Source organism: Pithys albifrons, chromosome 6 (assembly GCF_047495875.1).
Source record: "Pithys albifrons albifrons isolate INPA30051 chromosome 6, PitAlb_v1, whole genome shotgun sequence".
Taxonomy (NCBI): domain Eukaryota; kingdom Metazoa; phylum Chordata; class Aves; order Passeriformes; family Thamnophilidae; genus Pithys; species Pithys albifrons.
In genome coordinates, this window is record NC_092463.1 from 52,886,686 (window position 1) to 52,956,675 (window position 69,990).

The 69,990-nt window shown below is 42.4% G+C and overlaps 2 protein-coding genes across 3 annotated transcripts; both read left to right on the plus strand.

Moving 5' to 3' along the window:
- Window positions 1-9,220: 9,220 nt before the first annotated feature.
- PSMA1 (proteasome 20S subunit alpha 1) lies at window positions 9,221-17,806 on the plus strand. Its single transcript, XM_071558903.1, has 10 exons — window positions 9,221-9,493; window positions 10,438-10,482; window positions 12,445-12,546; window positions 13,059-13,162; window positions 13,948-14,036; window positions 14,287-14,357; window positions 15,241-15,370; window positions 16,033-16,112; window positions 16,835-16,939; window positions 17,456-17,806. Exons 1-10 carry the CDS (start codon window positions 9,491-9,493, stop codon window positions 17,510-17,512), a joined length of 786 nt encoding a protein of 261 aa, XP_071415004.1. The 5' UTR covers window positions 9,221-9,490; the 3' UTR covers window positions 17,513-17,806.
- A 1,675-nt stretch (window positions 17,807-19,481) lies between these two features.
- Window positions 19,482-39,416, plus strand: COPB1 (COPI coat complex subunit beta 1). Of its 2 annotated transcripts, none has more exons than XM_071558904.1 (22): window positions 19,482-19,587; window positions 22,050-22,201; window positions 22,867-23,096; window positions 23,812-23,981; window positions 24,602-24,716; window positions 25,324-25,416; window positions 25,963-26,100; window positions 27,088-27,207; window positions 27,598-27,705; window positions 27,795-27,941; window positions 28,368-28,513; window positions 29,482-29,578; window positions 30,152-30,312; window positions 30,979-31,099; window positions 31,466-31,693; window positions 31,871-32,050; window positions 33,082-33,226; window positions 34,716-34,835; window positions 35,279-35,424; window positions 36,697-36,786; window positions 37,640-37,795; window positions 39,081-39,416. In XM_071558904.1, exons 2-22 carry the CDS (start codon window positions 22,111-22,113, stop codon window positions 39,138-39,140), a joined length of 2,862 nt encoding a protein of 953 aa, XP_071415005.1. In that variant the 5' UTR covers window positions 19,482-19,587; window positions 22,050-22,110; the 3' UTR covers window positions 39,141-39,416. The 2 variants fall into 2 exon arrangements, with proteins under 2 accessions (XP_071415005.1, XP_071415006.1); XM_071558905.1 differs by lacking the exon at window positions 19,482-19,587 and adding an exon at window positions 19,662-19,731.
- Window positions 39,417-69,990: the final 30,574 nt, after the last annotated feature.

The window sequence follows — 69,990 nt, forward strand, 5'->3', positions numbered from 1 at the left end:
CTCCTCTCACTGCATCATAAGCACTTTCCAAAGTGCTTCTCTTAGAATTCATGAGTTACTTGAGTTGCATAAAAGACTGGGCTTTTCAGCCTCATCTTAGGTCCATATTTGGAACTGCCTTCTGTGCTTCTCAAACTATATCCCCAAGATCTTTGACCATCTGGTGACCTTTATCAGATTACTGCCTAAAGATTTTTGCCAGAAGTTTGACTCTCCAATTATTGAGGGTCATATATCATCTAGAACAATCCTGCAAGCCTCACTTGACGCAGCAGGGATGGCAGTCTGTGGTTTCACCTCCTCCTTACTTCTTAGGCAATTTTCTTGGCCTCTGTGTTTCAAGGGAAAATAAAGCAATTATAAAGAAAAAGATTCTTCAGCATCCTTACCAAAGAAGCATTATGGTTCACAAAGGGGCGTGAGCTAGAACATCATACCAGAAGTAAGCAGAAGTGGTAGGAAATAACTTACACTTCTAGTGGTTGTTTAGTAAAGTTTTGCCCTTTTTTTGAAGTATTGACTTTTTGATGGATAAGTCTGAGTGACATTATTATTACAATGTTCTTCTAACTACCCATTCTGCCAGGTTTTTATAACAGACATTTGCTTTCTTGGCTAGAAGTTGTGCCCGGATGACTTGAGATTGGAAGGAGGTCTGCTGTCCTCTCCAGAAGTAAATATATCAGGTATCAGACACTTCTGCAATCTGCCTGGGTTCTTGAATGAGCTGGAAAACAGATTGTCATTCAAGCATCCATATCACATGCAAGAAATCCATATCAATGTATTTGAGACTTTTCTAAAGGAATGTGGTTAACCAAGTCCTTTCCTCCCATGGATATGAATAGGAAATGCCAGTCTTTTCACTCCAGAGTGGCTTCCAGACTCTTTTGTAATCACTCATTCAAGGAAATAAATGCAGAATGTATTAATTTCCTTTTTTTTTTTTTTCACTGCCCAGATTTTTTTTTCCTTCAGAGTAATATCCTAATTAATAGAAGAACAAATAGTAGGCTTAATTTTCCACATGACACACAGGAAAGCCTATTTTCTTTTTCTTGTCCTCTTTGTCCAGAATTCTGCCCTATTTCCTGCATGGTGCTGGGTTCCTCTATCAATGTGTTTGACTGCTCTTTCAGCACTGTGTTTCCAGGCTAGTATATTCTTTGGGGTTTTTGATATAATAATTGTATCTTGAAGAGTTTGTTAATATTTTTTTCCTTTATCTACTAGTTTTCAAGTAGGTTCTGAAGATCATAGTTGTTTCCTCTGTTTCTGAACACTTTTGAGTGGTCAGAAAAAGTAGTTGAACTTTGAAGTGCTTGTTAATATTCATCACAGGTCCATCATAATTTTTAGACTAATCTTGGAAAGAGTATACATCAGGACAGAAAAAGTATGGAAGAACACAAGCAAGGAGATAGATATAGATATAGATTATATAGATATAGATATAGATATAGATATAGATATATAGATATTAAAACTGTTATCAACTGCTTAAAGAAAATACTTAAACTGGTGATAATGCATATACAGCAGTGCAGCTTAAGAAATGGCATTTCCTGAGCTGAGACACATTCTATGAAATTCATATTCACTTCACTTTCCAGAAGTGATTGTATAATGAGTTCATCTCTGTCTAGAAATCAGAGAAAGTTGTTTGATACCAGTGCTACAAAGTCTCTTAAAGGAGAGGTAAATTTCTCCTATGCAACAGAGCACTGCTGTAATTTTACTTGTATGCCACAGTTGCACAGTGCTGTATTATTTAAAAACTTAGTAAAAATACAAATGTGCACAATGAAGTTGCTATAATGCCAATTCCTGTTATAGTTTTAAATTTCTTTTCTTCTTTGTGGCTATTCAGACTTGGGCCAGAACCAAGACCATTCACATATATATTGCTGGAGGGTGATACTCAGCATCTAGAGTAATCCTTAGAATTCACAAGGCAAATGCTAAGGTACAAAATTTGGGTATATAATCACATAACCACCAGCTTTCAATAAAAGCAGAAATCAAATACATTTTATATACCTTCTTAATTTGATTTAAATTTGACAATACCAACCAAATGTTCAAGATCTAAGTAAAACTGATGCTATACTTAGTCAAAAAAAAATCATTGATAATGCTGCAAAGATTATTACTCAGAAACTGGATTTTAAAACTCAGGTCGAATATATTGTGAAGAAATCTTTAATGAGTCTGACTTGCTTTAGAAATACATAGTGATGTCACTTTAATAAAAGCTACATTATGAAAGGGTAAGCCATATACCCAGGTGAAGTTTGGTAATTATTGCTAGGGAAGTAGCACCAGGGAATACTTCAAATTACATTGTATAAGCGATTTTTTGGATAAGATCTCAAACAACTTTTTGCTTTAGTGGTAAGAAGAGTATTTTTGTCTGAAGCTAATCTAAATAACATGCTGAGTGTTGTGTAACGTTAATAGTGAGGAGGCAGAATTTGATAAAAGGATCATTCTGTTTGAGAGTAGCTTATTTTGTAACTTTCAAACGTGATTCTACACATTATTAAAAGAAATACAAATCCATTCATATTTGCTGCTCACTGTGAGACAAGAAGGTACTCAGACTTTCTGGTAGTTGTATCGCCTTAATGCCTTTCAAATTCCACAACAAAAAAGTGATAGTCTCTACTATTGGTCACTTCAAAATACCAAGGTACACATTCAGTTTCCAACCTGGAAAATATCTTCCTGTGTTCATTAAGTATTACAACACAGTTGAAAGGGACTATAAAAATGCAAAAATAATCTTTTGGTTTCACATTTTGATTTTTTTCTTTTAAATTTCCCTATTCCAAGTATGAAATCTTCCATTTGGCAAGAACTTTTGCCTGAAGAATTATTCTTCCCATTTGTTCATTTAATTATGTGATAAACACAGCTTTAAAATATTTTGGTGCCACGGACTCTGTTGTGAACGAGACATCTGTAGCCACAAATTTATTTGATACATACTTCTTAAAATCAAAGCCAGATGTGCAGATGTGTGACTACGTAGTGATATGCTAATAACTAATGCAGAGGTTTTTAGATACTCACTAGCTAGATTCAAGGCAGGGTTATATCAAGGCAGTCTGGAATTAATTTAGAGCCTTTCAGGCCCATTACTGAATCCTTCCCTGGACCGAGCATAGAAGCCAAGTGTTGTGCCAAATACTCTGGATTTAGAATTATCCTTAGATAAATGGAATTTGTTCATAATTTAAGCATGTATGATGCAGTGTCTGAGCTCCATGATCTGTCAGAACAATTGCAGACAATGGACATTGCAGTGCCAGAAGCACTCTCCCATTTGTCAGGACAGGCTTAGAATTCTGCTTGCATTGTTGTTAGTTTAAGAATACATGCAATAAAGATGGCAGTGCCAAATAAAATTTGTACTATCAAAACAAGGACATGCATGACAGCAAAGCTGTTAAAATCCATGTAGCAAAATTAGGAGCCTGGCAAACAGTAAAAAAAAAAAAAGGCTGATGACAGCACGACTTTTTAAGACTAAAGCCTACTCAAACATGTATTTTTCCTGCTTATTAATTCTGTATTGTAGTCTTTCCAAATCAAAAACTGAATCCATGTTAAGAATAGGCTGAGTCATATTTTGAAAAGCGTGGTCTACAAATACCAAAACTGTTGCCTAAACAGTTACTATTACAGTAAGCTTAACCCTCCCACAGAACTTGAAAGTGCCTGTAAAGAGAAGCATCACGTAAATCCTTAATGTTTTGCCATGAACAGTCAGTCACTCCTAGGGCCTTTTATCTCCCTTTCTTTTCCTTTTAGTTTAATGTCCTCTGGTAAATTTCTTCCTGTTTGTAAATGTATTTCCATTTTTCAAGCAGGAACTTTTGGCAATAATAGATTTGGCAAAAACATTGTGAACATTTTATTGTGTGATCTACATATAAGTAATCATTGTAAAATATTTATGGAATATAAATGCATAACTAAGAAGGTAATATTTTGTCTAGCCATTAATTTAATATGACAGTGATATCTGTCATAAGGAAATGGCATCCATTAGTGGTCTCATGGCTTAAAAAGGCTTTGTTTCTGTGCCACTCTGTTACTTCCTATCTATGCTGACAATTACACTTAATTCTTTCATACGTAGAAATTTTGCAAAATTTCATCACTAACATAGCTGATATTTATTCATGAATCTGTGCATCATTAATAGATGTCTCAAAATGTTACATATCCACTGCTAAAGGTTGATGACACTTTGGTTTTAAATCAGTTAGACTCAGTCAAAATTAATTACAATAATATAAATCAACAGATCAATTAATATATTTTAAAGAGCTTATGCAGCTATGTGCACACTGAAATGGATCTTTTATCCTTAGAAACTTAATAAGTGACATTCTTTTTCATTGAAATAAAAAGCCTAACAGATTTTACTATAACTGCAATAATTTATTCATAATTCTCCATAAATTATGATAACAGTTTTTCAGTTATATTTTTGTACACTGTTTAAATCATAACTTCTAGGCTAGCAAGAAATTTACAGCTCAAAATATATTTTTTCTACAATAAAAATATACAATACAGAAATCCTTCCTGAAAGTGAGGAAATTAATTTCAATCCAAGAAATACCTGGCAATAATATCCATGTAAATCTATTTATAAATGTATTTTTGTTTTATTCAGACATGAACATACAAATAAAATCTATTTCCATGATCAGGATATGCTGCAACAGCTCTGTTGTGTTGAACTTTGTGCCCCTTGTTTGTTCCAGGACTGACAGAGCGAGCCAGACTCTTTTTTGCATTGCCTGTCCTTTCCCAGCCAGCTTTGATGATCAAGCAAGGTTAGTTGCCTTGTAGACCAGTCCTGAAAAGGTCAGGCAATGTCAGTACACAGAAGCTATTAGGAATAGACTTTAAAGTGTGCATAGCTAACATTTTTCATGACAAAATATCCCAGTGGTTTAAATTGGTCAGTAGTTTAAAAATGGTACAAAATTCCTTTGGCAACCTGAATACAAGGCTAGCACAGAGAAAGAAAGATCTGCACCTCCACTGAGGTATCAGCAAAAGAACAAGGAAGAAATCTGGCATAATTTATAGAGAGAGGTTATTTTTCTCCTATTTACAGTACTAAATACAAAATGATAGTTTTTTTTTTCATTGTGAGAACTTACAAAATCATCTTTAAATCATTCTAAAGACAAGTGTGTACATTTATAGGAGCTGTCAAATTTTTATTCTTAGCCTTGACACATTTGATGAGAATGTCATCAAATATGACCAATGTCATACACAAAAGCTTACAATTAAGTACGCTTTTCAACACATATCTCTGAAGGAAGTAAATTACCTGTATTATATCCAAATATGGACTGTTCACACTGACAAGGGAGTAAGACAGTTCTCAGAATAACTTAGTCAAAATGTTCGGTCCTGAATGTATTATGACAGCACTGCTATTTATGGGCAATCACATGTCCATCTGACAGGAGTGGCTCCATTATCTCTCTGGGATCTATCGTTCCCCTTCTTCAAGGGGATGGAGACGCTGCCTTCATTTAGTCTGTCTCTTACTCTGGCACAGAATTTTTCTTTCTTCGTCCTATGCAGTCTGCTGTGCCTAAGCAGCACAACATGCAGCCTCTGGGAGTGTTACCCAGTGAAGCCAATCTTTTACTAAGAACTCCACCTAAATACAGGAGTGCAGCACACAGCAGTTAATGCAGGCTGATGGTGAGTGGTATCCCAAAAGGGGACTTGATGGAATGCTGTTTCCTTTAGTGAATCAGCAGAGGAGGAGGCATAATGGCCTTGCCTTTCAGTTGCTGTACATCAATCTCTGCAGAGAAATGCCTGTCATCACTCAGATGTCAGATGCTGTTTATAACTTTGCTGGAACCGTAACATGGAACAAAATAGTATCATTACTTTCTCTTGAGGCTGTATATGCATGTTTTAGGTTAATTTTTTTCACTGCTGCACATAGTTCAAACATTTTATCAGCAGTATGGTGGCTTGGAAAGTTGTTTTATCCATGAAATTTCACCAGTTGCTCTCTCAACACATGACCAAAAGACCATGATGTGTTCAGGTGCAAAGGTTTCCACCACACAGAGTGGCACAGGTATGACAAGTCTCAGAAGCACGACCTCGTCTTTGCTTGAACCTGCTGTTTTTAATGACACCAAGTGCCAGTGCTGCAGGACAGAGAAGCATCTCTTCACTTCAGTGTCTCCATGCCAGTTGTGATTTCACAAGCCTTAATCACCTTTCCTTGTTTACCTGTCATTTAGATGAAGACTTCTCCTCTTTACTGTTATTCTTTATATGAAGCTATTCCATAATTTGAATCCTTCTTTCTGCTTATCCCAGTGCTTTCAGTGCTGCCACATCATTTCAAGGTGAGAAATGAGTCGCGATAAGTGTTCCAGTCTGCACGGTGTCAGATGCAGCATGGATTTACACAGTGACACTTTATGTTTTGTTCTCCTTCCTAATAATTTCTAACATTTAATTTGGCCATTACTGAGCACTGAACATGTTTTCATAGAGCTATCAGTTGTGTTGTCATTGCTCCGAAATAATCCTGATTGTCAGGTTGCCAACTTTGTAACTAAAAGTTAGAAAATACTATTTTCTCCTAAAATAGATGTTTCATAAGTAGTTTATTTAAATGTGAGTATAGTTTCAGTTTTACTTTTCAGTCCTGTAGTCTTTTTTATTATGATTTCTTGATGTAATATGTTGATTGCTTCTTGCCCTTTGCTTTTTTTATCTACAATTAAATTTCTATTTTTTAAAACCTCTTTTTCTATTAATTCAAACCTTCCATAAAACTATGCAAGCATGTATTGAGATTAGTGTTAGGACTGTTATCAAAGAAAACATTTGATGAACTTTTCTGTTGCTTTTAGTATGATAAAATTATTACCTGTGATATGGATAATTGGTTATCTCTGGAGTTGTTTAATAACGGATTAGGTAACAGCAGTGGCAAAATCATGGTGAAGTTGTGTCCCACGTTGCCTCATCAATGTGTTTCACAATGTGGCTTGGAGAAAAGAGCAGTTTAACCACCTTGGTTACTCAGCATTGCCTTTTCTCGTGTGTCTGCCAACAGCATCACTGTAGCCTTTTGTCATGTGGATTTTTTATCTCCTATGAAGCTGTCCAAAACTGTCAAATCATTTCATGCTGGCCACTGTACCACCATTAAATATAGCAAGGGTGACCTTTCCTCTGGTGCGGAGATCAACATAAAGCTTATGCATCACTTAAATTTTACTGAGACTCACTTAAGGCCTTCATTCAAATTTTCTAACAACTTTGGGTGACTCACAAACCACTAACATCTCTAAGTCTAGTATCACATTAGGGCAAAATATATTCAAAATGCTCCCTTTCTGGTTTTATGCCTTTGTTATTTGAAAAGGAGAGATTTGATTTTGCCTTGTTGATTTTGCCTTTCTCTCATTTTGTATTTAAATATTATACTCTTGGTTGAAATACAGTGATGGGGAATAGGCTGGGTGCTCTTTAATACCATTGCACTGAGATGTAAGAAATACATTTCAACCCCCCCCTGGTTTTACCCCTGCTGTAGTACTGAGCCTAAAGAGCAAGCAGGAGCATCCAGAAGGAAGTGAATGACTTCCTTCCATGGTGAACATTTCCCCTTTCTAGAGGTTATTCCTGCCTCCAACATCCTCTTGTGCTGCTGGCTTTGGAATACAGTAACAGTTGTGCTGCCTGCAGCTCGGGAGAGCAGGTGGAACTTGGTTCCATGCCACGCTTCCTGCTGTCACGTGACCTGAATCCATTTGCTTTAGAATAAATTTTTAATAGCTGGACATCTGGTTAGTTTGGTTTTGAATGTTCTTTTTCTATCCATGTAATAAAGGGGAAAAGATTACTCTGGAAAATACTTCAGTTGTTATTTAACCAACCTACACAACAGTTCATATAGCTTCCAAAAGTCTTCATTTATGCAGCTATTATCAATATTCTCTTTGAAGTTTTACAAATCCTGCCTTTTTATCACTGAAATCATGGCTCCTAACATTACTTGCTGTATAAATACAGCACAATAAGGAGTCTTGGTGTGGTTTAGTGCTCTATCAAAACTAACAGAGTTTTGCCAAAACAAGAGGAAATGTCTGTCTATTGTTCTGTTACTGTAGTCAGAGTAAATGGATCTTTAGGGAGTCCCTTATTGCTGTAGGAAGTTATTGCAGAATGGCATTATAGCAAAAAGTGCAGGAATATTTACTGAAGGCTTGGTGGAACTTGAAAGCTGTTCAGCTCACTTAAAATGTTTATACATCCTGTTTCATTGCCCACCAAACAATGCTGAAGAAAGGAAGTGATTTCAAATCGAATGAACTTTTATTAATCAGAAAGCTTAAAATGAAAAAGGTATGTAATTTAAATCAGTCTGCTTAGATTTTTTTTATTTTTTTTTTATTTCCTACACAACACTGTAGCACTTTCCAGGGAAAAATGGAGAAAAGGGGCAAGAGAAGTGTGCCTGCAGTACACAAAAGGTTATATATATACTAGTTATATACCAGTTATATACTAGTGTATACATATATTTATAAACACGCTATAACTAGTTATAGACATATATATAATTAGTTATATATTAGTGCTATATATATATAACTTTATATATACAGTAGTTATACTATATACAGTAGTTATACTACTCATATGCCAGTATTATATATATAATTCAATATTAACTAGCTTTATATGTATATATGCTGGTTATACTACTTATATACTAGTATTATATATATAATTAGTTATATATTAGTGCTATATATATGTTATACATTAGCGTTATATATGTGTTATATTCTAGTTATATATATATATATATAACTAGTTATATAGTAGTTATACACACACAAAATTAGTATGTAACATATAACATTAGTATATAACTAGTTATATATATACACACCCATATATATATAGATATATACACACATATATATGTATACACACACGTATATCCTAGATATATACTAGTTTGACTTTACTGTGACTTCAGCAGCTGGACCCTTGTTGAAAGGCACAGAAGCACGAGAGTGCAGTGCTGAGTCGCTTTTCGTCTCTCCCAGCGCTGGGCTCACCCGGTGCTGCAGAGGAGCTCCCGCAGTACTCTCTAACTCACTTTGCAGGTACAGCTGCATAAGGTCGCTTTGCACCGCCCAAAGCAAGAGCTCCATCACACAACCAATTCGCGCTGAGCGCTCGCAGCGCTTCACCCCTGGAAGCGAAGGGCTCCGCTCAGAAGAGTCGCCAAGGAGGGCACGGAGGGACAGTCCCAACACACCGCGTGGGAGGCGGCGTGGCCACTGCGCGTGCGCGCGCCATCGATGACTCGGCGGCGCGACTGGCGCTGCCTGCCCGCTCCCGTCCCGGAGCGGTCGTTGCCGCGTCGCTTCCAGGAGCCGGGAGAAGCGGGAGGATGGTGAGAGGCGGCGGGCTGGGACGGGATAGCGGGTTGGGAATAGGTGTAGGGATAGGGGTAGGGAATCCCCTAGCCAGGCTGCGGGGCCGGCGCTGGGGAGCCGGCGGGGCGGGAGGGAGGGAGCGGGCCCGTGAGTAAGCAGTTCCCGGGCCACGCGGGGCCGCGGCCGGGCCTGGAAACGAGCGTGGCTGGAGAGCGGGCCCTGCTGCAGGCCGGGCACAGACACATCACAGGCCCTGTGGGGATGCGTGTGAATATCTCCTCAGGGGGCTGGAGCATGTCTCTTCTGAGGAGAGACCGCGGGGACTGGGCCTGGTTAGTCTGGAGAAGAGAAGACTGAGGGGGATCTCATCAATACACGTAAATATCTCAAAGGCGGGTGCCAAGAGGACGGTTCCAGAATCTTTTCAGTGGTGACCAGCGACAGGACGAGGAGCAATGGCCATAAACGAAAACCCAGGAAGCTCCACCTCAACATGAGGAAGAACTTCTTTATACTGAGGGTGGAACGGGCTGCCCGGGGTGGTTGTGGAGTCTCCCTCTTCGGAGACATTCCAGACCCACCTGGATGTGTTCCTGTGTAAACTGCTGTAGGTGACCCTTCCTTGACAGGGGGTTTGGACTAGAAGATCTCCAGGGGTCTATTCCAACCCGAACAATTTGGCAGGAATTTAACAAAAGGCAAAATTTCTTCACCGAAAGGGTGAGTAGATGTTGGAGTGGGCTGCCCAGGCAGCTGGTAGAGTCACTGACCCTGGAGATGTTTAAGAGAAGACTGGATGTTGTACTTAGTTGACAAGGTGGTGGTCGGTTATAGGTTGTACTCAGTGATACCATATTTTCCAAATTAGTCGATTCTGCAAAAACAGCCAGGACTCCCTGTGGGAATACTCTTCTTGCATGCTTATTAGCAACACTAATGAGTTTTATTTTCTTCATTCCAGTTTCGCAACCAGTATGACAATGATGTCACGGTGTGGAGCCCGCAGGTAAAGCCTTTGTGTGCTTTGTCACTGGGGTTTTAACTTGCTTTTTCAATTTTCTCCACCTCCCAGCAGTGGTGTCCCAGTTGTGCAGGTTGTAGTCAGGAGCCTGAAGCTTCCTGGAGGCTGTTCCACTCTCCCTTTATAGGCTGTAGGTGTCCAGAAAGCCATCGGCACATCTCATGGCTTCTGGTGTGAACCAGAGTGGTGCTGAGGTGGGCCCTGTCACCTCAAAGTGCTTAAGGCAGTACAGAATAGATGCAGTCACCTTGAGAGTTGGATTAGATGATCTTTGAAGGTCCCTTCCAACCCAAACCATTCCATGATTCTATGATCCATTATAAGAAGTTGGTAAGTAGGGTACAAAAAGTATGAAACTAAGCTTAAGTGTTGCCAGTGTTAGGCTACAGCTGGGTCATTCTCTCTTTTGTCCACTAGATAATACTGGAAAGGAATTATTTATTTTATGATTGGGAATAATTTTTCTTTTTTTTCATTAAGCACTTTACTGTATTCAAATTTTCAGAAAAAAATTATTAAGAGTTAGTATTTAGTGCTGGAATGAGAATATGCCACTTTCAAGTGGGATATAACAGCACTTGTTTTCTCTTTCTGTGCACAATTTTTGCTGCCTTGTATGGCTCTATTGAAATGCCTGCAACCACAGGGTACTATAGAGCATGGAATCTGGGGTACTGATTTTTGTGGTGTGAATTCAAAGATCTTTATTTTCTAAATTAAAGTGGTCACAAATATTCCTGTTGAATAAATTACATCTATAAAGCTTACAACATTGAGACCTAGAATATGTAAGTGGTTAAATGCCATTTCATTTTGTGCTGCAGTTTGTGCTTCAATTCTGAAATCTGTGCAGCTGTGTGTCCCTAGTTTCCCACACTGAGGAATGTCAGAGAGGCTTCATGCTGTCTCTGGAGAAGCAAGGAATAATCATATTTTACTGGGAGATGTTTTCAAATATGGTAGTAAAGAAAAGGAAATAGACCAAATGCTAGAAATGGTCTCACATTTTTACAGTCTTGCAAGTTGTTCATGACAGTTGGTAAATGCATGTTGTACAGGTCACAGCAATTCAATACTGCTCTTGGACAGGAAATATCCTATGGTATTGAAATTCCATGTACAGCTTAGTGGATGAAATGGGACATCAGGGTGTTTCACGCATCTAGTAGACTGTGTAATTCTCCAGATAAATCAAATCAAAAGCCTCATGCCAAAAAGTCCCCAACAACCTACAAAAAGGTGATTTTCTGTAGATCATTCCTGGCGAATTTCACTGTGACAGCTGCCACATTCCACTCTGTCACAGCTGGTGGGATGCAGCTGTGGGCTGTGCTCTGCAGTGTCAGTGCTTGCAGAGCATCACTACCCTGTCTGACATGGGCTGGAGTGCAGAAAATGACCTACTTTGCCCTCAGGGGTTCTATTAAATGGACGTTGTCACATTTTCCTCCAAAGCTTCTGGACACCCCTGCAGAACCTGTGGGGACTTAATTTCTTTTGAGACCTCTACTCCTCTTTCAGACTTCACTGCAGTTGACCAATAACTTGTTCAGAAGTTATTGGGGAATGGATGGTGAGACAACAATTGCGTAAGACTTGTTTCTTCAGGAAACTCGATTAAAAGTTAAGTGTCCAACTTGAGCTGGAAGTTCTGTCTTTGAATCACCGTGGATCTCTAGACATTGACAAAAGTCTTGCAATTCTTACAATGTCAAGGTTATTCACCCTTTAGTTTTCCTGTTCCTTTGTGAGTAGCTCAGAGATGGCCAGGTTTTTGTGGGGTAATGGTGAGGTGTTCCAGAAGATAATTGAGGATTGTAGGTTTAAACTGTGATGCAGAAAGTGTCCCTGTTGGGGTGGGGAGTCAAAGGTTTGAAAATGCAAACCCACTGAAAATTGATTCAGAGTATTAACTTGAGAATGATCACCTTTGATTTGTTTTTGTAGGGCCGAATTCATCAAATAGAATATGCCATGGAAGCTGTGAAACAAGGCTCAGCTACCGTGGGGCTGAAGTCCAAAACACACGCTGTTCTGGTTGCTCTCAAGGTGACTTCAAAACTGTGTTCCTGGGACAGTACTGTTCATAGAAAAGTTTGGGGTTGGCAAATTAGTTTTGGGCTGATGGAACTTCTATGTGTAATGTAAATACAATCCCAGTTTCCTTTTGCTTGAGTACCAGTACAGAACTGAAATATTTTCAGTACCTATGCAAAGCTGATTTTCACAAAATAGCGAAGAAGATGAGTGGAAGATTTTTTTTCCCTTTAAAAGATAGTGCCTTTTTTGTTGTTGTTTCAACAGTTATTAATTCTAAATAGTTTATTAGTAAATCTATTTCTTTCTTTTCCCAAAGCTTGAGTGAGTGTCTGTTCTTTCTTTCATTCTGACAGGTTCCTACTGAAATGAAATTAGGTTTTTCTTGTCTTCTGTTAAAAGTTTATAATTTTTTTAATTGTTTTATGATCATATTCAGTTCTTGCTATAATTATCAGCAAATTTCTCCACAATGCTTGGCTGACTGTTCAGTTTGCCACATAGCTTTCTCCTTTTATGCACAGAGAGCACAGTCTGAGCTGGCAGCTCATCAGAAAAAAATCCTGTACGTTGACAACCATATTGGTATCTCAATTGCTGGACTTACTGCCGATGCAAGACTCTTGTGGTGAGTATCTTGGTTGTTGACATACACAGTTCTGCAATAACAAGTGAAAGTTCATTCAGACTGTTGCAAATGAGATTTTCTGCTTGCCTAAGGATTAGTCTTAAGCTGCTGCTTTGTTGTACTATGCCAAAGACCTCAGTGCAAAATTCTGGCAGATTTTTAACTGATTGGCAGAAATCTCATTTGTTTGGCCCAAAATTTTGCTCTTTGGTTTTGTTACTGGGAAGACAGTCCTGTCTGGTTTCCTCACTGTGATGGGGTTTCCAAGCAGTCTGAGAAGGTGCATCACTTCTTTCCCTCTGGCAGTTGCTTCTGCGTACACACACATAAAACAGTTACTGAACACACAGGGTGCTGTATGTGTGGGCTTCAGAGGGGCTTGCTCTTACCTGCTGGCCATGTAATTTGTTCAGATGATGTAAATGTACATGGAAGGAGGAGCGTTCCTCAGTTTAAAAGGACAAAGAAGGACAAAGACTTTCTACAATAAATGTTAGTTGCTGTATAACTGGCTTTTTTCCAGATGATCCGTCTGTTGCCTGCATGAACTTCTACCTTCTTTGCATTTGTATTTGTACTCTTTCAAACCTGTGGTCAGCTTTCTAAATAACAGTTATAGGTCATGGTGAAATGAAATTACGTAAAGCTGTTGACTCTTTTTCTCAACAAGCAGAGCTGAAACAAAAATGTTTACCTTGACAGGTATCAAGACAAAACTTCATTGTGTTTTTGATCTATGCATTGGTTTGATTTTTTTTTGTTTTTTTTTATTTTTTGTTTTCTAGCAATTTCATGCGTCAGGAGTGTTTGGATTCTAGGTTTGTGTTTGATAGACCTCTTCCAGTTTCTCGCCTAGTGTCACTAATTGGAAGCAGTATCCTTTCTTTTTATGCTTGTAGTGCTTTTATAGCTTTTTACTTGTTCATAAAATGATGTTCATTTATCACAGCTTAAAAGTCAAGTTGGAAAATTTTATTGGAAAATTGTTCTTTTTTCACATTGCTTGTGTATTATTTCAGAGACTGTCCCATAATGATACATTTTGGTGCGTCTCTGCTTGGCTTAGGAAAATGTTTGGGGTAATTAACGTGTCATTTTGAGATTGTTTCCTTAGCTTACTTCAGAAACCCAGATCCCAACACAGCGTTACGGCAGGAGGCCATATGGTGTAGGGCTGCTCATCGCAGGCTATGATGTGAGTAAGCTGCTCTGGCTCCTAGTGATCTGCAAGAAAATATACTTAGTGAAACTTTACACAACAAACAGATGTTAAGAGGGAAAGATGGAAGAGGCAGACTCATCAAAATTTTCTGAATAAGGAAATAATTGTCTGTATCTTACCCTAAAACATAGCTTTTAGTTGTGTTAATTGATAGCTAATCTTACCTACACTTTATTAGATATTTTGAAATACAAAATGAGATACAGCAAAAATGACATTTGTTTCTGTAAATACTTTGCTATTGATTTGCGGTGTTTAGAAACTATTATTCTAAATAGTTTCTATTAAAAAATGGATGTGGAAATCATTGCTGGCCTCTCCCTTACTTGTTTAGCAGCAAGAGTTTCCTTAATGCAGCACATGCAGAATCTGCCCTTGAGATTCTTGACATGAGGATGGCTGAAGGAAGTTATGATCTTGTCTGAAATTTTGAATGGTGTGGTTTTAGTCTACAGCAAGTTTTTACTTGTGTGTAGATAAGACAGAATGTGTGTAAAAACTTGGTGCAAGCATGAAGTAGGGAGCACACATAAATACAGTTAGAACAGAGAAAACCATTTTTATGTGCCAGCCACCCTGTCTATGTAAAGTCTGCATTTTAATGAACAAAGTGTAAAGGAAGAGGTGGAAGCTTTAAATTATTGTTGGAGGGTTTTTTTAACAGTAACTTTGAGGGAATTATGTAGGAACAGTGATATGATCATCAATATAAAATACATTTCTGTGCATACATATAGGCTGTGTGATGTACCATGAAGCAAAACTCTTTTAGAAAAAGACATGTTCCAGCAGCAGACTTGATATGAATTTATATATTTGTTTTACATTCTGTGGGGTTTTTTCTTTCTCTTTGTAGGATATGGGTCCTCACATCTTCCAGACTTGTCCCTCTGCAAACTACTTTGACTGCAAAGCAATGTCCATTGGTGCTCGTTCACAGTCAGCACGAACTTACCTGGAGAGGCACATGACTGAGTTCACTGACTGTGAGTAATGGAACCCTCTCTAGCTAATGGTATTCATCAATTCTGCAGTTTGTTTTCTGATACTGAGCCATTTTTTTGCATTTAACAAGACAAAGATAAATTTTGGGAGACTGGTTTGGCATAACAGTAAATCTGCATGAGAATATGTTACAGATTTTCATGTCTTAACATGTCAATGCTTTTATTGCATTTTGTGAAAATAGAAGCTGTACTCAGAATAGCAGGGGAAAAAGTGAAAGGCCTTATGCCCTGGTTAACCCAGGGGAGGTGTAATTCTTTCCATAGCAGAGCAGGGATAGTATGTCAGGGCAGGTATTTAGGTGGTACATTTAAAGTGGTGAATTTTTTCTTGTATGAAGTGTTGATGAGGAGTCTATTGAATAGCTGCTTGGAGGAAAAAAATCCCAAAGCTGGAATATCACTGCACTAGAGGCAAAGCAGGTGTCAAAACCAGATGCACTTGATCACAAATACAGAGGAGGGCAAGTTTCTCAAGGTATACTTTTATAACTGTGTGCTCAGTACCAGAAAGGAGAGGAGCTCTGAAAATCAAGTTAGCCAAGCTGATTTTGTAGTTGTCAACTAGGAATAGAAAGTAGGCAAAATGAGTGTCGACAGGTAATACCATATAGTCTTCAATGTCTTTCTGATTTATTTTTAAGGTAATCTAAATGAGCTAGTTAAACATGGACTGCGTGCCCTGAGAGAGACTCTTCCTGCTGAACAGGATCTGACCACCAAGGTAAGTACTAGATTTTCTTAAGAAATTTTACTGCCATTGTTACTAGAAATTACTGTGACAAAATTCTTGTGAAGTCTGGCTGACACTGAAACTTGGAAGCTGAATAACAGTAGATAATACCATCTTCTTTTAATGTCACCAGTTTATCTACAATTTCCCAGCTATCTCAGATTTAAGTTTCTTAACAAAAATCATGCTTTCACTAAGTTGTTTCCCTGGTTGCTTTATTCTGTTTTAAGTTTTGACCAGTGTTTAAGATGCATTACATGCAACTCGAATCACAGCTTTGCTCTGTGAGGACAGTCAGTAAGTCACCTGGGAGGTGAGGGAAGGTAATGTACCAACAATTGATTGAGTATCCAGCATCAGAACGGTGTACAAACTTCTGACAAGGAATTGAGGAACTGTTGAACAAGAAAATTCAAAGGATATCCATTAATTAGTGTTCTGCTTGTGGCTGATCTGTCTCTTTCCCTTGTTGGTTTTTCTTTAACTCACCTTGTTTTTTAAAACTTTAAGTATTGAAAATGCAAAATAAGGTGAAAATAAGGGATTTTGAGAAATTGTGTATGTTATTAAAAAGAAAACAAAAGAAATTGAAACCCTTGAATGATTTTACTTAAAATATTTTGAAACATGATAGCTTTTGTAAGTGAAAGCTGTAACGCTAAGGTTATTTGCAAGAAAATGCTTCTTACTGCTTTCAAAACTTTGCTTAACAGAATGTTTCCATTGGAATTGTGGGCAAAGACATGGAGTTTACCATCTACGATGATGATGATGTAGCACCATTCCTAGAAGGTCTTGAGGAGAGACCACAGAGAAAGGTGTGCGGTTTAGATGCAAGTAAATAGGCTTTGTTGAAAGACAACATTTAGATATGATCTATTATGTTTACAATAAATTTAACTCTCTACTACACTAGTAGAGTTTTAGAGAGGTGATTTTTAAAATTTGAAGTTACTGTATGAACACTGTATAATCTCAGCTGGAAACTCAGATGCTTATTAAATCAGTTTCTGCTGAATTTATGCCAGGCTGTTCCAATGCCATCTGCTTTCCTCATCTGTGATCAAGTGCAAGTTTTCCCTATTTTGTTACAAGTGGCTGCTTATGTTTCTCATGCCCTTCACCCAATGCCTCAGTAGTCTTCTAAATACCAACTCTGTCCTGCTCATATTTTAAGCTTCATTTATTTAAGCCTAATTTGGGTAACAGTACTTTGTAAGCTGTTTGCCAACATGAGCAGCATTTACCACTTGTGATGCTCAGATCAGGATAAAGCTGATTTGTCAAGTGTTGTCTTCTGTCTTCCTAAAATATTTCTTTTCCCCCTCTTTAAGCCGGTTCCGCCTGTAGAAGAAACTGTGGAAAAGGCAGAGGAGCCGATGGAGCACTAGTTGGTGGATGAGTTCCTCTGTGTTAATGTATAATTATACAGAAACATTTTTCCATTTGGTGGTAACTTTATCCTCACCTATATACGTTTTCTGATGCTACATTCTGAGGATTGCTCTTAAAGAAAGAAACCAAGCCACCTATCCTTGAAAGGTAAACAGGAGGTCATATTTGGATGTAACTGCTTGGACAAGAAGGGTGTAATCATTTTCTAAATAGTACATGATACTGTTTTTTAAAGAAAAGATACTGTCTTTAACTCATAAGGACAAGTGGAAATAAATCACTTTCTTGGACTCTGCTGTGGGTTTGTTGTTTTTTTTTAATCTCAACAAACAGGTGTTCAAATACTTGTGTCATATCAAGGTGCCATCATGTGTCTCGGCATTGGTCAGACTGAGCGTTTACTTACAGTATAGACATACGGTGCTCTTGGAAACTGTTGAACTGAGAGGGGCTTATAATGCCTACGAAACTGTAAAATAGTTGTGGAATAAACATGATACAGCCTGTTTCCCTGTGCCAGCTTGTCTTAAACTGAATCTGAAAAGACATTTGTGATCATGAGTGTTTACCAGGAACGTTGCAGGCTGAAGAAGTGAGAAGCTGCCAACCAGCTTGTGTTTGATTTTAAGGGGGTTCACTCAATAAACTCCCACTCGTTTGGAACTGAACTGTATCACTGTTTCTTCAGAGCCATTAGCCAGCCAAAATTAACAAAGGGCTTTTAGCTCACTAACGGCTGAAACTGAAGTAACACGTACTTGAAATTCCCATTACAAGACCCCTGAGCTGTAGAGTCCCTGCATTGCTGCTGAACAAACAGGTTCGCCTGGGGTTTGTCCCTTCACCTTGTCCTGCACCTGGTGCCGTTTCAATTTAAGCCGAGTTCCACAAAATTTGGGATGAACAGTGGCTTCCTCAGGATTGTGTGGCAGGGAATCCCAGTGAGTTGGTGCTTCCTAGATACAAAACAGGTGCAATGCCACCATATTTTAAACAAAATTAGTTCAGTGTTATTTTTTTCATTTTCCATGTTGGAAATAGAACTGTTCTTGCTAATGACTGCATTGAAAATTATAAGAAACAATTTTTGGGGTGGACCCACGCAGGGACTTGATAGCCTGCTCATTGTACTTAAACAAAAAATGGAATCTTTAATTAATAAATACTAATAAATTAATAAACTTTCATTAATAAAGCATGATGCTGTTTTGAACAGGCTTTAAATAGTGTCTTGAATCTGTAAATAGTCATGAAAATAGCAAAATAATAATATCAGAGCTGTGTATATAGCTTTTAAGTACTAGACAAAGCTGTTTTTATTTTTTCTGAATGAATTTTAGTTTTTCCCTATTATTCTTCCATTTTACACCTGTTACTTTTCTATTTACTTTCCCTTTATTTATTTATTCCCCTTTTACTCATTTTTTCCTCCCTTACTCATTTTCCCCCCGCTATTTATTTTCACCCTTAATATTTTTTCCTCCATTGGTTCCCCCCTCCTTGGGTTTTTTCCCTGTGTTTTTTCCCCTTATTTATTTCCCCTCTTATTTATATATTTCCCCTATTTACTTTTCCAGTTACTCACTTATTTTTTCCAATTATTTATTTTCCTCAATTATGTGTTCTCCCGATTGTTTATTTTCTTGATTATTTACTTATTTTCCACATTATTTATTTTTCCCCTTACTATTTCACACCCTCCCCTTTTTTCCCTTAATTAATTATTTTCCCCTTAATCATGCAATTATTTCCCCCTTATTTGTTTATCGGGGGGGGGTTTAGTCTTACTTTCGGCTGCTATTTGTGTTTCCCGGTGTCCCGAGGGTCCCTGACCTGGCTCGGGAAAATCCCGGTGCCGTGACGTCACGGGGGAAGCCCTTCCTCGCGCAGTCTCTCGGCGCGCGGGGCGGTGCCGCCCCCTCCTCGCAGTCGCGCGTGCGCGGGGCGTGTCCCGGCGCGGCCGCCGTAGGCTCGATGTGGCGGGGCGGGCGTGGCTCCACGTCAGCCATCGCCGGAGCGGCCGCGCCGCGGTCTCAGCTGCGCTCCGGGAGCGGCCCGGCCCGTCCGTCTGGTACGGACCCGCACGGCCCGGCACCAAAGGCTTCGCGGGGCCGCGGCAAGCAGCGGGCGCCGCGGCTGCTTTGGGACCAGGCCGCCGGAGGCCTCAGGGCCCCGCCGGCATCTTGCCGGTGGCCCGGCTGGGCCCGGGGCGGCGGTGAGGGGGGGTCTGTGGCCCGGAAAGGGCGCGGGACTCGGGGTTTGCTCAGGGGAGTGGGGGGCGGGCGGTGGCATCGAAGTAAGTTTTTCCTCGTAGCTAAAAGCCTTCGGGTTTGAGCTGGAAGTGGGCACCTGGTACAGTAAGGGAGAAATGTTCCTAAGCGAGCTCCGAATGTGTCGGGATTTTTTAGTAAACGTATTTGCGCTGTAAATTGCGGATGTGCATCAGTAAAATGATGTGTTCTCGGGGGTTTGGTTCGTAAGGTGCCCCCGTTCCCAAGGCTCCCCGGAGTTAGAGGTGGCGAGCAGTCGTGGCTCTTTTCTGCCCTCGGTAAACTGCAACTTTGTATTTCCTCTGTAAACTTTGATTTCTTCTTGCTCGAAGAAGTTCTGGGTGCCCCATCCCTGGAAGTGTTCAAGGCCAGGTTGGATATGGCTCTGAGCAAACTGCTCTAGTGGAAGGTGTTCCTGCCCGTGGCAGGGGAGTTGGAACGAGGTGATCTTTCCGGTCTCCAGCCCAAACAAGTCTGTGGCTCAAGACAGGCGGTCAGAAATGCTATTGCTGGAGAAGTAGAGCAGCACCCTTGTCTGTGTCCGTGGAGCCTCTCTCTAAGATCAAACTGATTTCAGGTGCATTAAATGCCATGTCCAGTAATCTCTTGAATGAGTTGTTTATGTAGATATTTTTAAACAGCAATCTTGAAGGATCTAATCCTTGAAATAAGGAATTTATAACAGAAAGAGGCAAGTTTCTTTTCAAAATTTGTATTGTGATTGTTTTCAGGAGTACTTGTGATACTGTTTTAGTTTGTTGTTCTCTTGTGTAGGAAGAAACAGTAGCCCAAGTTAGCACAATTTCCCTGCTCATTGTTCAGTGTAAGGTTCTCTAGGTTTGCATTTGATGAGAAAAGGGACTTTGGACCCAGCACCAGATTGTATAGTGCCTCAAGTGCTCATTCAAATGCCAGAGCAATATGTCCCACCTTCCTTCTCTCCTCAGAGCTGTTTGTGGGGAGGTGGTTTTAGCCAGACTGGGAACATGTGTTTGTTGGTCTGCTGGGTTTTGTTTGCTCCTCCTTCAATAATAAGGTAGGAGTGGAGAGTTTATAGGGTTTGCACCTCAAAATTTGTCTGCACAGATAAAAGAGGTGATGTGGGGTAGGAGCTCATGTCCCAGAACAACAGCTTCTTAAACCGACCTGTTACTGAAAGCTTTAGATCATGGAGGTTTGGCCCTGCCATCATGGAACTTTGAGGAAAAGTGACCTGCAGGGCCCTAAAGTACAGCCTTGAGTTGGAGAGTTGGGTGTTCCATCTTTATGTAAACCTCAGTTCTGTTGGGCCTGTTATTAGTAATGACAATTGTTTAAAAAAAATGCCTTTGCACATTATTTGACTGATGTTTGGTATCATAACCTAAAGTAAAAAGGCATCTTCCTTATTTTAATCATTTGTTAAACTCAGTCAATGACATCCAGAAAATTAATAAAAGCTAATTTATTTTAGACACAATTTCTGTAGAAAGGAAAAAAATTGCTTATCTAATAAAAAACCCCTGTTTGCTCTGCCTATCGTAGCATTCACCAAGCCAGCTCAAACTTGAGAATTTTTCATTACTTGAAAAATAAGGTTGATTTGATCCTAGATGTCTATCATATAAAACATAAACAAACATGAGAATGAGGATTGGTAGAAGAAAAAGGTTGATTTGATCCCAGGTATCTATTACATAAGGCAAAAGCAAACATGATTCCCTCTCACTGTGCTTTCTTTTTACCCGTCCCAGGTTTCTGCTTCGTTGGATCTTGTACTCATCTTTAAAGCTTCCTCCATAGGCTGATTCAGCTTGTTTATCATGTCAAGAGAACTGTAAAACTGGATCTTGTTTTTTTAATTTTGGGGTTTGGGTTTTTTTATTTTTCAGCTGACATTTTTAGCTTGGGTCAGTTCCTCTGGAGGGGCACAGGACTACAGTGAAGGTAGTGGGAATATATAGCCAGGATCAGGGAGAAGCTGCTGCATCTGTTCAGCTACAAGTCAGGGCCCCGTACACTTCTTTTATCCCTGACTGTGCTCAAAGTGTTGGGAAGATTTCTTTCTTTTACCTTTTTTATTGTCTCTGGAAAATTTCATGCTTCATCTTTGTGGTGCTAACAGGAATATTTTAGTGTAACAGAAAAGTGTGAGGGCTTTTGAATTGGCTTCTCAAGAAACACAGCAAATCCCTTTGAACCATGAAGTCTGTTGCAGTAATGTTTTAGTGTTCATTAATAAAATATGTTAACTTTGGTATGGCTTTGTTTGCTTGTTCCTTAGGTTGTCTGATACTTGTGTCAAAATAATTCTTCCCTTGAGAAAACTTCTGTAACCAAGAACCATGACTGCTGCAGAGAACGTGTGTTACACGTTAATTAATGTTCCCATGGATTCAGAACCACCTTCTGAAATCAGCTTAAAAAATGACCTAGGCAAGTATAGACAATGACTGAAGGATACTCCATCTTACCTGAATTATTCTCTTATTGTGCCTTTCCTAGAATATTGTTGACATTTTATAAACTCAAGCAAGACAATTTGATGCTTATTTTCGGTTGCTGTTTGAGAGGTACACGTTTCTCTGCTGTGTTTTGAGAAACTTCATGGTATTATCTTAAGTGGCTTGGTTTTGTTGTGTGTGTGTTTCCCCCAGTCTGTACAAAATTTGAAATCATTTTGTTTGAAAGTTTTAAGTAATACCAGTTTGAGCTAAAGCAGATTTAAGCACTGTAATTAGCAGCAAGTTGGGTTGTCACTTGTTCAATGCACTGCAGAATGTGCTGGCAGGAACAGCAGTGTTGGTGTGTAGTATACGGGTGACATCAGAGCATGTTGTAGTATCCTGGTGTTAAAAGCTGTTTAAGTATTACAACAATCTTGGATTTTGAATGCTTTCAATTCCAATATATTGATCCTAGAATTAAGTCTGAACTCCGTGCTTGTTTTTAAATATCTCCTGCTCAGGGCATGAATTTTATTTGTGTGCTCTGTTGCACTGCTTCAGAGAGGTTTGTGTCTTCTGACACTGAAGGTTGGTACTCCTGTTAAACTAACTGTGACGTGTCAGCCTTCCTGACTTCATTTCCTCCTCCTCTAGAAAAAGGAGATGTCAAGTTGAAGACAGAGGCCTTGAAGAAAGTAATCATTATGATTCTGAATGGTGAAAAACTGCCTGGGCTTCTGATGACCATCATACGCTTTGTACTGCCTCTCCAAGATCATACCATCAAAAAACTGCTGCTGGTCTTTTGGGAGATCGTGCCTAAAACCACTCCTGATGGCAGGCTCTTGCAGGAAATGATCCTCGTGTGTGATGCATACAGAAAGGTAGCCCATTGTTTACTTCATTGCTTGTCTGGATCTTTACAGAAAGTGTATCACTTCGTCTTATTTAATAAATGTGAAAGTGGTTTATGCTCAGCATTTCCTTCCTAGCAGTTATTTCTCTGTAATTCAGGGCTGGATAACCACAGATAAGCAGCACATCTACTACCAAGGAAATTTTGTGTTCTTTTACTATTATAACTTAACAAAAATGTAGTTTTCATGTCAGTGAGCATCAGAGGTGAGGGGTAACATGGTTACTGTCTTCATGGTGTCTTGGGACAAGCCATGATGCATAAAAGGACATTGTTTTTTGAATAACTACATTATTGTACACTTGGGACACTCCTTCATGAAGGTAGTAAGGACCTTCAACTTTGGGAATGGGTTGGAAGCAGATGAGCTAATATACACTGAAGTCTGGTATCCAGTATGTGGGAATGCTCACAGGCTGATCTTTCACACCCATGGTAGTTGGGGAAAACACATACAATGCAGAAAAACATAGTGCAGGGTTTGTAAGCTTTACTGCACAGAAATACATGTTGTTAAATACTTTGGGGCAGCAGTGTTTTAAGAAGGCAATTCACAAGAAGACTGAAGTGACACTGTTGATGTTGGGAACTTGTACCTTGGGAAAGCTGAGTGTGGCAGAAGGCTAGCAAGTGTATTCCTCTGGAGAGTCTGGCATTTCAAATATGTTTCCTGTTGGTTTTAGGATCTTCAGCACCCGAATGAATTTATCCGAGGCTCTACTCTGCGTTTTCTTTGCAAGCTGAAGGAGGCAGAGCTGCTGGAGCCTCTGATGCCGGCCATTCGCGCGTGCCTGGAGCATCGGCACAGCTACGTGCGCAGAAACGCAGTCCTGGCCATTTACACTATCTACAGGTAAAGGCCAGAAACAACTGAAGGGTGTGGATGCAGAAGGTCACAATCTGCATAGTTTTTGAGATCTCAAACATTTATTAATCACTACTGTGATGTTTAGGCTTTATTTTTTTTGTTTGCTTTTTCTCTTCTATCTAATGGACATTGGAAAAACGAAAGGTACTGCTGCTTCTTTCTCAAGTGCAACTGAGGTCCTTATATTGCAGGTTAATTTGCCTTTCTTAATGATCTAGACATTATTATTTGTGAGAAATGTCCACAACCATGAATATGGCAGAATCCTGGCAGGAATATGCATATATAAATTTATTTCAAGCAGGACATTCTTGATGTGCTGCAGGTCCATAGTAAATAAGATTGCAGTTGTTACCTGGATGGTGTGGCTGAATGTTGCTGTCTAACTGAAATCACTGGTGAGGTAATGTCTTGGCTGTCATGATAACAAACAATCTTTTAAACTTCCTTGAGTCTAATTGCTGTTTCAAACAGCTGCACAAAAGCTGTGTATCACCATTTTACTCTTGAGTTTTTTTAATGTTTGACTTCAGTATTTGCACTTAAGCCCTGGGTTCTACTCCTTACCAGTAGCTTTTTTAATTAGGATATATATTTTTTTTAAGAAACTTTGAACATCTTATACCTGATGCTCCAGAATTGATCCATGATTTCTTGGTGAACGAGAAAGATGCAAGCTGCAAAAGAAATGCATTTATGATGCTAATTCATGCAGATCAGGTAAGGATACTTGCCCCCAAACTCATTTGGTTTAATAACTTGAAAATGTGCTGGGTAGCTAGCTAGGAGTTTGTTGATAGTATAAACTGTTTGTATTCATAAAAAATCCCATGTATTATTGTGTTAATGCTTTTGTGGGATATTTGGTAATGAAAAAGTTAAAGTAGATCTTCAGTACTGTCTTCATTTTAAAGGAGAATTACTGTATTTGGTGAAGGCATATGCTAGTGCTGAAATTGTAATTAGTTTTGGCAGGGGAGCATAACCAGACTGAGAAGTGCTCTATTATCTACTGTTTTATAGCTCTTGTAGTCGCATGAGAAGGAAATGGCAGTTTCTGTTTAGTGTTTTGGATTATTTGCTCTACAGGCAATTGCCTCTTGTGCCTGATTACCATTAGTTTTGTCTCTCTTTTGCAATCTACAGGCAGAACACATTAATTTGCTCTTCGAGTTTACAGTGTTTTGCTAAATTGTTTAAATTTCAAGTTGAAGGGTTGCATAAATGCCGTTTTCTATTTTGATTTTTAGAATGTGTTTTGGTTTAAAATTCAACTGACTGAGCAAATTCAGACTAATTGAGAATAATTTATCTTTTATTTGTGTAGGATCGAGCTTTGGATTATTTGAGTACCTGTATAGACCAAGTCCAGACATTTGGTGACATACTGCAGTTGGTTATTGTGGAACTAATTTACAAGGTAAAATGGAAATGTTGTGGCACATTTAAACAAATGCACATGTTAGATTATATTAGACTGCTTTTAAAAGGGATAGAACATCGCTGGAAAAGGCATTATTGTTAGCTTCTAGTCCATGTCAGAAATGTGTAATTTTTTAATACAGCTGAATCAGATTTGTCCCTTGAAATGATAAAGAGCTTGTGTGTGTACAGTATAGAGCAGTATGTCTCACCTGATTTGCTGTGATGGGGACAGTGTATTATCAGACTGGTTTCATGAGCACGAGCAGGGCCATCTCTTACAGAAACTGGTAGAGGCTATGCCCTTCCATTTTATCTGAGATTTTAAGACCTGGTAGCATTGTACTGAGTTCTCAATAACAGTTTGTGAATAGCTTTTGTAATTAGACTTTTACAGCTGTGAATGACACTTCCTATCCCCAGAAAAGTCTGTCACGTTTTGTTCAATTTTCAGCTTGTTGTAATATAATGGAGCAGGTCAGCTGTAGGATTGCGCTTTTCTTTTTTCTTTACATGCCAACTATGCATTGTTCTTCTTGTTGAGGTCTGTCATGCAAATCCATCAGAGAGAGCTCGGTTTATTCGCTGCATCTACAACTTACTGCAGTCATCAAGTCCTGCAGTGAAGTATGAAGCTGCAGGTACTCTGGTTACACTCTCCAGTGCACCAACAGCAATCAAGGTATAGAAGTGGCATTTTCAGATGTTCACTAGCTTTTATTGCTCTGAAACAAATACTGTGTGCCGCATGTGGATACCTTGACAGAGCAAAGGCTTTAGTAATATGGGGCATTCAACACTTCACATGTGAAACTCTCTCATAAAATATCTCTTAAAATCGGTCACAGAAAAAGACGGACTGCTTTGCAAACCTGAAGCTAGGGAGATGCATGTAGGGGACAAGCGTGGATACTGTGCAGACTGTTGTACAGTGGTTGGTACCAACCTGCAGCCCTCTTGGCATAGTTAGCAAAGCAGAGTAAAGCTGAAGATTTTTCAGAGGTTGAATTACTTTCTTTCTTCATGAATATTTCTCTTTTCAGACCAGGGCGGAAGTGTAAAGCAGTGAAGATTTATGTTGACTTCTGATTCACCTGGGGTTCCCAGATTCATATTTTTTTGGCTGATTATTTAAGAACCCTCAGAAATTTTGAACTTGCATGGAATTTTAAAAATAGAACATGGAAGTCTAGATTTAGAATAAAAGCATTGTAAATAGTAGTTTCTAAAGGTCGAAGGGAGTATGATTTCCAACATTCTTGCTTTGGCTTACTCATTGTTGTTGAGTAGGCATATTGTATATCGAAACTGTCATTAAACCATACCTAGGTAGACTGACACGGCCAACTGTTTTAAGTTATTTTTCATACCCTGTTGTGTACTTCACAGCTGACCCACAGTATGTCAGGTAATCTGTCTTGTCTTTCTTGGAATTTTAGATCAATTCTGTGTATTGTAAGCTGATACAGTTGTGAGCTTTCCAGTGTGATTTTTGTAATGGGATGGAATTGATCTATAATGGACCAGGAAATTTCAAAGTCTGTTTTCAGATTAATTTCTCTGCCAACTCAGAGTAGCTGCTTTAATAGTAACACAGCAATCTTTCCTGAATTTTTCTCAGAAATTTGCCAGTTTCTCCTCTTCGTTATTTTGCTCCTTTTAATTTCAGGCAGCTGCCCAGTGCTACATAGATTTGATTATTAAAGAAAGTGATAATAATGTGAAACTGATTGTCTTGGATCGGTTGATTGAATTAAAGGAGCATCCCTCCCATGAACGAGTATTACAGGTATATGAGCTGTCTCTTTTCCTGCAAGCTTTAGGAAAGAAAAGCCTTCAGTAACAAAGTTTTCTTGTTTACATTGTCTTTTGACATGTTTTTGTTATAAAACATATTGGATGGACCTCTGTGTTTGAGTTTTTGCTTTTATTGTCTCCATAAGAATTATCAATAGCAAATGCTGGGCTGATGCACCTTGCATGGTAGAGTTCTATGAAAATGTAGAATGTATTATTTGAGCAGTGTGAAGTTACTAATGCCTGAGATACGTTGCTTGCTTGTCAGCAGATTATATATTATGTATCCAGAAAGGCTTTGAAAGTCATTGAGGAGTGAAAATAAGAACTGTATGAAAAGGGAGTAATTTAAAACAGCAAAATACATACAATTTTGTTTTAGGATCTAGTTATGGATATCCTCAGAGTGCTGAGTACCCCAGATCTAGAAGTACGCAAAAAAACCCTCCAACTGGCTCTGGATCTTGTGTCCTCAAGAAATGTGGAGGAGGTAAAAATATGTACTTTTGGTTCATTACACTATTTTTTTCTTTGGCAAAATATGTCCCTTTTTTCAATTTTATTTGATCTTTTCTGCAGCTTGTGATTGTTTTGAAGAAGGAAGTGATTAAAACTAATAACGTGACAGAGCATGAAGATACAGACAAGTATAGACAGCTGCTTGTTCGTACACTGCATTCTTGTAGTGTTCGGTTTCCAGACATGGCTGCAAATGTTATCCCAGTGGTATGGAAATGTTTAATTATATTGTCATTAAATATTCTAGCTGTACCCAAAACCTGGAGAATAGCTGAAATTGAGATGTTCCTAATAGTGGCCTCACAGGAAGCAGTACTATTTTTAGTCACAAAAGAAATACAGTGCTTTTGATGCTGTGATTATTTTGTCTTCAGAGACTTTATTTTTAAATGTTTTTGAAGAAAATGAACTGAAGAGGACTTTCACTTAAAATACAATCATTTGTATCATTAGAAAACCACTTTGGGATGATGGTAATTGGTAGTTGTTTAGAACGTATTTAAGGGTGTTTTACTTCAGTTTTGTTTAATGAAAGACATATGCAGTTTCATTTTTCTGAATGTAGAAGGAAAATATTATTGTACAAACTTACCTGTGCTGCTGTTTGTGCACATGTTCACTCTTCTGGGATAGCTGATGGAGTTCCTTAGTGATAATAACGAAGCAGCAGCCGCTGATGTCTTGGAGTTTGTGCGGGAAGCGATACAGCGATTTGATAACCTCAGACCTCTTATTGTTGAGAAGATGCTTGAAGTCTTTCACTCTATTAAATCTGTCAAGTGAGTCAAAAATATAGTATCAAACAGACACTGGAGCACCTTGTGGTTTATTTGCATTGAATGTATATTGTCCTTAAATATATACCTAAATCTTGCAAACCACACACAAAGAATAACTGAAGCTGAAATATTTTGGGACTAGGTGGTTTCTAGGTACAACCTACTTGTACAAAAGAAATTAACTGCTTTTTGTATTGAATGAAGAAAATAAATTTAATTTCTAGGCACAATTGGTAATTGTATTTCCACTTGCTGGGAGATAGTGTTGTTGATGAAGGCCAACTATGAAGTGATTTATTTGTTCAAACAGAGTTACTAAGGGATTTGCACTTGTAGGCAACTGGAAATACTTATGGTACATTTATTAGAAAACCCAGTCTAACATAGACCAGACTTTGCGATCTACAAAGCTTATTTAGCACCTTTCAGGGCTCTAAAAACTGTTTTCTGATGGACCTCATATGACTGAAGTCATATGAGAACTTCTCTGTATTAGCACTCTGTCATTCTTGTAATACACAGAGAACTCTGAATCCTATCCCCTCCTCATTCATTAAGTGGGGAAAAAAAGGCTTTGCTATTCTTTTCCTAATCGTCACTCATGTTCGTGTTTTTTGTTTTCTCCTGTAAAATGGCAAAATTAGTTTCTCTCAGTTAAATGGACAATTTACAGCTGATACACAGTAGAGCTATTTCATTATGATCACAGTAAAATCTAATTTTGTCTATGTTGAGATTTACACAGATGGAAATAAATCTGTATCAGAGAATATATCTAATTTGATGTACATGTTGATGAGTTTACTAAGGCTGAAGGGATAATTTTCTTTGATCAAACCTACATTTTATCATTGTGTCCTTTTGAATATGTCGAGACTGGCCTTTGCCACCTGCCCACAAATCACTTCTCTTGATGCTAATTTGAGTATGTCATGAGATCATTATTTAAGTCACTGTTCTTGTCTTAGGATTTATCGAGGTGCATTATGGATCCTTGGAGAATATTGCAGCACAAAGGAAGACATACAAAGTGTAATGACAGAAGTTCGCAGATCCCTCGGAGAGGTGTGTGTGCTTTGATCTCTTGTGTTTACTAGCTCTTTGTGGTTTTACTTCTTGTTATGCAGTGGGTTTTCTAAGAAAAAAGATATTTTTTTTAAAAGTCAAGTAAGATGCAACAGTATTTTGAGGGGTTGTGATGTGTTAATGGCTTTGCACAGGAAATCTTAAGTAGAAAGAAATTAGAGTTTAGTATTTATTATCAATTTTTTTCCAAGTATCATACTTGAGCTGAGAATAAGTGATATCTTTTAAGAGGGGAGATTTGAAATTCCTCTCAGAAAATTATGAAAGCTTTAAGGTGTAATTTAATTATATTCACTAGGAGAGAAAGTCTGTGTTTTTCAGGGAGGGATCTAAGGCAGTCTGTGCAATGGGAGCTTTATTGCATGGCTAGGAAGCTTCTGTATGTATTTCATATCTGCTTATCTCCTCAAATTCTCCAAAACTGTTGCACTGTAGCTGACACTTTTGCTCATAAAAACTTCAATAATGCAGGTCATTTTAATTAAAACTTTCTGCAGAGCAAAAATGTATCTTTTATTCTAATAGTAATAATTGTTTCCTACTCATTTCTAGATTCCGATAGTAGAATCTGAAATTAAGAAAGAAGCTGGTGAGCTAAAACCTGAAGAAGAGGTGTCTGTGGGTCCAGCCCAAAAACTGGTGACAGAGATGGGCACTTATGCAACACAGAGTGCTCTCAGTAGTTCCCGACCTGCCAAAAAGGAAGAAGACAGGTATTTAAGATTTCATCCTATGCCAGGAGTGACCTGGTTGTTTTTTTGTGGGGTTTTTTTGCTCTGTTTGAGCTGTATTCTCTCTCTCATACAGAATTCAGTGGTTGAGGGAATTTCTTATTTTAAGGTATTATCCCAGGTAGATGGTATCTGTTGTCTGCTTGCTTAGGATTTGTAATCAAAGTTTACTGTATCAAAAAGGTCTTCATTATGATATCTTAAATTCTGTTTGATTTTTTTAATATGTAAAAATCTCACAATTTTAGTTGGATACAGAGATGTCGCCTTTAGATTAAAATCTTTTCTTCCCTTGATAACTTGCACTACTTAATACTTACTATAGTTTATTTTGTTGGTACATAGTGTAATTGTTATATTTCCTTAGTTACTGCAGATGGGCTACTTCATCTTGACTAGTCATTATCATCTCAGAGCTACAATGAAATTTTTATATATTACACCTCTCACTCCCTAGTCCATGTGGAAATGACTGTGTGACTTGTGCATATCTCTATATGTGGAAAATTACTCTGAAAGGGAAAAAACAACCTTCTGAGATGTTTCAAGCTTGTTTTGCTTGTACAGTGTAAATGTTAAGGTATCAAGAGAAGTAGGCTGAAGAGTGTCATCCAGAACTAGTTTTCTGATGATCATTTGTCTTTGCAGGCCCCCATTACGAGGATTCCTGCTCGATGGTGATTTCTTTGTTGCAGCTTCCCTCGCTACAACTTTAACCAAGATTGCTTTACGATATGTGTCACTGGTTCAGGAAAAGAAGAAACAAAATGTAAGTAATGTCTTCTGTTTTCACTGTGCATGCAAAGAAGAGCTGGTTGTTGCCTCTTTTCTTTTAAATAGATGCAAAATGGATGAAGTCCAAACTCAAGTGCCAGTTATGTGATGTGGTTAATAATGATAATTTCAGTCACAAATAGGACATACTGCTTTCCAGCCACTCTATCTAGTCAGTCTCTAAATCATGCTGCTTGGTTTCTAGGTAACAAGTACTGAAAAAATAAGTAATTTTTTAAGAGTTTTGATGATTTGATTTATGTGCACCTTTTTGTTAATAAGTCTGAAATAGACATTTCTGTAAAGCTATGGAAAATGCAATAACCTTCTTCCATTCATTATCCTTTGCCCTCCTTCTCAGTCCTTTAATGCTGAAGCTATGCTGCTGATGGCGACTATTCTCCATTTGGGAAAATCTTCTCTTCCCAAGAAGCCAATTACAGATGATGATGTGGATCGTATTTCCTTGTGTCTGAAAGTTTTGTCAGAATGTTCTCCTCTCATGAATGATATTTTCAACAAAGAATGCAGGCAGTCCCTCTCTCAAATGCTGTCAGCCAAGCTAGAAGAGGAAAAACTTTCCCAGAAGGTGAGCTATTAAAAGTGTGTAACCGTAAACACTTGAAGTTTTTTGGGGATGTTCTCCTCCAAGCTGGTCCCAGAAATGTCACCATTTGACTCTGTGTAAGTCAGCTGTTATTTGACTGTGTTTCTGTGCTATGGAATGGAATTCACTGTGGATTCTTGAATTATTCTTTTCCTGCAGAAAGAGTCGGAGAAGAGGAATGTGACAGTTCAACCAGATGATCCCATTTCCTTCATGCAGCTCACTGCTAAAAATGAAATGAGCTCAAAAGAAGACCAATTTCAGCTTAGCCTTCTTGCAGCAATGGGAAACACACAGAGGAAAGAGGCTGCTGATCCTCTTGCTTCCAAACTTAATAAGGTAATGGGACATTAGTGTTTTAATTATATACGCTTTGCACTGCATGTGCACAGGATCAACTTTGGGAATCGCGGGCTTGAACTGATGAACCAGATTGTGCTGGTGGACTGGAAAGACCCAGGTAGTTCCTGGCTGGGATCAAAACACAGAGTAAAGCCCTTGTGCTTGTAGTGGTTACGTTCTTCACATGGTGGGGGAAGAATAAGGAGGGGACTTGAACAGTGCTGAGCTGGTGGAATGTGAAGAAGAAATTGTTTGCTGATTTTGAAGAGCCCAGTGAGGTTCACAGGTAAAAGAGTAAGGATGTCAATAGTGATTATGAACCCCTTCCTTTGGCAGCTATATCCTATTGCCAAGTGCAGTTCATCCTTGTCTTTATACCTTTTTTTGCTGCTGATTACTAGGACCTACAGAGAAGATTCAAGGAGAAAAGAAATCTTTTCATTCATTCATCAGTTAGACTTAAAAAGCCCAAACTTTTAAAGAATGATTGAATTGGTTTTGCTGTTTAAAGCTACCTTTTAATTTTAAATCAGAGTTTCCTTGTCCTGCTGATCTTCTTAATAAATGGTCTTGCCCTTCCTATTTTATGACCTTAGAAATTCAGAGTACATTTCATCTGGAAGGGTTTTATAATAGTAGTCTATACATGAAAGGACATCTGAACGAAGGATGCAGTTATTATTAATTTCTAGGAATAATAGGGACAATTGTTTATTTTGGAAGACTTATGCATGAACTCTAAATTTTCTAAACATTGCAGCTTCTTTAAATACTATTTTCTAGACAAAATTTGTGGGGTTTTGAGGTGGGTTTGTTTCTATTTTGCTTTTTCTTCTTTTCTGTTTTTCTTGCTAGTAAGCAAATTTTGTGAAATTAAAAGCTCTTTGCACACCTGCTTCTTTTGGAGACTCATATTAAAGAACAATGGATTTAATTTCACTTCATTCTCATTTTTTTGTAGTTGTTTGATGTGATTCTGTGTTTAAAACTGTTTCCTGAGAAGAAAAATACCTTAACCTCTGTCACAGGTTACTCAGCTGACAGGTTTCTCAGACCCCGTGTATGCAGAAGCCTATGTCCATGTCAACCAGTATGACATTGTGCTGGATGTGCTTGTGGTCAACCAGACAAGTGACACTCTGCAGAACTGCACACTGGAACTGGCCACACTGGGTAAGGAGGACTGGTGGGAACAAAGCAACTGTGTGAGGTTCTGAGCATTGGCATCCAGCTGTTAGGAGTTTCGGAGACATTTTGAAATACTTACAAATTTGTGCCAGTTAGTTTCCATTTTAGAGGATGTTTTTCAATGCCTTTAAAATACATTTTTTTATGTATTTGATGGGAGACTTGTACATACTGGCACTGCCAATACTATCTGATGATACAAACTGTAGTCAGATTTTTGATTTTTTCACTAAAGAAATAGCATTGCCTTTTTCCCTTCTCCTTTTTTCTTGAAATACAGACCAGTTTTTTTATATAGTTATTCCCATTTTGCTGTTATTATAGAGATTAAAAATAAACTTCCAAAAAAAGCCAAAACCCCAACTTCTATGGGGCAAATGTCAGGCAACAGGAAGCCATCTGCCCTATGTGGTTTTTACACTCAGCCTCAGGAACTTAAATTCTGCATTTACTCAGCTGAAACCATTGCCTGTACCAGCAGTTGTCCCAGAGTCTTGGTTGAACAGTTCTGAGACTTCATTATCTTCTTTTAGAGGAGCGACTGGAGCAGTTAATCCAAGAACAGTAACGAGTTTCTTATTAGTTCTTCTCTGCTTTGTCAGTCAGGAGTTGAAATATGTTTACATACTGCATATGTCAACATACTGGGAGAACACGTTACATACTTTTAATTATTGTAAATATGAGTGGAGGGGCATAACCTTTCTCCTAATCTTTTCTCAATAATTTAATCAGACTAACAATGGAAATTAATAAAATTAATATATTACTTAATAGGTTGCATTCTTCTATTTGTCAGCTCAGTAAAGAGGAATGCTGTATTTCCTGTTTGATGTCTTCAGATGTATTGCAAAAACTGAAATCACTCCTGTGTGTAGAGCTCATGCTGCTCGTGCTGTGTGCTCAAATTGCAGTTTAACAGAACCAAGGAGTCTTTTACAATTGTTTGTTAAAGGATTAATAAAAATGCAACCCTTAGTGTTTTCTTGCAGCACTTATGTTCAGAATCAAGGTGACACTTTGACCTGTTCATAAATAGCTTAGTGCATGTAATACAGGACATTGAACTTTGGTCTTTAGGAACTTGACTGTAGGGTTAAGTCTTACGATGTTGTCAGTGATTAAAACACAAGGTAGAATTAACCATTTCCTTGTTAAAAAATTAATTATAGACTCAATCCAAAGCCCATTTAAGTCAGTATTTGTGTTTGTTTTTCATGGGATTTCGGTGAACACAGCAATACTTAAACCAAAATTCTGTATATAATGTAAATTACTTGGTCTTGCAGTTAGTAAACTGTAAAAAAAAACCCACCAATTCCAGATCAATTAATATCTTTATAGTGGTATTTAATGCAGCTCTCTAGATACAAAAATGGAATGACAAGAAAATAAAAAAGGGTTGTTCCAAAAGCTAAGCTTGTTTTGTACTGCTAATGTTCCCTGATGCCCATCTCCCAATTTCGTTACTCAGGTGACTTGAAACTTGTGGAAAAACCATCTCCTCTGACACTGGCTCCACATGATTTTGCCAACATTAAAGCTAATGTCAAAGTTGCTTCAACAGAAAATGGAATAATTTTTGGTAATGTTGGTAAGTAAACAATTCAGTGTGCAAAATTAACATTAGTATGAAGCATCTCTTAACTGCTTAATGAGCTCAAAAATAATTAAAGCTTTATGTACTTGGGGAGGAAATTAGATGATCGACAATGTATAAATATTTTGTGAGGATTTAAAAAATTGCAAATTGCTTTTCCTTAAAATCATAGAACATGCTACTTTTTGAATGATTGTCAGCACAGTACTTGAACCCAAGTCTCCGAGTTTGAAATAAGCTGGGCAGCCTTGCCTGAAAGACCAACACATTTAACTCAAAGTTCTGTGGCAACTGGGTAAAGTTCTTGAAGATGACAGAGGTCAGGCATGAGATCGAGCAAGGGTTGGGTGTTGTTAATTGGCAGATGAAAACTCAGCACCGTTATTAGTGCAAATTCACTTTTTAAACATTAAGGTGGTTTGTGTTTTATATTGCAGTGTATGATGTCTCTGGAGCAGCCAGCGACAGAAACTGTGTGGTTCTCAGTGATATCCACATTGACATCATGGATTACATCCAGCCTGCTTCTTGCACGGATGCAGAGTTCAGACAGATGTGGGCAGAGTTTGAGTGGGAAAACAAAGTTAGTTTTATTTTTTGTATGTTATTTGGGGTATGTTTGTTGATGTGGTATAATTCTGTTTCTTGTTCTACACCAACTCATTAAATCAACATTATCTGTTGTCTTATAAACCTTATTCAACATCCACACTGGACATTTGTCTCAAATAGCTCTTTCTCTTACTGGTATCTTATCAGTTTCACAAGCTTAGCAACACAATAACTATGTTTTCTTTTTCTTGCAAAAGCAGTATATGTGTTGAGCTTTACCTCCTGTATGGAAGGTGTCCAAACTGATTGGTGATTGCTGTGTATTTTGGCTCAAAGGTGAAATGGCAGCAAGTATAAGTTTATGCTGAGGCTCCAGAATTACTCACACTGCTTAGTCTCTCCAGTTCTGAGCTGCTTTGTGTTTCGGGCCACAGGGTGCCTTTTAAAGGTCATTTAGTCCATGAACAGGGACATTTTTCTTTGTCTGTTACTCTGCAGTAGAGCTATAACATACAGCTATGGATGCTGTATAAGACCAAAAAGGTTGTGGGAACACTTTATATTAACTGGAGGTGCCCAAACTGGTAGTTACAGACCCATTCAAAAGTGGTTAAAGAAGATAATCTCATACAACAGAGCAATATAACTTAAGAATAGAGTAGAAAGATTAAAACAGAATGGGAAGTATTTTACCTGTTCTAAACTTGTTTTTTACATGTGTTTACTTGAGACTAGATTTAAAGGTCTCAGGGAACTTGGCACACAGTAAGTTTTAAGGCATAGTATGTGAAGCCTTAGAAATCTATAAACTACTGCGAAGACATGTGTTAAAAAGCAGTTTAAACAGGACTATTAATACTCATTATGAGGAAGCCAGGGCAGCCCAGACAGCTTTCTTGCTAGACGGGAAAGATGAAAGTAGTTCTTATCGTTAGTTAAAAGCAAGCTTTGGACTAGATACCTCTTTTTTCTCGTTCTGGCAATGTGCACACTGTATTCAGACAAGAAGTCCCCTATTTGTTTTGGAGAGTCTACATGTTCAGCAGAATATCATATTCACTCAATTCATATTGGGAACCATGGTAATAGCATGAAGTTCTCAGTCTTTGAACAGTGGATGGCAGGAGAGGAAGACTTCCTATGGTGCCACCACATAATGGGGAGTGCACCCAGCTTACTGAGTGTGCTGTTCCTCAAGGAGAAATGCAGTGGTAATCTCCTTTATAGAGCTCCAAAGGAGAGATGATTTCAGAAATGCCTGAGGTGCTAATTAAAGTAATTGCCTTTTTTTTTCTTATTCAAGGTAACAGTGAATACAAATATCATTGATCTAAATGAATACTTACAGCACATACTGAAGTCAACCAATATGAAATGCCTGACTCCAGAGAAGGTGAGCTGTTTCTTGGAGGCTTTTAGACACCCATTTTAGTTTGTGTGCTTTACCATTTTAGTCTGTTCAGCATTGTTACTAATATTATTAGAAATGCTTGCTTGCAATATGAAATAGTATGCGTTTGGATGATACTCTCAGATACATGATGTAACTCTTACAGATGGTCTTGTGCAGGGCAAGGAGTTGAACTTGATGATCCTTGTGGGTCCCTTCCAACTCAACGTATTTTGTGATTCTGTGATACACTTCTAAGTTTTTAAATGAGTGGTCTGAAATGAGTAAAAGCAAATTAATGTTATCAAAATTCCATGTTGTTTAATCACTTTAGCTATTGCTTCCCCAGTTAGAAAGTCAGAATGTCCGTTTTAATTCATGATAGCCAATCTGTAATATAGACTTGATGGGACCATCTGTTTTTATAAAGGGTTTTTTCAGTAATTCCCAAGTTTCTTCCTTCTCAGCCAAAATTTACCTTTCTTTTGCCAGTTTAGCTTTTTTGTTGTGAAGCAAAATAAATCTATACAGTATTTGCTACTAAGGTATAATATGTATAATAACTATGGTTTCTATTTTAATTTCTTTACCATTTGGCTGGTGGTTAAGTCCGACCATAAAATGCCATCTTACCTTGTTTTGATGAATACTATAGATTGCATGTTTTCCAGTATTAATTCTAGAAAAAGGCCACCACTGTTTCCCAGTGAATGAGTCCCATGCTTTAGCAAATGTTGCACGTGAAGAAAGAAGTTTAAACTTCATATACTGATAACTGCCTAGCTAATATAGGTTAAACTAAAACGTGTTTAAAGGATTTTGATCTTTTTAAAGAGTTCAAATGTGCTTTCCACAGGCACTTTCTGGTTATTGTGGCTTTATGGCAGCCAATCTTTATGCTCGTTCCATCTTTGGAGAAGATGCCCTGGCGAATGTCAGCATTGAAAAGCCGATTCATCTTGGCCCAGAGGCACCTGTCACTGGTCACATCCGAATCCGGGCCAAGAGTCAGGTAACAGGGCTTATGTCTTCTTGGCATTTTTGTGAAAATGTGCCAGGCACTTTAAAACAACTGCAGATTATTGTGCATTAGTTTCTAGTACTAGGTAAATGGGAAATTTTTTAGTGAAGATGAATATAGGAACTTTATCCTTAGTTCTAAAACCATCTTTTACGGATTTTGTGAGGAAAGAAAATCTCTCTAATTAGGTGTGATCGTACCCTAAAAAAATGTTTTAGATCTTTTCTCCTAGTGTGTTATCATAGTATAGGCCTTAGGGCCAAGATTTACTGATTTTATCTAGAGCACTGCAAATAGGATGTTAGATTTTATTTGCTTTCAAATAAAAAGCAAATATGCCCCAGGATTCCATGACTTTTTTCTTATGTTACACATTTTAGTGTCACACAGCAAGGCAATTTTATGCATGAAACTGTTGGGTTTTTTTTAAAAAACAGCAAAACAAAACCCAAAGTCTTTTAGTAGGAGTATTTTCTGTAGACATATCTGTGAGTCTCTTTGGATTTTAGAACTTCTGCCTCCCAACTATAAAAAGAGTATGGGATTTGGAATAAATACAGTAAAAAAAGCACTGTAAAATAGAAGTATTTTAAACAGGGTACAATAAAAGACTACTGGAGAGTTTTCACATTTAAAGAAACCATGTAGTTTGTGTGATATCATTGTAAAGATTTTGAACTGATTTAAATTCCTATTTCTTGTATGTTTGCTGAGCCATTTTTACATAAGTCTGCATTCAATTGCATATACCAGTATAGCTTCATCTGAAATCATTCTGCTTGGAATATATGGCTTTATTCATGCAGTTTCTTGTGACATTTCTTCAGTTTCTATGCAATATTAATATGGTTCTGTGATAAAATTATTTTTCATAGCTTTGGTGCATTGAGTGCTAGTATCAGCACTGAGACTTTCAACAGCTGAATGTCAGTAGCTGGACTGTCAGTCGTAATTTCTCCCCTGGCACCTACTTTCAACTGGTGGGAGGTCAAAAAGATTAGATTTTTTTTATTCTTCTGCTTTTCATACTGATAACACATGTAACATTTGCCAGCTAATTTAGGTTTTGTTGTTACGTCTATATGTGTAGATCTAGCCTTTACCTAGTGTTAGAGAAATGTGCACTGTAATGTGTACAAATAAGGGAACAGCTAGAAATTTCCATGCTCCTGACTTCATAGGTTTCTATATAGGAACTTCCATTTTAATATAGATAAGATAGTAATTTTGAAGTGAAGTATCTGTGTCATGATTGTCTTTTTTCTTTTCCTTCCAGGGAATGGCCCTGAGTCTTGGAGATAAAATCAACCTATCTCAGAAGAAAGCAAGTTTATAAATTTTACCTAACGTAATTTCAGGTCTTTTACAATTTAACCTTAGGTATTGGTGGCTTTTGAGATCCAGAACATCTTGTATTCTTCAGTGTTCTGTAATTGTAGAAGCCAAGCTTTTGAGCTAAAAGCATTCCAGCAGATAATTTATAGGTTCTCCATGATTGATATTGAGCAAAACTTTAAATCTCCAGGGTTTTTTTCTTTGTCCTGGAAGTCATGTTTTCTTTGTCTTTAATATATACTGATGCTCACAGTACAATAAACAAATTATGCCAGTGCCTGTTTTGTCTGTACATTATAATCTGTGTATTATCTGATCAGTATTGATTTGGCCAGGAGTATTTTGATACTCCAAGAAAGTGGGAGTTTGTAACAGCTTAAGTGTTTACAATAATGATTAGGCCTAAATTGTGTGAATGTGTTATCATGACCTAAAATACTCTGGTATACCTAGGACAATATATATTTGCTATTTAAATCAAGGGCTGTTTGTTCTATAAGGTTGGTTTAGTAATGTAATAGCTTGGCACAGACAAGCTTGTAGCATCACAAAAGAGACTGTAAAAATTTAGTTCTTTCCAGCAAGTTGTAGAACCTTAAAATTTCTGAAATGCTTTTCTGACAGTGTTATCATGACAAACATAACATTGCTAGTGGTATTCTTCTTTTTCAGTTAATGTAGAAAAGACAGCCAAGTGCAATGTTAAAGCTGTTGCAACATAAGCAGTATTTCAGTGAAGGCAGCCTTTAGCCACGTGTGTAAGCTCAAGAAGGAAGGATTCACACCGGTTATGGTCTTGCAGTGAATTGAACTAAACTGAAAAATTGCAGAAAAGGATGAATTGTGAGTGAAGGTCAGCTCAGGATACGTAAGTGAGTTAACAACATTTACCTACTAAATGTTATGCAAATTAGCAGTAGATTAAAACATTATAACCATTAGATTGAAAATACTGTTAGCTGAATCTACTAAGCATGATTTCTGAATTTGTTAAATTATTGCAAGCAAGTACTTCTACAAAACAATCTCCAGAGCCAGCAGTACTCTTCCAGTTGGCATGAAGTCTGCTGCTGTGACCTGCTCCATTAGGACAGAAGAGAATCAAATTATTACCCTAAAACATTAAAGGGCTCAGTGATGAAAATACCTGTTTTTCATTCTGAATAAGCACATGTAAATTCTGAAAAAAAGAGTCTGAGCTGCTCTATTTTATCTGCTAAAGGCTGACCCTAGAGGTGCATGAGTGACATTCATGTAGTTATTTTCTCACCTGTTCATCCCAAGACTACTTTTTCCCAGTTACCTTAGATCTGCCCTTAAAAGCATTAGGTTCACTTTTCACTCCAGTTCTGTTCTTACCTTAGGTGTCAGAAGAAAGTAGTTTACACATAGTAAAAAATGGGACAAATTCCACTCTCGACTCCTGGCTTAGGCTTACTCTTAGAGTTACACTTAGGATGAGAGTTAGGGTTAGGGATAGGGCTAGCCTAATCTTTTCTCTTAGGATCAGGCTTTGGGTGTTTTTTTAATGTTAATGGCGAGGCATCATCGACACCTGAGAGCCCAAGGCTGCCACCTTTTCTCTTGGCAGAAAGCTCAGGCCTTCCTTGGCACCAGTGGGTCTGGAAAATTGCGATTTTCTAGCCGAGAATTGAAGACAGACCAAAATCCCTCTAGGAAGACGAATCGAAAGAGGAAAGGTGCCAGCCCACAACGGGCTGGCCTCGTTATCTCTATTGTGCAAGACCCCCTTCTCTCTCCACTCTCAACTCCTGGCTTAGACTTCCTCTAAGAGTTACGCTTAGGATTAGATTTGGGTCAGGGCTAGGGTTAGGCTAATCTTTTGTGTTAGGATTAGGGTTTGGGTGTTTTTTTCATGTTAATGGCGCAGCATCATTTGCACCTGAGACACCAAGACTACTACCTTTTCTCTTCGTGCAAAGCTCAGTCCCTCCTTGGCAGCAGTGGGTCTGGGAAATTGCCTTTGTTCAGCCAAGAATTGAAGACGGACAAAGATTCCTACTGGAAAATGAATCGAAGAGGAAAGGTGCCAGCCCACAAAGGGCTGCCCTAGTTCTCTCTATTCTGCCAGAACCCCTCCTCTCTCCACTCCCGACTCCTGGGTAAGGGGTACTCTTAAAGTTACGCTTAGAACTAGGGTTAGGGTTAGGGCTAGGGTTAGGGTTGGGCTTCCCTTTTATGTTCGGATTAGGGTTTGGGCGTTTTTTTAATGTTAATGGCGCAGCATCATTTGCGCCTGAGAGCCCAAGGCTGCCACCTTTTCTTTTGGCTGCAAGCTCAGTCCTTCCTTGGCAGCAGTGGGTCTGGGAAATTGCCATATTTCAGTTGAGAATTGAGGATGGACAAAGATTCCTCTTGGAAAAGGAATCGAAGAGGAAAAGTGCCAGCCGACAAAGGTCTGACCTAGTTCTCTCCATTCTGTCAGACCCCCTTATCTCTACACTCCGGACCCTGGGTTAGGGGTACTCTTAGAGTTACGGTTAAGGTCAGGCAAATCTTTTGTTTTAGGATTAGGTTTTGGGTGTTTTTTTAATGTTAATGGCGCAGCATCATTTGCGCCTGAGAGCCCAAGGCTGCCACCTTTTCTCATAGTGCAAAGCTCAGTCCTCCCTTTGCAGCAGTGGGTCTGGGAAATTGCCATTTTTCAGCCGAGTATTGAAGAAGGGCAATGCTTCCTCTTGGAAAAGAAATCGAAGAGGAAAGGTGCCAGCCCACAAAGGGATGGCCTAGTTCTCTCTATTGTGCCAGACCCCCTCCTCTCTCCACTCCCGACTCCTGGGTTAGGGGTACTCTTAGACTTAGGCTTAGAACTAGGGTTAGGGTAAGGGTTAGGGCTAGGTTAGGGTTATGATACTCATTTGTCTTTGGATTAGGTTTTGGGTGTTTTTTTAATGTTAATGGCGCAGCATCATTTGTGCCTGAGACCCCAAGGCTTCCACCTTTTCTCTTGGTGCAAAGCTTAGTCCTTCCTTGGCACCAGTGGGTCTGGGAAATATCCATGTTTCAGCCGAGAAATGAAGATGGACAAAGATTCCTCTTGGAAAAGGAATTGAAGAGGAAAGGTGCCGGCCCACAAAGGGCTGGCCTAGTTCCCTATATTCTGCCAGACCCCCTCCTCTCTCCACTCCCGACTCCTGGGTTAGGGGTACTCGTAGAGTTACGCTTAGAATTAGGGTTAGGGTTAGGGTTAGGGTTAGGCTAATCTTTTGTCTTTGGATTAGGTTCTGGGTGTTTTTTTAATGTTAATGGCGCAGCATCATTTGCGCCTGAGAGTCCATGGCTGCCACCTTTTCTCTTGGCTCCAAGCTCAGTCGTTCCTTGGCAGCAGTGTGTCTGAGAAATTGGCATTTTTCAGCCGAGATTTGAAGACGGACGAAGATTCCTCTTGAAAAGGGAATCGTAGAGGAAACTTGCCGGCCCACAAAAGGCCAGGCTAGTTCTCTCTATTCTGCCAGGCCCCCTCCTCTCTCCCCTTTCCGATTCCTGGGTTAGGGGTACTCTTATATTTACGCTTCGAATTAGGGTTAGGGTTAGGGTTAGTGCTAGGGTTAGGGTTAGGCTTCCCTTTTATGTTGGGATTATTTTTTGGGTGTTTTTTTAATGCTAATGGCCGAAAATCATTTGCGCCTGAGAGCCCAAGGCTGCCAACTTTTCTCTTGGCGCAAAGCTTAGTCCTTCCTTGGCACCAGTGAGTCTGGGAAATTGCCATTTTTCAGTAGAGATTTGAAGACGGACGAAGATACCTCTTGGAAAAGGAATCGAAGGGCAAAAGTGCCGGCCCACAAAGGGCTGGCCTAGTTCCCTATATTCTGCCAGACCCCCTCCTCTCTCCAATCCCGACTCCTGGGTTAGGGGTACTCGTAGAGTTACGCTTAGAATGACGGTTAGGGTTAGGGTTAGGGTTAGGGCTAGGGTTAGGGTTAGGCTAATCTTTTGTTTTAGGATGAGGTTCTGGGTGTTTTTCTAATGTTAATGACGCAGCATCGTTTGTGCCTGAGAGCCCATGGCTGCCACCTTTTCTCTTCGCTCCAAGCTCAGTCCTTCCTTGGCAGCAATGTGTCTGGGAAATTGGCATTTTTCAGCCGAGATTTGAAGACGGACGAAGATTCCTCTTGAAAAGGGAATCGAAGAGGAAAGGTCCCGGCCCACAAAAGGCTAGGCTAGTTCTCTCAATTCTGCCAGGCCCCCTCCTCTCTCCCCTTTCCGATTCCTGGGTTAGTGGTACACTTAGATTTACGCTTAGAATTATGGTTAGGGTTAGGGTTAGGGCTAGGGTTAGGGTTAGGCTTAGGCTAATCTTTTCTCTTATGATTAGGGTGTGGGTGTTTTTTTAATGCTAATGGCGCAGCATCATTTGCACCTGAGAGCCCAAGGCTGCCAAGCTTTCTCTTGGCGCAAAGCTCAGTCCTTCCTTGGCAGCAGTGGGTCTGGGAAATTGCCATTTTTCAGCCGAGATTTGAAGACGGACGAAGATTCTTCTTGAAAAGGGAATAGAAGAGTAAAGTTGCGGGAACACAAAGGGCTGGCCTAGTCCTCTCTATTCTTCCTGACCCCCTCCTCTCTCCCCTTTCCGATTCCTGGTTTAGGATTACTCTTATAGTTACCCTTAGAATTAGGGTTAGGGTTAGGGTTAGTGCTAGGGTTAGGGTTAGGCTTCCCTTTTATGTTGGGATTAGGGTTTGGGCGTTTTTTTAATGTTAATGGCGCAGCATCATTTGTGCCTGAGACCCCAAGGCTGCCACCTTTGCTCTTGGTGCAAAGCTTAGTCCTTCCTTGGCACCAGTGGGTCTGGGAAATTGCCATGTTTCAGCCGAGAAACGAAGATGGACAAAGATTCCTCTTGGAAAAGGAATTGAAGAGGAAAGTTGCCGGCCCACAAAGGGCTGGCCTAGTTCCCTATATTCTGCCAGACCCCCTCCTCTCTCCAATCCCGACTCCTGGGTTAGGGGTACTCATAGAGTTCCGCTTAGAATTAAGGTTAGGGTTAGGGTTAGGGCTAGGGTTAGGGTTAGGCTAATCTTTTGTCTTTGGATTAGGTTTTGGGTGTTTTTTTAATGTTAATGGCGCAGCATCATTTGCGCCTGAGAGTCCATGGCTGCCACCTTTTCTCTTGGCTCCAAGCTCAGTCCTTCCCTGGCAGCAGTGTGTCTGGGAAATTTCCATTTTCAGCCGAGATTTGAAGACGGACGAAGATTCCTCTTGAAAAGGGAATCGTAGAGGAAACTTGCCGGCCCTCAAAAGGCTAGGCTAGTTCTCTCAATTCTGCCAGGCCCCCTCCTCTCTCCCCTTTCCGATTCCTGGGTTAGAGGTACTCTTAGATTTACGCTTAGAATGAGGGTTAGGGTTAGGGCTAGGGCTAGGGTTAGGGTTAGGCTAATCTTTTCTCTTATGATTAGGGTTTGGGTGTTTTTTTAATGTTAATGGCGCAGCATCATTTGCGCCTGAGAGCCCAAGGCTGCCAACTTTTCTCTTGGCGCAAAGCTCAGTCCTTCCTTGGCACCAGTGGGTCTGGGAAATTGCCATTTTTCAGTAGAGAATTGAAGACGGACGAAGATACCTCTTGGAAAAGGAATCGAAGAGGAAAGTTGCCGGCCCACAAAGGGCTGGCCTAGTTCCCTATATTCTGCCAGACCCCCTCCTCTCTCCAATCCCGACTCCTGGGTTAGGGGTACTCGTAGAGTTATGCTTAGAATTACGGTTAGGGTTAGGGTTAGGGCTCGGGTTAGGGTTAGGCTAATTTTTTGTCTTATGATTAGGTTCTGGGTGTTTTTTTAATGTTAATGGCGCAGCATCATTTGCTCCTGAGAGCCCATGACTGCCACCTTTTCTCTTGGCTCCAAGCTCAGTCCTTCCTTGGCAGCAGTGTGTCTGGGAAATTGGCATTTTTCAGCCAGGATTTGAAGACGGACAAAGATTCCTCTTGAAAAGGGAATCGAAGAGGAAACTTGCCGGCCCACAAAAGGCTAGGCTAGTTCTCTCAATTCTGCCAGACCCCCTCCTCTCTCCCCTTTTTGATTCCTGGGTTAGGGGTACTCTTAGATTTACGCTTAGAATTAGGGTTAGGGTTAGGGTTAGTGCTAGGGTTAGGGTTAGGCTTCCCTTTTATGTTGGGATTAGGGTTTGGGCGTTTTTTTTAATGTTGATGGCGCAGTATCATTTGTGCCTGAGAGCCCAAGGCTGCCACCTTTTCTCTTGGTGCAAAGCTTAGTCCTTCCTTGGCACCAGTGGGTCTGGGAAATTGCCATGTTTCAGCCGAGAAACGAAGATGGACAAAGATTCCTCTTGGAAAAGGAATTGAAGAGGAAAGGTGCCGGCCCACAAAGGGCTGGCCTAGTTCCCTATATTCTGCCAGACCCCCTCCTCTCTCCACTCCCGACTCCTGGGTTAGGGGTACTCGTAGAGTTACGCTTAGAATTAGGGTTAGGGTTAGGGTTAGGGCTAGGGTTAGGGTTAGGCTAATCTTTTGTCTTAGGATTAGGTTTTGGGTGTTTTTTTAATGTTAATGGCGCAGCATCATTTGCGCCTGAGAGTCCATGGCTGCCACCTTTTCTCTTGGCTCCAAGCTCAGTCCTTCCTTGGCAGCAGTGGGTCTGGGAAATTGGCATTTTTCAGCCGAGATTTGAAGACGGACGAAGATTCCTCTTGAAAAGGGAATCGAAGAGGAAACTTGCCGGCCCACAAAAGGCTAGGCTAGTTCTCTCTATTCTGCCAGGCCCCCTCCTCTCTCCCCTTTTTGATTCCTGGGTTAGGAGTACTCGTAGAGTTACGCTTAGAATTAGGGTTAGGGTTAGGGCTAGGGTTAGGGTTAGACTAATCTTTTCTCTTATGATTAGGGTTTGGGTGTTTTTTTAATGCTAATGGCGCAACATCATTTGCGCCTGAGAGCCCAAGGCTGCCAACTTTTCTCTTGGCTCCAAGCTCAGTCCTTCCTTGGCAGCAGTGGGTCTGGGAAATTGCCATTTTTCAGTAGAGAAACGAAGATGGACGAAGATACCTCTTGGAAAAGGAATTGAAGAGGAAAGTTGCCGGCCCACAAAGGGCTGGCCTAGTTCTCTCTATTCTTCCTGACCCCCTCCTCCCTCCCCTTCCAATTCCTGCGTTAGGGGTACTCTTAGAGTTAGGCTTAGAATTAGGGTTAGGGTTAGGGTTAGGGCTAGGGTTAGGGTTAGGCTTCCCTTTTATGTTGGGATTAGGGTTTGGGCGTTTTTTTAATGTTGATGGCGCAGTATTATTTGTGCCTGAGACCCCAAGACTGCCACCTTTTCTCTTGGTGCAAAGCTTAGTCCTTCCTTGGCACCAGTGGTTCTGGGAAATTGCCATTTTTCAGTAGAGAAACGAAGATGGACAAAGATTCCTCTTGGAAAAGGAATCGAAGAGCAAAGGTGCCAGCCCACAAAGGGATGGCCTAGTTCTCTCTATTGTGCCAGACCCCCTCCTCTCTCCACTCCCGACTCCTGGGTTAGGGGTACTCGTAGAGTTACGCTTAGAATTAGGGTTAGGGCTAGGGTTAGGGTTAGACTAATCTTTTCTCTTATGATTGGGGTGTGGGTGTTTTTTTAATGCTAATGTCGCAACATTATTTGCGCCTGAGAGCCCAAGGCTGCCAACTTTTCTCTTGGCTCCAAGCTCAGTCCTTCCTTGGCAGCAGTGGGTCTGGGAAATTGCCATTTTTCAGCCGAGATTTGAAGACGGACGTAGATTCTTCTTGAAAGGGGAATCGAAGAGGAAACTTGCCGGCCCACAAAGGGCTGGCCTAGTTCTCTCTATTCTTCCTGACCCCCTCCTCTCTCCCCTTCCAATTCCTGGGTTAGGGGTACTTGTAGAGTTACGCTTAGAATTAGGGTTAGGGTTAGGGTTAGTGCTAGGGTTAGGGTTAGGCTTCCCTTTTATGTTGGGATTAGGTTTTGGGTGTTTTTTTAATATTAATGGCGCAGCATCATTTGCGCCTGAGAGCCCAAGGCTGCCAACTTTTCTCTTGGTGCAAAGCTCAGTCCTTCCTTGGCACCAGTGAGTCTGGGAAATTGCCATTTTTTAGTAGAGAACTGAAGACGGACGAAGATACCTCTTGGAAAAGGAATCGAAGAGTAAAGTTGCCGGCCCACAAAGGGCTGGCCTAGTTCCCTATATTCTACCAGACCCCCTCCTCTCTCCAATCCCGACTCCTGGATTAGGGGTACTCGTAGAGTTACGCTTAGAATTAGGGTTAGGGTTAGGGTTAGGGCTAGGGTTAGGGTTAGGCTAATCTTTTGTCTTAGGATTAGGTTTTGGGTGTTTTTTTAATGTTAATGGCGCAGCATCATTTGTGCCTGAGAGCCCATGGCTGCAACCTTTTCTCTTGGCTCCAAGCTCAGTCCTTCCTTGGCAGCAGTGGGTCTGGGAAATTGCCATGTTTCAGCCGAGATTTGAAGACGGACAAAGATTCTTCTTGAAAAGGGAATCGTAGAGGAAACTTGCGGGCCCACAAAAGGCTAGGCTAGTTCTCTCTATTCTGCCAGGCCCTCACCTCTCTCCCCTTTCCGATTCCTGGGTTAGGGGTACTCTTAGATTTACGCTTAGAATTAGGGTTAGGGTTAGGGTTAGGGCTAGGGTTAGGGTTAGGCTAATCTTTTCTCTTATGATTAGGGTTTGGGTGTTTTTTTAATGCTAATGGCGCAACATCATTTGCGCCTGAGAGCCCAAGGCTGCCAACTTTTCTCTTGGCTCCAAGCTCAGTCCTTCCTTGGCACCAGTGGGTCTGGGAAATTGCCATTTTTCTGTAGAGAAACGAAGATGGACAAAGATTCCTCTTGGAAAAGGAATTGAAGAGTAAAGTTCCAGGCCCACAAAGGGCTGGTCTAGTTCTCTCTATTCTTCCTGACCCCCTCCTCTCTCCCCTTCCAATTCCTGGGTTAGGGGTACTCTTAGAGTTACCCTTAGAATTAGGGTTAGGGTTATGGTTAGTGCTAGGGTTAGGGTTAGGCTTCCCTTTTATGTTGGGATTACGGTTTGGGCGTTTTTTTAATGTTGATGGCGCAGTATTATTTCTGCCTGGGACCCCAAGGCTGCCACCTTTTCTCTTGGCTCCAAGCTCACTCCTTCCTTGGCACCAGTGGTTCTGGGAAATTGCCATGTTTCAGTAGAGAAACGAAGATGGACAAAGATTCCTCTTGGAAAAGGAATCGAAGAGCAAAGGTGCCAGCCCACAAAGGGATGGCAGAGTTCTCTCTATTCTGCCAGACCCCCTCCTCTCTCCACTCCCGACTCCTGGGTTAGGGGTACTCGTAGAGTTACGCTTAGAATTAGGGTTAGGGTTAGGGTTAGTGCTAGGGTTAGAGTTAGGCTAATCTTTTGTCTTAGGATTAGGTTTTGGGTGTTTTTTTAATGTTAATGGCGCAGCATCATTTGTGCCTGAGAGTCCATGGCTGCCACCTTTTCTCTTGGCGCAAAGCTCAGTCCTTCCTTGGCAGCAGTGTGTCTGGGAAATTGGCATTTTTCAGCCGAGATTTGAAGACGGACGAAGATTCCTCTTGAAAAGGGAATTGAAGAGTAAAGTTGCCGGCCCACAAAGGGCTGGTCTAGTTCTCTCTATTCTTCCTGACCCCCTCCTCTCTCCCCTTTATAATTCCTGGGTTAGGGGTACTCTTAGAGTTACGCTTAGAATTAGGGTTAGGGTTAGGTTTAGGGCTAGGGTTAGGGTTAGGCTTCCCTTTTATGTTGGGATTAGGATTTGGGCGTTTTTTTAATGTTGATGGCGCAGTATTATTTGTGCCTGAGACCCTAAGGCTGCCACCTTTTCTCTTGGTGCAAAGCTTAGTCCTTCCTTGGCACCAGTGGTTCTGGGAAATTGCCATTTTTCAGTAGAGAAACGAAGATGGACAAAGATTCCTCTTGGAAAAGGAATCGAAGAGCAAAGGTGCCAGCCCAAAAAGGGATGGCCTAGTTCTCTCTATTGTGCCAGACACCCTCCTCTCTCCACTCCCGACTCCTGGGTTAGGGGTACTCGTAGAGTTACGCTTAGAATTAGGGTTAGGGTTAGGGTTAGGGCTAGGGCTAGGGTTAGGGTTAGGCTAATCTTTTGTTTTAGGATTTGGTTCTGGGTGTTTTTTTAATGTTAATGGCGCAGCATCATTTGTGCCTGAGAGCCCATGGCTGCCACCTTTTCTCTTGGCTCCAAGCTCAGTCCTTCCTTGGCAGCAGTGTGTCTGGGAAATTGGCATTTTTCAGCCGAGATTTGAAGACGGACTAAGATTCCTCTTGAAAAGGGAATCGAAGAGGAAACTTGCCGACGCACAAAAGGCTAGGCTAGTTCTCTCAATTCTGCCAGGCTCCCTCCTCTCTCTCAGCTTTTTGATTCCTGGGTTAGGGGTACTCTTAGATTTACGCTTAGAATTAGGGTTAGGGTTAGGGTTAGGGCTAGGGTTAGGGTTAGACTAATCTTTTCTCTTATGATTAGGGTTTGGGTGTTTTTTTAATGCTAATGGCGCAGCATCATTTGCGCCTGAGAGCCCAAGGCTGCCAACTTTTCTCTTGGCTCCAAGCTCAGTCCTTCCTTGGCACCAGTGGGTCTGGGAAATTGCCATTTTTCAGCCGAGATTTGAAGACGGACGAAGATTCCTCTTGAAAAGGAATCGAAGAGCAAAGGTGCCTGCCCACAAAGGGCTGGCCTAGTTCCCTATATTCTGCCAGACACCCTCCTCTCTCCAATCCACACTCCTGGGTTAGGGGTACTCGTAGAGCTAGGCTTAGAATTAGGGTTAGGGTTAGGGTTAGGGCTAGGGTTAGGGTTAGGCTAATCTTTTCTCTTATGATTAGGGTTTGGGTGTTTTTTTAATGCTAATGGCGCAACATCATTTGCGCCTGAGAGCCCAAGGCTGCCAACTTTTCTCTTGGCTCCAAGCTCAGTCCTTCCTTGGCACCAGTGGGTATGGGAAATTGCCATTTTTCAGTAGAGAAACGAAGATGGACGAAGATACCTCTTGGAAAAGGAATTGAAGAGGAAAGTTGCCGGCCCACAAAGGGCTGGCCTAGTTCTCTCTATTCTTCCTGACCCCCTCCTCCCTCCCCTTCCAATTCCTGGGTTAGGGGTACTCTTAGAGTTACGCTTAGAATTAGGGTTAGGGTTAGGGTTAGGGCTAGGGTTAGGGTTAGGCTTCCCTTTTATGTTGGGATTAGGGTTTGGGCGTTTTTTTAATGTTGATGGCGCAGTATTATTTGTGCCTGAGACCCCAAGGCTGCCACCTTTTCTCTTGGTGCAAAGCTTAGTCCTTCCTTGGCACCAGTGGTTCTGGGAAATTGGCATTTTTCAGTAGAGAAACGAAGATGGACAAAGATTCCTCTTGGAAAAGGAATCGAAGAGCAAAGGTGCCAGCCCACAAAGGGATGGCCTAGTTCTCTCTATTGTGCCAGACCTCCTCCTCTCTCCACTCCCGACTCCTGGGTTATGGGTACTCGTAGAGTTACGCTTAGAATTAGGGTTAGGGTTAGGGTTAGTGCTAGGGTTAGGGTTAGGCTAATCTTTTGTCTTTGAATTAGGTTTTGGGTGTTTTTTTAATGTCAATGGCGCAGCATCATTTGCGCCTGAGAGTCCATGGCTGCTACCTTTTCTCTTGGCTCCAAGCTCAGTCCTTCCTTGGCAGCAGTGGGTCTGGGAAATCGCCATGTTTCAGCCGAGAAACGAAGATGGACAAAGATTCCTCTTGGAAAAGGAATTGAAGAGGAAAGTTGCCGGCCCACAAAGGGCTGCCCTAGTTCTCTCTATTCTTCCTGACCCCCTCCTCTCTCCCCTTCCAGTTCCTGGGTTAGGGGTACTTGTAAAGTTACGCTTAGAATTAGGGTTAGGGTTAGGGTTAGTGCTAGGGTTAGGGTTAGGCTTCCCTTTTATGTTGGGATTAGGTTTTGGGTGTTTTTTAATATTAATGGCGCAGCATCATTTGCGCCTGAGAGCCCATGGCTGCCACCTTTTCTCTTGGCTCCAAGCTCAGTCCTTCCTTGGCAGCAGTGGGTCTGGGAAATTGCCATTTTTTAGTAGAGAACTGAAGACGGACGAAGATACCTCTTGGAAAAGGAATCGAAGAGGAAAGGTGCCGGCCCACAAAGGGCTGGCCTTGTTCCCTATATTCTACCAGACCCCCTCCTCTCTCCAATCCCGACTCCTGGATTAGGGGTACTCGTAGAATTACGCTTAGAATTAGGGTTAGGGTTAGGGTTAGGGCTAGGGTTAGGGTTAGGCTAATCTTTTGTCTTAGGATTAGGTTCTGGGTGTTTTTTTAATGTTAATGGCGCAGCATCATTTGTGCCTGAGAGCCCATGGCTGCCACCTTTTCTCTTGGCTCCAAGCTCAGTCCTTCCTTGGCAGCAGTGGGTCTGGGAAATTGTCATGTTTCAGCCGAGATTTGAAGACGGACAAAGATTCTTCTTGAAAAGGGAATCGTAGAGGAAACTTGCGGGCCCACAAAAGGCTAGGCTAGTTCTCTCTATTCTGCCAGGCCCTCTCCTCTCTCCCCTTTCCGATTCCTGGGTTAGGGGTACTCTTAGATTTATGCTTAGAATTAGGGTTAGGGTTAGGGTTAGGGCTAGGGTTAGGGTTAGGCTAATCTTTTCTCTTATGATTAGGGTTTGGGTGTTTTTTTAATGCTAATGGCGCAACATCATTTGCGCCTGAGAGCCCAAGGCTGCCAACTTTTCTCTTGGCTCCAAGCTCAGTCCTTCCTTGGCACCAGTGGGTCTGGGAAATTGCCATTTTTCAGTAGAGAAACGAAGATGGACAAAGATTCCTCTTGGAAAAGGAATTCAAGAGTAAAGTTGCCGGCCCACAAAGGGCTGGTCTAGTTCTCTCTATTCTTCCTGACCCCCTCCTGTCTCCCCTTCCAATTCCTGGGTTAGGGGTACTCTTATAGTTACGCTTAGAATTAGGGTTAGGGTTAGGGTTAGGGCTAGGGTTAGGGTTAGGCTTCCCTTTTATTTTGGGATTAGGGTTTGGGTTTTTTTTTAATGTTGATGGCGCAGTATTATTTCTGCCTGAGAGCCCAAGGCTGCCAGCTTTTCTCTTGGCTCTAAGCTCAGTCCTTCCTTGGCACCAGTGGTTCTGGGAAATTGCCATTTTTCAGTAGAGAAACGAAGATGGACAAAGATTCCTCTTGGAAAAGGAATCGAAGAGCAAAGGTGCCAGCCCATAAAGGGATGGCCTAGTTCTCTCTATTGTGCCAGACACCCTCCTCTCTCCACTCCCGACTCCTGGGTTAGGGGTACTCGTAGAGTTACGCTTAGAATTAGGGTTAGGGTTAGGGTTAGGGCTAGGGTTAGGGTTAGGCTTCCCTTTTATGTTTGGATTAGGGTTTGGGCGTTTTTTTAATGTTAATTGCACAGAATCATTTGCTCCTGAGAGCCCAAGGCTGCCACCTTCTCTCATAGTGCAAAGCTAAGTCCTCCCTTTGCAGGAGTGGGTCTGGGAAATTGCCATTTTTCAGCCGAGTATTGAAGAAGGGCTATGCTTCCTCTTGGAAAAGGAATCGAAGAGGAAAGGTGCTGGCCCACAAAGGGGTGGCAGAGTTCTCTCTATTCTGCCAGACCCCTCCCTCTCTCCACTCCCAACTCCTGGGTTAGGGGTACTCTTAGAGTTAGGCTTAGAACTAGGGTTAGGGTTAGGGTTAGGGCTAGGCTTAGGGTTAGGCTAATCTTTTGTCTTTGGATTAGGTTTTGGGTGTTTTTTTAATGTTAATGGCGCAGCATCATTTGCGCCTAAGAGGCCAAGGCTGCCACTTTTTCCCTTGGCGCAAAGCTTAGTCCTTCCTTGGCAGCAGTGTGTCTGGGAAATTGCCATTTTTCAGCCGAGATTTGAAGAAGGGCAATGCTTCCTGTTGGAAAAGGAGTCGAAGAGCAAAGGTGCCAGCCCACAAAGTGGTGGCAGAGTTCTCTCTATTCTGCCAGACCCTCTCCTCTCTCCACTCCCGACTCCAGGGTTAGGGGTGCTCTTATATTTACGCTTAGAACTAGGGTTAGGGTTAGGGTTAGGGCTAGGGTTAGGGTTAGGCTAATCTTTTATCTTATGATTAGGTTTTGGGTGTTTTTTTAATGTTAATGGTGAAGCATCATTTGTGTCTGAGAGCCCAAGGCTTCTACCTTTCCTCATAGTGCAAAGCTCAGTCCTCCCTTTGCAGCAGTGGGTCTGGGAAATTGGCATTTTTCAGCCGAGTATTGAAGAAGGGCAATGCTTCCTCTTGGAAAAGGAATCGAAGAGCAAAGGTGCAGGCCCACAAAGGGGTGGCAGAGTTCTCTCTATTCTGCCAGACCCTCTCCTCTCTCCACTCCCGACTCCTGGGTTAGGGGTGCTCTTATATTTACGCTTAGAACTAGGGTTAGGGTTAGGGTTAGGGCTAGGGTTAGGGTTAGGCTAATCTTTTCTCTTATGATTAGGTTTTGGGTGTTTTTTTAATGTTAATGGTGAAGCATCATTTGTGTCTGAGAGCCCAAGGCTTCTACCTTTCCTCATAGTGCAAAGCTCAGTCCTCCCTTTGCAGCAGTGGGTCTGGGAAATTGGCATTTTTCAGCCGAGTATTGAAGAAGGGCAATGCTTCCTCTTGGAAAAGGAATCGAAGAGCAAAGGTGCAGGCCCACAAAGGGGTGGCAGAGTTCTCTCTATTCTGCCAGACCCTCTCCTCTCTCCACTCCCGACTCCTGGGTTAGGGGTGCTCTTAGAGTTACGCTTAGAATTAGGGTTAGGGTTAGGGTTAGGGCTAGGGTTAGGGTTAGGCTAATATTTTCTCTTATGATTAGGGTTTGGGTGTTTTTTTAATGTTAATGGCGCAGCATCATTTGCGCCTGAGACCCCAAGGCTGCCAACTTTTCTCTTGGCTCCAAGCTCAGTCCTTCCTTGGCACCAGTGAGTCTGGGAAATTGCCATTTTTCAGTAGAGAATTGGTGACGTACGAAGATACCTCTTGGAAAAGGATTCGAAGAGGAAAGGTGCCAGCCCACAAAGGGCTGGCCTAGTTCTCTCTATTCTTCCTGACCCCCTCCTCCCTCCCCTTCCAATTCCTGGGTTAGGGGTACTCTTAGAGTTACACTTAGAATTAGGGTTAGGGTTAGGGTTAGGGCTAGGGTTAGGGTTAGGCTAATCTTTTCTCTTATGATTAGGGTTTGAGTGTTTTTTTAATGCTAATGGCGCAGCATCATTTGCGCCTGAGAGCCCAAGGCTGCCAACCTTTCTCTTGGCTCCAAGCTCAGTCCTTCCCTGGCACCAGTGGGTCTGGGAAATTGCCATTTTTCAGCCGAGATTTGAAGACGGACGAAGATTCTTCTTGAAAAGGGAATCGAAGAGTAAAGTTGCAGGCCCACAAAGGGCTGGCCTAGTTCTTCCTATTCTTCCTGACCCCCTCCTCTCTCCCCTTCCAATTCCTGGGTTAGGGGTACTCTTAGAGTTACCCTTAGAATTAGGGTTAGGGTTAGGGTTAGTGCTAGGGTTAGGATTAGGCTTCCCTTTTATGTTGGGATTAGGGTTTGGGTGTTTTTTTAATGTTGATCGCGCAGTATCATTTGTGCCTGAGACCCCAAGGCTGCCACCTTTTCTCTTGGTGCAAAGCTTAGTCCTTCCTTGGCACCAGTGGGTCTGGGAAATTGGCATTTTCCAGCCGAGAATTGAAGTTGGACAAAGATTCCTCTTGGAAAAGGAATCGGTGCCGGCCCACAAAGGGCTGGCCTAGTTCTCTCTATTGTGCCAGGCCCCCTCCTCTCTCCCCTTTCCGATTCCTGGGTTAGGGGTGCTCTTAGATTTACGCTTAGAATTAGGGTTAGGGTTAGGGTTAGGGCTAGGGTTAGGGTTAGGCTTCCCTTTTATGTTGGGATAAGGGTTTGGGTGTTTTTTTAATGTTAATGGCGCAGTATCATATGTGCCTGAGAGCCCATGGCTGCCACCTTTTCTCTTGGTGCAAAGCTTAGTCCTTCCTTGGCACCAGTGGGTCTGGGAAATTGCCATGTTTTAGTAGAGAATTGAAGACGGACAAAGATTCCTCTTGGAAAAGGAATCGAAGAGCAAAGGTGCCAGCCCAAAAAGGGATGGCCTAGTTCTCTCTATTGTGCCAGACACCCTCCTCTCTCCAATCCCGACTTTTGGGTTAGGGGTACTCGTAGAGTTACGCTTAGAATTAGGGTTAGGGTTAGGGTTAGGGCTAGGGTTAGGGTTAGGCTAATCTTTTGTCTTTGAATTAGGTTTTCGGTGTTTTTTTAATGTTAATGGCGCAGCATCATTTGCGCCTGAGAGTCCATGGCTGCCACCTTTTCCCTTGGCTCCAAGCTCAGTCCTTCCTTGTCAGCAGTGTGTCTGGGAAATTGGCATTTTTCAGCCGATATGACGGACGAAGATTCCTCTTGAAAAGGGAATCAAAGAGGAAACTTGCCGGCCCACAAAAGGCTAGGCTTGTTCTCTCTATTCTGCCAGGCCCCCTCCTCTCTCCCCTTTCCGATTCCTGGGTTAGGGGTACTCTTACATTTACACTTAGAATTAGGGTTAGGGTTAGGGTTAGGGCTAGGGTTAGGGTTAGGCTAATCTTTTCTCTTATGATTAGGGTTTGGGTGTTTTTTTAATGTTAATGGCGCAGCATCATTTGCGCCTGAGAGCCCAAGGCTGCCAACCTTTCTCTTGGCGCAAAGCTCAGTCCTTCCTTGGCACCAGTGGGTCTGGGAAATTGCCATTTTTCAGCCGAGATTTGAAGACGGACGAAGATTCCTCTTGAAAAGGGAATCGAAGAGGAAAGTTGCCGGCCGACAAAGGGCTGGCCTAGTTCTCTCTATTCTTACTGATCCCCTTCTCTCTCCCATTCCGATTTCTGGGTTAGGGGTACTCTTAGAGTTACGCTTAGAATTAGGGTTAGGGTTAGGGTTAGGGCTAGGGTTAGGGTTAGGCTTCCCTTTTATGTTGGGATTAGGGTTTGGGCGTTTTTTTAATGTTAATGGCGCAGCATCATTTGTGCCTGAGAGCCCAAGGCTGCCAACTTTTCTCATAGTGCAAAGCTCAGTCCTCCCTTTGCAGCAGTGGGTCTGGGAAATTGCCATTTTTCAGCCGAGTATTGAAGAAGGGCAATGCTTCCTCTTGGAAAAGGAATCGAAGAGCAAAGGTGCCAGCCCACAAAGGGATGGCCTAGTTCTCTCTATTGTGCCAGACACCCTCCTCTCTCCAATCCCGACTCCTGGGTTAGGGGTACTCGTAGAGTTACGCTTAGAATTAGGGTTAGGGTTAGGGTTAGGGCTAGGGTTAGGGTTAGGCTAATCTTTTCTCTTATGATTAGGGTTTGAGTGTTTTTTTAATGCTAATGGCGCAGCATCATTTGCGCCTGAGAGCCCAAGGCTGCCAACCTTTCTCTTGGCTCCAAGCTCAGTCCCTCCCTGGCACCTGTGGGTCTGGGAAATTGCCATTTTTCAGCCGAGATTTGAAGACGGACGAAGATTCTTCTTGAAAAGGGAATCGAAGAGTAAAGTTCCAGGCCCACAAAGGGCTGGCCTAGTTCTTCCTATTCTTCCTGACCCCCTCCTCTCTCCCCTTCCAATTCCTGGGTTAGGGGTACTCTTAGAGTTACCCTTAGAATTAGGGTTAGGGTTAGGGTTAGGGCTAGGGTTTGGGTTAGGCTTCCCTTTTATGTTGGGATTCGGGTTTGGTGTTTTTTTAATGTTGATCACGCAGTATTATTTGTGCCTGAGACCCCAAGGCTGCCACCTTTTCTCTTGGTGCAAAGCTCAGTCCTTCCTTGGCACCAGTGGGTCTGGGAAATTGGCATTTTCCAGCCGAGAATTGAAGTTGGACAAAGATTCCTCTTGGAAAAGGAATCAAAGAGGAAAGGTGCCGGCCCACAAAGGGCTGGCCTAGTTCTCTCTATTGTGCCAGGCCCCCTCCTCTCTCCCCTTTCCGATTCCTGGGTTAGGGGTACTCTTAGATTTACGCTTAGAATTAGGGTTAGGGTTAGGGTTAGGGCTAGGGTTAGGGTTAGGCTTCCCTTTTATGTTGGGATAAGGGTTTGGGTGTTTTTTTAATGTTAATGGCGCAGTATCATATGTGCCTGAGAGCCCATGGCTGCCACCTTTTCTCTTGGTGCAAAGCTTAGTCCTTCCTTGGCACCAGTGGGTCTGGGAAATTGCCATTTTTTAGTAGAGAATTGAAGACGGACGAAGATTCCTCTTGGAAAAGGAATCGAAGAGCAAAGGTGCCAGCCCAAAAAGGGATGGCCTAGTTCTCTCTATTGTGCCAGACACCCTCCTCTCTCCAATCCCGACTCCTGGGTTAGGGGTACTCGTAGAGTTACGCTTAGAATTAGGGTTAGGGTTAGGGCTAGGGTTAGGGTTAGGCTAATCTTTTGTCTTTGGATTAGGTTTTGGGTGTTTTTTTAATGTTAATGGCGCAGCATCATTTGCGCCTGAGAGTCCATGGCTGCCACCTTTTCTCTTGGCTCCAAGCTCAGTCCTTCCTTGGCAGCAGTGTGTCTGGGAAATTGGCATTTTTCAGCCGAGATTTGAAGACGGACGAAGATTCCTCTTGAAAAGGGAATCGAAGAGGAAACTTGCCGGCCCACAAAAGGCTAGGCTTGTTCTCTCTATTCTGCCAGGCCCCCTCCTCTCTCCACTTTCCGATTCCTATGTTAGGGGTACTCTTAGATTTACGCTTAGAATTAGGGTTAGGGTTAGGGTTAGGGCTAGGGTTAGGGTTAGGCTTCCCTTTTATGTTGGGATAAGGGTTTGGGCGTTTTTTTAATGTTAATGGCACAGTATCATTTGCGCCTGAGAGCCCATGGCTGCCAGCTTTTCTCTTGGCACAAAGCTCAGTCCTTCCTTGGCAGCAGTGTGTCTGGTAAATTGGCATTTTCCAGCCGAGATTTGAAGACGGACGAAGATTCCTCTTGAAAAGGGAATCAAAGAGTAAAGTTGCCGGCCCACAAAGGGCTGGCCTAGTTCTTGCTATTCTTCCTGACCTCCTCCTCTCTCCCCTTCCGATTCCTGGGTTAGGGGTACTCTTAGAGTTACGCTTAGAATTAGGGTTAGGGTTAGGGTTAGGGTTAGGGCTAGGGTTAGGGTTAGGCTTCCCTTTTATGTTGGGATTAGGGTTTGGGCGTTTTTTTAATGTTAATGGCGCAGCATCATTTGTGCCTGAGAGCCCAAGGCTGCCAACTTTTCTCATAGTGCAAAGCTCAGTCCTCCCTTTGCAGCAGTGGGTCTGGGAAATTGCCATTTTTCAGCCGAGTATTGAAGACGGACGAAGATTCCTCTTGAAAAGGGAATCGAAGAGCAAAGGTGCCAGCCCAAAAAGGGATGGCCTAGTTCTCTCTATTGTGCCAGACACCCTCCTCTCTCCAATCCCGACTCCTGGGTTAGGTGTACTCGTAGAGTTACGCTTAGAATTAGGGTTAGGGTTAGGGTTAGGGCTAGGGTTAGGGTTAGGCTAATCTTTTGTCTTTGGATTAGGTTTTGGGTGTTTTTTTAATGTTAATGGCGCAGCATCATTTGCGCCTGAGAGTCCATGGCTGCCACCTTTTCTCTTGGCTCCAAGCTCAGTCCTTCCTTGTCAGCAGTGTGTCTGGGAAATTGGCATTTTTCAGCCGAGATTTGAAGACGGACGAAGATTCCTCTTGAAAAGGGAATCGAAGAGGAAACTTGCCGGCCCACAAAAGGCTAGGCTTGTTCTCTCTATTCTGCCAGGCCCCCTCCTCTCTCCCCTTTCCGATTCCTATGTTAGGGGTACTCTTAGAGTTACGCTTAGAATTAGGGTTAGGGTTAGGGTTAGGGCTAGGGTTAGGGTTAGGCTAATCTTTTCTCTTATGATTAGGGTTTGGGTGTTTTTTTAATGTTAATGGCGCATCATCATTTGCGCCTGAGAGCCCAAGGCTGCCACCTTTTCTTTTGGCTCCAAGCTCAGTCCTTCCTTGGCAGCAGTGTGTCTGGGAAATTGCCATTTTCCAGCCGAGAATTGAAGATGGACAAAGATTCCTCTTGGAAAAGGAATCCAAGAGGAAAGGTGCCGGCCCACAGAGGTCTGGCCTAGTTTCTCTATTCTGCCAGACCCCCTCCTCTCTCCACTCCCGACTCCTGGGTTAGGGGTGCTCTTGGAGTTACGCTTAGAATTAGGGTTAGGGTTAGGGTTAGGGCTAGGGTTAGGGTTAGGCTTCCCTTTTATGTTGGGATTAGGGTTTGGGCGTTTTTTTGATGTTAATGGCGCAGCATCATTTGCACCTGAGAGCCCAAGTCTGCCACCTTTTCTCATAGTGCAAAGCTCAGTCCTCCCTTTGCAGCAGTGGGTCTGGGAATTTGCCATTTTTTAGCCGAGTATTGAAGAAGGGCAATGCTTCCTCTTGGAAAAGGAATCGAAGAGCAAAGGTGCTGATCCACAAAGGGATGGCCTAGTTCTCTCTATTCTGCCAGACCCCCTCCTCTCTCCACTCCCGACTCCTGGGGTTAGGGGTACTCGTAGAGTTACGCTTAGAATTAGGGTTAGGGTTAGGGTTAGGGCTAGGGTTAGGGTTAGGCTAATCTTTTCTCTTATGATTAGGCTTTGGGTGTTTTTTTAATGCTAATGGCGCAGCATCATTTGTGCCTGAGAGCCCAAGGCTGCCAGCTTTTCTCTTGGCGCAAACTCAGTCCTTCCTTGGCACCAGTGGGTCTGGGAAATTGCCATTTTTCAGCCGAGTATTGAAGACGGACGAAGATTCCTCTTGAAAAGGGAATCGAAGAGCAAAGGTGCCAGCCCAAAAAGGGATGGCCTAGTTCTCTCTATTGTGCCAGACACCATCCTCTCTCCTATCCCGACTCCTGGGTTAGGTGTACTCGTAGAGTTACGCTTAGAATTAGGGTTAGAGTTAGGGTTAGGGCTAGGGTTAGGGTTAGGCTAATCTTTTGTCTTTGGATTAGGTTTTGGGTGTTTTTTTAGTGTTAATGGCGCAGCATTATTTGCGCCTGAGAGTCCATGGCTGCCACCTTTTCTCTTGGCTCCAAGCTCAGTCCTTCCTTGGCAGCAGTGTGTCTGGGAAATTGGCATTTTTCAGCCGAGATTTGAAGACGGACGAAGATTCCTCTTGAAAAGGGAATCGAAGAGGAAAGTTGCCGGCCCACAAAAGGCTAGGCTTGTTCTCTCTATTCTGCCAGGCCCCCTCCTCTCTCCCCTTTCCGAATCCTATGTTAGGGGTACTCTTAGATTTACGCTTAGAATTAGGGTTAGGGTTAGGGTTAGGGCTAGGGTTAGGGTTAGGCTAATCTTTTCTCTTATGATTAGGGTTTGGGTGTTTTTTTAATGTTAATGGCGCAGCATCATTTGCGCCTGAGAGCCCAAGGCTGCCACCTTTTCTTTTGGCTCCAAGCTCAGTCCTTCCTTGGCACCAGTGGGTCTGGGAAATTGCCATTTTCCAGCCGAGAATTGAAGATGGACAAAGATTCCTCTTGGAAAAGGAATCCAAGAGGAAAGGTGCCGGCCCACAGAGGTCTGGCCTAGTTCTCTCTATTCTGCCAGACCCCCTCCTCTCTCCACTCCCGACTCCTGGGTTAGGGGTGCTCTTGGAGTTACGCTTAGAATTAGGGTTAGGGTTAGGGTTAGGGCTAGGGTTAGGGTTAGGCTTCCCTTTTATGTTGGGATTAGGGTTTGGGCGTTTTTTTGATGTTAATGGCGCAGCATCATTTGCACCTGAGAGCCCAAGGCTGCCACCTTTTCTCATAGTGCAAAGCTCAGTCCTCCCTTTGCAGCAGTGGGTCTGGGAAATTGCCATTTTTCAGCCAAGTATTGAAGAAGGGCAATGCTTCCTCTTGGAAAAGGAATCGAAGAGCAAAGGTGCTGGCCCACAAAGGGGTGGCAGAGTTCTCTCTATTCTGCCAGACCCCCTCCTCTCTCCACTCCCGACTCCTGGGGTTAGGGGTACTCTTATATTTACGCTTAGAATTAGGGTTAGGGTTAGGGTTAGGGCTAGGGTTAGGGTTAGGCTAATCTTTTCTCTTATGATTAGGGTTTGGGTGTTTTTTTAATGCTAATGGCGCAGCATCATTTGTGTCTGAGAGCCCAAGGCTGCCAGCTTTTCTCTTGGCGCAAACTCAGTCCTTCCTTGGCACCAGTGGGTCTGGGAAATTGCCATTTTTCAGCCGAGATTTGAAGACGGACGAAGATTCCTCTTGAAAAGGGAATCGAAGAGTAAAGTTGCCGGCCCACAAAGGGCTGGCCTAGTTCTTCCTATTCTTCCTGACCCCCTCCTCTCTCGCCTTCCGATTCCTGGGTTAGCGGTACTCTTAGAGTTACGCTTAGAATTAGGGTTAGGGTTAGGGTTAGGGCTAGGGTTAGGGTTAGGCTTCCCTTTTATGTTGGGATTAGGGTTTGGGCGTTTTTTTAATGTTAATGGCGCAGCATCATTTGTGCCTGAGAGCCCAAGGCTGCCAACTTTTCTCATAGTGCAAAGCTCAGTCCTCCCTTTGCAGCAGTGGGTCTGGGAAATTGCCATTTTTCAGCCGAGTATTGAAGAAGGGCAATGCTTCCTCTTGGAAAAGGAATCGAAGAGCAAAGGTGCCAACCCACAAAGGGATGGCCTAGTTCTCTCTATTGTGCCAGACACCCTCCTCTCTCCAATCCCGACTCCTGGGTTAGGGGTACTCGTAGAGTTACGCTTAGAATTAGGGTTAGGGTTAGGGTTAGGGCTAGGGTTAGGGTTAGGCTAATCTTTTCTCTTATGATTAGGGTTTGGGTGTTTTTTTAATGCTAATGGCGCAGCATCATTTGTGCCTGAGAGCCCAAGGCTGCCAGCTTTTCTCTTGGCGCAAACTCAGTCCTTCCTTGGCACCAGTGGGTCTGGGAAATTGCCATTTTTCAGCCGAGTATTGAAGACGGACGAAGATTCCTCTTGAAAAGGGAATCGAAGAGCAAAGGTGCCAGCCCAAAAAGGGATGGCCTAGTTCTCTCTATTGTGCCAGACACCCTCCTCTCTCCAATCCCGACTCCTGGGTTAGGTGTACTCGTAGAGTTACGCTTAGAATTAGGGTTAGAGTTAGGGTTAGGGCTAGGGTTAGGGTTAGGCTAATCTTTTGTCTTTGGATTAGGTTTTGGGTGTTTTTTTAATGTTAATGGCGCAGCATCATTTGCGCCTGAGAGTCCATGGCTGCCACCTTTTCTCTTGGCTCCAAGCTCAGTCCTTCCTTGGCAGCAGTGTGTCTGGGAAATTGGCATTTTTCAGCCGAGATTTGAAGACGGACGAAGATTCCTCTTGAAAAGGGAATCGAAGAGGAAACTTGCCGGCCCACAAAAGGCTAGGCTTGTTCTCTCTATTCTGCCAGGCCCCCTCCTCTCTCCCCTTTTCGAATCCTATGTTAGGGGTACTCTTAGATTTACGCTTAGAATTAGGGTTAGGGTTAGGTTTAGGGCTAGGGTTAGGGTTAGGCTAATCTTTTCTCTTATGATTAGGGTTTGGGTGTTTTTTTAATGTTAATGGCGCAGCATCATTTGCGCCTGAGAGCCCAAGGCTGCCACCTTTTCTTTTGGCTCCAAGCTCAGTCCTTCCTTGGCACCAGTGGGTCTGGGAAATTGCCATTTTCCAGCCGAGAATTGAAGATGGACAAAGATTCCTCTTGGAAAAGGAATCCAAGAGGAAAGGTGCCGGCCCACAGAGGTCTGGCCTAGTTCTCTCTATTCTGCCAGACCCCCTCCTCTCTCCACTCCCGACTCCTGGGTTAGGGGTGCTCTTGGAGTTACGCTTAGAATTAGGGTTAGGGTTAGGGTTGGGGCTAGGGTTAGGGTTAGGCTTCCCTTTTATGTTGGGATTAGGGTTTGGGCGTTTTTTTGATGTTAATGGCGCAGCATCATTTGCACCTGAGAGCCCAAGGCTGCCACCTTTTCTCATAGTGCAAAGCTCAGTCCTCCCTTTGCAGCAGTGGGTCTGGGAAATTGCCATTTTTCAGCCGAGTATTGAAGAAGGGCAATGCTTCCTCTTGGAAAAGGAATCGAAGAGCAAAGGTGCTGGCCCACAAAGCGGTGGCAGAGTTCTCTCTATTCTGCCAGACCCCCTCCTCTCTCCACTCCCGACTCCTGGGGTTAGGGGTACTCTTATATTTACGCTTAGAATTAGGGTTAGGGTTAGGGTTAGGGCTAGGGTTAGGGTTAGGCTAATCTTTTCTCTTATGATTAGGGTTTGGGTGTTTTTTTAATGCTAATGGCGCAGCATCATTTGTGTCTGAGAGCCCAAGGCTGCCAGCTTTTCTCTTGGCGCAAACTCAGTCCTTCCTTGGCACCAGTGGGTCTGGGAAATTGCCATTTTTCAGCCGAGATTTGAAGACGGACGAAGATTCCTCTTGAAAAGGGAATCGAAGAGTAAAGTTGCCGGCCCACAAAGGGCTGGCCTAGTTCTTCCTATTCTTCCTGACCCCCTCCTCTCTCCCCTTCCGATTCCTGGGTTAGCGGTACTCTTAGAGTTACGCTTAGAATTAGGGTTAGGGTTAGGGTTAGGGCTAGGGTTAGGGTTAGGCTTCCCTTTTATGTTGGGATTAGGGTTTGGGCGTTTTTTTAATTTTAATGGCGCAGCATCTTTTGTGCCTGAGAGCCCAAGGCTGCCAACTTTTCTCATAGTGCAAAGCTCAGTCCTCCCTTTGCAGCAGTGGGTCTGGGAAATTGCCATTTTTCAGCCGAGTATTGAAGAAGGGCAATGCTTCCTCTTGGAAAAGGAATCGAAGAGCAAAGGTGCCAACCCACAAAGGGATGGCCTAGTTCTCTCTATTGTGCCAGACACCCTCGTCTCTCCAATCCCGACTCCTGGGTTAGGGGTACTCGTAGAGTTACGCTTAGAATTAGGGTTAGGGTTAGGGTTAGGGCTAGGGTTAGGGTTAGGCTAATCTTTTCTCTTATGATTAGGGTTTGGGTGTTTTTTTAATGCTAATGGCGCAGCATCATTTGTGCCTGAGAGCCCAAGGCTGCCAGCTTTTCTCTTGGCGCAAACTCAGTCCTTCCTTGGCACCAGTGGGTCTGGGAAATTGCCATTTTTCAGCCGAGTATTGAAGACGGACGAAGACTCCTCTTGAAAAGGGAATCGAAGAGCAAAGGTGCCAGCCCAAAAAGGGATGGCCTAGTTCTCTCTATTGTGCCAGACACCCTCCTCTCTCCAATCCCGACTCCTGGGTTAGGTGTACTCGTAGAGTTACGCTTAGAATTAGGGTTAGAGTTAGGGTTAGGGCTAGGGTTAGGGTTAGGCTAATCTTTTGTCTTTGGATTAGGTTTTGGGCGTTTTTTTAATGTTAATGGCGCAGCATCATTTGCGCCTGAGAGTCCATGGCTGCCACCTTTTCTCTTGGCTCCAAGCTCAGTCCTTCCTTGGCAGCAGTGTGTCTGGGAAATTGGCATTTTTCAGCCGAGATTTGAAGACGGACGAAGATTCCTCTTGAAAAGGGAATCGAAGAGGAAACTTGCCGGCCCACAAAAGGCTAGGCTTGTTCTCTCTATTCTGCCAGGCCCCCTCCTCTCTCCCCTTTTCGAATCCTATGTTAGGGGTACTCTTAGATTTACGCTTAGAATTAGGGTTAGGGTTAGAGTTAGGGCTAGGGTTAGGGTTAGGCTAATCTTTTCTCTTATGATTAGGGTTTGGGTGTTTTTTTAATGTTAATGGCGCAGCATCATTTGCGCCTGAGAGCCCAAGGCTGCCACCTTTTCTTTTGGCTCCAAGCTCAGTCCTTCCTTGGCACCAGTGGGTCTGGGAAATTGCCATTTTCCAGCCGAGAATTGAAGATGGACAAAGATTCCTCTTGGAAAAGGAATCCAAGAGGAAAGGTGCCGGCCCACAGAGGTCTGGCCTAGTTCTCTCTATTCTGCCAGACCCCCTCCTCTCTCCACTCCCGACTCCTGGGTTAGGGGTGCTCTTGGAGTTACGCTTAGAATTAGGGTTAGGGTTAGGGTTAGGGCTAGGGTTCGGGTTAGGCTTCCCTTTTATGTTGGGATTATGGTTTGGGTGTTTTTTTAATGTTGATCGCGCAGTATCATTTGTGCCTGAGACCCCAAGGCTGCCACCTTTTCTCTTGGCGCAAAGCTCAGTCCTTCCTTGGCACCAGTGGGTCTGGGAAATTGCCATTTTTCAGCCGATATGACGGACGAAGATTCCTCTTGAAAAGGGAATCGAAGAGGAAACTTGCCGGCCCACAAAAGGCTAGGCTTGTTCTCTCTATTCTGCCAGGCCCCCTCCTCTCTCCCCTTTCCGATTCCTGGGTTAGGGGTACTCTTAGAGTTAGGCTTAGAATTAGGGTTAGGGTTAGGGTTAGGGCTAGGGTTAGGGTTAGGCTAATCTTTTCTCTTATGATTAGGGTTTGGGTGTTTTTTTAATGTTAATGGCGCAGCATCCTTTGCGCCTGAGAGCCCAAGGCTGCCAACCTTTCTCTTGGCGCAAAGCTCAGTCCTTCCTTGGCACCAGTGGGTCTGGGAAATTGCCATTTTTCAGCCGAAATTTGAAGACGGACGAAGATTCCTCTTGAAAAGGGAATCGAAGAGTAAAGTTGCCGGCCCACAAAGGGCTGGCCTAGTTCTCTCTATTCTTCCTGACCCCCTCCTCTCTCCCCTTCCGATTCCTGGGTTAGGGGTACTCTTAGAGTTAGGCTTAGAATTAGGGATAGGGTTAGGGTTAGGGCTAGGGTTAGGGTTAGGCTTCCCTTTTATGTTGGGATTAGGGTTTGGGCATTTTTTTAATGTTGATCGTGCAGTATCATTTGTGCCTGAGACCCCAAGGCTGCCAGCTTTTCTCTTGGTGCAAAGCTTAGTCCTTCCTTGGCACCAGTGGGTCTGGGAAATTGGCATTTTCCAGCCGAGAATTGAAGTTGGACAAAGATTCCTCTTGGAAAAGGAATCGAAGAGGAAAGGTGCCGGCCCACAAAGGGCTGGCCTAGTTCTCTCTATTGTGCCAGGCCCCCTCCTCTCTCCCCTTTCCGATTCCTGGGTCAGGGGTACTCTTAGATTTACGCTTAGAATTAGGGTTAGGGTTAGGGTTAGGGCTAGGGTTAGGGTTAGGCTTCCCTTTTATGTTGGGATAAGGGTTTGGGCGTTTTTTTAATGTTATTGGCGCAGTATCATATGTGCCTGAGAGCCCATGGCTGCCACCTTTTCTCTTGGTGCAAAGCTTAGTCCTTCCTTGGCACCAGTGGGTCTGGGAAATTGCCATTATTTAGTAGAGAATTGAAGACGGACAAAGATTCCTCTTGGAAAAGGAATCGAAGAGCAAAGGTGCCAGCCCACAAAGGGATGGCCTAGTTCTCTCTATTGTGCCAGACACCCTCCTCTCTCCAATCCCGACTCCTGGGTTAGGGGTACTCGTAGAGTTACGCTTAGAATTAGGGTTAGGGTTAGGGCTAGGGTTAGGGTTAGGCTAATCTTTTGTCTTTGGATTAGGTTTTGGGTGTTTTTTTAATGTTAATGGCGCAGCATCATTTACGCCTGAGAGTCCATGGCTGCCACCTTTTCTCTTGGCTCCAAGCTCAGTCCTTCCTTGGCAGCAGTGTGTCTGGGAAATTGGCATTTTTCAGCCGAGATTTGAAGACGGACGAAGATTCCTCTTGAAAAGGGAATCGAAGAGGAAACTTGCCGGCCCACAAAAAGCTAGGCTTGTTCTCTCTATTCTGCCAGGCCCCCTCCTCTCTCCCCTTTGCGATTCCTGGGTTAGGGGTACTCTTAGAGTTAGGCTTAGAATTAGGGTTAGGTTTAGGGTTAGGGCTAGGGTTAGGGTTAGGCTAATCTTTTCTCTTATGATTAGGGTTTGGGTGTTTTTTTAATGTTAATGGCGCAGCATCATTTGCGCCTGAGAGCCCAAAGCTGCCAACCTTTCTCTTGGCTCCAAGCTCAGTCCTTCCTTGGCAGCAGTGTGTCTGGGAAATTGCCATTTTTCAGCCGAGATTTGAAGACGGACGAAGATTCCTCTTGAAAAGGGAATAGAAGAGTAAAGTTGCCGGCCGACAAAGGGCTGGCCTAGTTCTCTCTATTCTTCCTGACCCCCTCCTCCCTCCCCTTCCGATTCCTGGGTTAGGGGTACTCTTAGAGTTACCCTTAGTATTAGGGTTAGGTTTAGGGTTAGTGCTAGGGTTAGGGTTAGGCTTCCCTTTTATGGTGGGATTAGGGTTTGGGCGTTTTTTTAATGTTAATGTCGCAGCACCATTTGTGCCTGAGAGCCCAAGGCTGCCAGCTTTTCTCTTGGCGCAAACTCAGTCCTTCCTTGGCACCAGTGGGTCTGGGAAATTGCCATTTTTCAGCCGAGATTTGAAGACGGACGAAGATTCCTCTTGAAAAGGGAATCGAAGAGTAAAGTTGCCGGCCCACAAAGGGCTGGCCTAGTTCTTGCTATTCTTCCTGACCCCCTCCTCTCTCCCCTTCCGATTCCTGGGTTAGGGGTACTCTTAGAGTTACCCTTAGAATTAGGGTTAGGGTTAGGGTTAGTGCTAGGGTTAGGGTTAGGCTTCCCTTTTATGTTGGGATTAGGGTTTGGGCGTTTTTTTAATGTTAATGTCGCAGCACCATTTGCGCCTAAGAGCCCAAGGCTGCCACCTTTTCTTTTGGCTCCAAGCTCAGTCCTTCCTTGGCAGCAGTGTGTCTGGGAAATTGGCATTTTCCAGCCGAGAATTGAAGATGGACAAAGATTCCTCTTGGAAAAGGAATCCAAGAGGAAAGGTGCCGGCCCACAAAGGTCTGGCCTAGTTCTCTCTATTCTGCCAGACCCCCTCCTCTCTCCACTCCCGACTCCTGGGTTAGGGGTACTCTTAGAGTTACGCTTAGAATTAAGGTTAGGGTTAGGGTTAGGGCTAGGGTTAGGGTTAGGCTTCCCTTTTATGTTGGGATTAGGGTTTGGGCGTTTTTTTGATGTTAATGGCGCAGCATCATTTGCGCCTGAGAGCCCAAGGCTGCCACCTTTTCTCATAGTGCAAAGCTCAGTCCTCCCTTTGCAGCAGTGGGTCTGGGAAATTGCCATTTTTCAGCCGAGTATTGAAGAAGGGCAATGCTTCCTCTTGGAAAAGGAATCGAAGAGCAAAGGTGCTGGCCCACAAAGGGGTGGCAGAGTTCTCTCTATTCTGCCAGACCCCCTCCTCTCTCCACTCCCGACTCCTGGGTTAGGGGTACTCGTAGAGTTACGCTTAGAATTAGGGTTAGGGTTAGGGTTAGGGCTAGGGTTAGGGTTAGGCTAATCTTTTCTCTTATGATTAGGGTTTGGGTGTTTTTTTAATGTTAATGGCGCAGCATCATTTGTGCCTGAGAGCCCAAGGCTGCCAGCTTTTCTCTTGGCGCAAACTCAGTCCTTCCTTGGCACCAGTGGGTCTGGGAAATTGCCATTTTTCAGCCGAGATTTGAAGACGGACGAAGATTCCTCTTGAAAAGGGAATCGAAGAGTAAAGTTGCCGGCCCACAAAGGGCTGGCCTAGTTCTTGCTATTCTTCCTGACGCCCTCGTCTCTCCCCTTCCGATTCCTGGGTTAGGGGTACTCTTAGAGTTACGCTTAGAATTAGGGTTAGGGTTAGGGTTAGGGCTAGGGTTAGGGTTAGGCTTCCCTTTTATGTTGGGATTAGGGTTTGGGCGTTTTTTTAATGTTAATGGCGCAGCATCATTTGTGCCTGAGAGCCCAAGGCTGCCAACTTTTCTCATAGTGCAAAGCTCAGTCCTCCCTTTGCAGCAGTGGGTCTGGGAAATTGCCATTTTTCAGCCGAGTATTGAAGAAGGGCAATGCTTCCTCTTGGAAAAGGAATCGAAGAGCAAAGGTGCCAACCCACAAAGGGATGGCCTAGTTCTCTCTATTGTGCCAGACACCCTCGTCTCTCCAATCCCGACTCCTGGGTTAGGGGTACTCGTAGAGTTACGCTTAGAATTAGGGTTAGGGTTAGGGTTAGGACTAGGGTTAGGTTTAGGCTAATCTTTTCTCTTATGATTAGGGTTTGGGTGTTTTTTTAATGTTAATGGCGCAGCATCATTTGCGCCTGAGAGCCCAAGGCTGCCACCTTTTCTCATAGTGCAAAGCTCAGTCCTCCCTTTGCAGCAGTGGGTCTGGGAAATTGCCATTTTTCAGCCGAGTATTGAAGAAGGGCAATGCTTCCTCTTGGAAAAGGAATCGAAGAGCAAAGGTGCTGGCCCACAAAGGGGTGGCAGAGTTCTCTCTATTCTGCCAGACCCCCTCCTCTCTCCACTCCCGACTCCTGGGTTAGGGGTACTCTTATATTTACGCTTAGAATTAGGGTTAGGGTTAGGGTTAGGGCTAGGGTTAGGGTTAGGCTAATCTTTTCTCTTATGATTAGGGTTTGGGTGTTTTTTTAATGTTAATGGCGCAGCATCATTTGCGCCTGAGAGCCCAAGGCTGCCAACCTTTCTCTTGGCTCCAAGCTCAGTCCTTCCTTGGCACCAGTGGGTCTGGGAAATTGCCATTTTTCAGCCGAGATTTGAAGACGGACGAAGATTCCTCTTGAAAAGTGAATAGAAGAGTAAAGTTGCCGGCCGACAAAGGGCTGGCCTAGTTCTCTCTATTCTTCCTGACCCCCTCCTCCCTCCCCTTCCGTTTCCTGGGTTAGGGGTACTCTTAGAGTTACGCTTAGAATTAGGGTTAGGTTTAGGGTTAGTGCTAGGGTTAGGGTTAGGCTTCCCTTTTATGTTGGGATTAGGGTTTGGGCGTTTTTTTAATGTTAATGTCGCAGCACCATTTGCGCCTAAGAGCCCAAGGCTGCCACCTTTTCTTTTGGCTCCAAGCTCAGTCCTTCCTTGGCAGCAGTGTGTCTGGGAAATTGGCATTTTCCAGCCGAGAATTGAAGATGGACAAAGATTCCTCTTGGAAAAGGAATCCAAGAGGAAAGGTGCCGGCCCACAAAGGTCTGGCCTAGTTCTCTCTATTCTGCCAGACCCCCTCCTCTCTCCACTCCCGACT

Coding starts and splice junctions, on each gene's coding strand:
- PSMA1 (XM_071558903.1), top strand. Junction 15,371..16,032: donor CATGACTGAGTTCACTGACT/GTGAGTAATGGA, acceptor TTTATTTTTAAG/GTAATCTAAATGAGCTAGTT. Junction 16,113..16,834: donor AACAGGATCTGACCACCAAG/GTAAGTACTAGA, acceptor TTTGCTTAACAG/AATGTTTCCATTGGAATTGT.
- COPB1 (XM_071558904.1), top strand. CDS start 22,111: ATGACTGCTGCAGAGAACGTGTGTTACACGTTAATTAATGTTCCCATG. Junction 28,514..29,481: donor CACTCTATTAAATCTGTCAA/GTGAGTCAAAAA, acceptor TTCTTGTCTTAG/GATTTATCGAGGTGCATTAT. Junction 33,227..34,715: donor ACTGGAACTGGCCACACTGG/GTAAGGAGGACT, acceptor TTCGTTACTCAG/GTGACTTGAAACTTGTGGAA.